The sequence below is a fragment of the Scyliorhinus canicula genome, unplaced genomic scaffold, assembly GCF_902713615.1.
Source record: "Scyliorhinus canicula unplaced genomic scaffold, sScyCan1.1, whole genome shotgun sequence".
Classification (NCBI taxonomy): Eukaryota; Metazoa; Chordata; class Chondrichthyes; order Carcharhiniformes; family Scyliorhinidae; genus Scyliorhinus; species Scyliorhinus canicula.
This window is the reverse complement of record NW_024055718.1, coordinates 103,525-175,613: the sequence shown is the minus strand read 5'-3', so window position 1 is coordinate 175,613 and position 72,089 is coordinate 103,525.

Sequence of the window (72,089 nt, the reverse complement as noted above, 5' to 3'; positions counted from 1 at the left end):
CCCAAACTATCCACACAATACCCACGAATCATCTCTACAAAGTCCTTTTCGTTGGTGAACACTGATGAAAAGTACTCACTTAGTACCCTCACGACCTCTGGTTCAACAGATCGATACCCCCACTCAGCTTAACTGGTCCAATAATTTCGCTGTTCACCCTCTTGTTTTTTCCGTATAAATAAGATGCTTTGGGATTCAACTTAATATTCCTTGCCAAGGAGATTTCATGGTCCTTCCTCGCCCTCCTAATTTACCTTTTAATTACTGTCCTACTTTCTTTAGTAGGGGCAGGTTTAGCAGACGGGGCTAAATCGCTGGCTTTTTAAGCATACCAAACAGGCCAGCAGCACGGTTCGATTCCCGTACCAGCCTCCCCGGAAAGGCGCCGGAATGTGGCAACTAGGGGCTTTTCGCGGTAACTTTATTGAAGCCTACTCGTGACAATGAACGATTTTCATTTGATTCCATTTAAACTCCTCTATGAAACATCGAGGTTTTCAACATAAATAATTCACATCAACCAATACTTTCTGAGTCCTTCATAAAGCAACAACCTAAGAATATTACTGGATTCGGTGACATTTGTCACATAATCAAAGAATTTACTGTGCAGAAGGAGGCAATTCGGCACATCGAGTCTGCAGCGGCCTTAAAAGAGCAGGCTACCCAGGCCCGGGTTTTCACCCTATCCACGTAACCCAGTAACTCCACCAAACCGTTTTGGACATTAGGGGAAATTTAGAATGCCCAATACCATCTAACCTGCATATCTTTGAACTGTGGAAGGACAGCGCAGCATCCGGAGAAAAGACCCATGCTTACACGGGGAGAACGTCAAGACTCCGCACAGGCAGTGACCCAAGCCGGGAATCGAACATGGGCTTGGAGCTGTGAAAAGCAGTAACGGCCACTGTACACCGTGCCGACCTAATATTTGTAACTGATCAACTAACGTTTTTCTCTCCATCCAGATGCAACATTTGACTGTTAATTTTGCCTCACTCCAGCTAATGTAGCTACGATTGTGACCCTGCCTCTTCGGAATTGTGGACTCTCCAGATGTGTCACTCGCTACCAGCTGGCCATGACAGCAGCAGACCTACTGGTCATTTTTTTCGATCTAATATTCAGACACATCCCGATTGTTTACTATGAGCGGTTTTATGTCATGTGGTCTAGCCGCGTGTGTAATATCCATGCTGTATTTCTTTATGCAGCTACGGACTGTTCGGTGTGGTTTACTGTATCTTTCACCTTTGATCGATCTGAGGCCATTTGTTGTCAGAAGCTGAACATTAAATATAGCACTGAGAAAGTTGATGCTGTGGTTCTTGGAACCGTGGCTGTGCTGAACTGTTTTCAATACCTTTTTCCGTATTTCATGTTGTCAGACTGGTACTGGGCGAGAAACAGACCGAGCTTTTGTATTGTAACATGCGGTGTTCAATTATCTCCTGTTTGGATGGCCATCGAGTTTCTGCATCACATTGTGACCCCGTGTGTCCCATTCGTTCTGGTTCTGTTGCTTAACGTTGCAACCATCAGACATATAGTGGTGAGCACTAAAGCCCACAGCCGACTTCGGGCAAACAATGCTGCACAGAGTTCCAGAGACCCAGAGATGGAGAATTGAACAAAATCAATCATGTTGCTGTTCGTCATCTCCTTGAATTTCATCCTGTTGTGGACAGTTTTAATGGTGTATTCTATATGGAGACTGACATATTATTTGACAGATGATTCTGCATTGATGAGTGATGTTGTTCGGGAAATTGGCTTCCTGTTGCAGCTCCTGAACTGCTGCACAAACACTCTGCCAGAGCAGAGAGCTGTATATCGTCTCAATCCAGTGTCTTAGCGATTGACTGAACTGCAGCCAGACCAGGGGAAGATGAGTCGCACACACAGTGCAAGAGCCAAGCTGTGATTTGTCAGTGACACTATAACAAGGATTTTATACAGCCTGTAAAAACGTTGAGGGAGCGTGGAACATTTTGTGGATGTGAAATACAAGGAGTAGAAAGGAGTTGATAATACAAGGACAGGGCTGCATGTGGTGCAATGGTTAGCACGCTGCGGACCTAGGTTCGAACTCCGGCCCTGGGTCGGTGTCCGTTTTCTGTTTGAACATTCTACACGTTTCCGCGTGCGTTTCACCCCCACAACCCAAAGATGTGCAGGTTTGGTGCATTGACCACGCTAAATTGCCCCTTAATTTAAAAATAATAATAATTGAGACATGAAATGTATTTTAAAAAATAAACTGCATGGTCTGTACGGTAGCACAGTGGTTAGCACTGTTGCTTCATAGCTCCAGGATCCCGGGTTCGATTGAGCCACTGTCTGCACGTTCTCCTCGTGTCTCAGTGGGTTTTCACCCATAGTCCAAAGCTGTGCAGGTTAGTTGTTTTGACCATGCGAAATTGCCATCAGTGTCCAAAAATATTAGCTGGTGTTAGCTGGTTACGGGAGTAGGTTGGAACTGTGGGCTTTGATAGAGTGCTCTTCCCAAGGCCTCTGCAGACTCAATAGGCCGAACGGCCTCGTTCTGCACTGTAAATTCTATGAAGTCAGTACATTGCGATGAGATTAAAATACACATTTTGCTGAACAGTGGAATATATACGAGGTGCACAATTGTGTGGAATGTTATTGGTCAGATGGAGAAAAAAGGAGTGTTAACACATGAGGTCAATCGTCGGAATGTGTAAGATACAAAAGGTGCAGCAGAACTGGGTTGCTACATTGAGCGGTGACGACAGCATATATTTATGCTCATCTTGAGAGGTCTGTGAATTACTAGCCACACGGGGAATGATTTATTGAAATGGCACTGGTTCAGGAAGGGACACAGCCTGCACATCACTTGGGCGGCAGTGCATTAAAAAGCTAATATGGAGGGGTACGTTGGGTGCGCGGTGTGGGGAGGGGGTGTGCTGGGGTGGAGGGGTTCGTGAGATGACTCAGATAGCCTGATATGGGGTAGAATTATACCACATGCACGGTGGGAGGGTATAGCAGACCAAACATACCTTGGGAGGAGGACAGCTGATATTTAGGGTAAAACCAGAGGAGAAGGCTGTTACGCCCTCCATATTGGTAAATCTGCATGTTTTCCCAAACATAAAGTAGGGAAACCCCCCTACATATTTTAGAAATGGGACGGGGGAGGGGATATGAGTCGTGCGAGTTGTTATTCAGGAAACCCACGCAACACAGGGAGAACGTGCTGACTCAGACAGTGACGCTAGCCGGGAACCGAACCCTGGCGCTGTGAAGCAACAATTCTAATCACTGTGCTACCACTGATACATTCAACATTTCAGAGTATGGTTAAAAGTCAACATCTGAGGGTCAGAAGTAGTTCAGACCATGCGAGGCTGGCAGATTTCCTTCCCTAAAGGACCCTCGTAAACCAGATATTTATTTAACGACTGTCAATGATAGTTGCGTTGTCACCATGACTGAGAAGAACTTAAAATTCCAGACTTTAGAGCAGAATTGAAATGCCGCTAGCTGCTATGTTGTGACTTTAACTAGTCGACTGACATTGCGATTCGAGTGACAATACCACTGGACCACTATGTAATCATAATCCTGCAAATATCGGACTCGGTTATAGTATTCCTTTCATAAAGTGACAGAAAGTGCCCCAAGTGCTGCAGCAATAATAGACAAAAGGTTATTGGCACTCAGCATGTCTCGCACTTCCTGTGGCGTGAGAAACTTTGTTTTTGTCACGTTTTATTTTGTAAATTTAGAGTCCCCAATTATACTTTCGAATTAAGGTGCAATTTAGCGTGGTAAATCCACTAACACTGCACACCTTCAGGTTGTGGAGGGAAAACCCACACAAACACGGAGAGAACGTGGAAATCCCCACACGGAGAATGACCCAGAGCCGGGATCGAACCTGGGGCCTCGGCGCCACGAGGCAGCAATGCTAACCATTGCTCCAGCTTGCTGCCCCTGAGAGAAACATAATTACCATCTGGAGTCCAATTATACGCGTATTCCCGAGTTCATCTGACCAGCGCGTTGTGGAACTACAGAAAATCCCCTCTTACATTCCATCACACTTGTTAAAAATCACACCATTACCATATACCTTCCAATGTGCTTACTGTGTCTCCAGACTAACATTCTGTGATTCTTGGAAATTGGCACCAACCTCACGCTGTACTTCCGGAACCTGAATTCATTTTAATAAAATGCTACTTATTTATTTGGCCTGCGAAAATTGGTCATGTTTGCACATTTCCTACCGTATGTTCCATCTGCCAAATGTTCGCAGACTCACGTAATCAATCTGTATGCTTTTGCAAACATTCATTCGATGAAATCATGCATTTTTCAAAATCCACAATGAAAAAGGTCCAGATCCCAGTAATACTTTCGCCTGTAAACTTGCAGCTTGAAACATGGTTTCATTTAAAGTGGTAACTAATTCAAGCTGCACATGTCAATTATGGTCTCGTGCCTTGTTCCTGAAGCTGTGAAAGGTTGTGTCAGCACGAATGGACATCTCAAGGGATTCTCTTCAATCAGTAACGCTGATTCATCATTGTGTTTCCATTCTCTCATCATAGTTCAACCGTTTAGGAACAGATCTCAATGCATGAATAAGACTCGAGGAATAACCCACTCTTTCTAGCAAAACTCAGTGTTATTTGTGTGAGGTGTTTAATTTCGATTTCAAATCTATCCGTGGCCTCTCCCCTCTGCAATCGCTTCCACTCCTCACTAATGCACTGGAATGTCATACAGGGTGTTTTGTGCACAAGCCCTGTGTATAACTTGAACCTGCAGACCTCTGGCAAAGAGAAGTAGGCTGTGGCTTCAAGTCCATCTCCAGATAGAACATTCCGTGAACATTGATTGACATTTTTGCCAGTGCCACACGAGCAATTCGTCAGGCAAATAGTTCCTTGTACAAACCCTGCAACCATTTACTGAAAAAGGAGCATGTGGTAAAATGAGTGAAAAAATATCCTATATGTTTACACATGTCATTGATCATGACGTCAATCAGATCGCAAAACTGCTTCAATTAGTTACACACAAATTTAGTAGAAGATTCCCGGAATAAAACTCCTTGACAAACAAAGAACAGATCAAGTGCACAGATTGAGATCTTACCCTAGCTTGGGTCGGTTTTCCCAGCTTTATCCGGCGGAAATTAACTGGCTTAAGAATGTTAAATGGAAATTACTACAAACGCAATTTGTCCAGTGAGGATGTTCAATACGGTGTCTGAAACATCACCAAGGAAGCTGGTACAGAAATAAACACGGTGCCATTATGGGAAAAATGAGAGTCATGACGCTCTGTTCATTGCGCATCTTTCAGGCGGATCTTCAAATTTCACACAGGACTTTGGGCGTGCAGCACCATTAGTCAGTTATGTTGTTGGCTCCTGACTATGTGCTGTGGCAGCAATTATTGAAGAGAACTACAAACCAACAGCTAACATTTTATTCCAGTTGTGTCATTGAGATAGGAAAAATTGTTAAAATAGTTTAACGAAGTCACAATTATTATCTCGGTACTATTGTATGGAGTTTCGGCTTCGTCTTTTCATTCATGATCGAGTTTGAAAGAGTAACACCTCTCTCCATTCCTCTCGTCTTTATATGCCGAAAGAGGGACAGAGGAAGAGAAGGACAGAAGGATCAGAGAGTTGAGGATGAGAGTGGGGAGGAGAATGAGAGAGGAGGGAGCAGTTAAACTTCTGAGCAATTCTAAGAGCACCGCAGAAATCATTGCAATCAATGACACTTACTGATATCTAACATTAATGGAATACGCTGAGAATGATCTGGTCTATTCCGCAGGAGAATGAATATAGAACATAGAACATAGAACATAGACCGATACGGCGCAGTACAGGCCCTTCGGCCCACGATGTTGCACCGACATGGGAAGTCAAAAACTAAAGGCCATCTAAACTACACTATGCCATTATCATCCATATGCTTATCCAATAAACTTTTAAATGCCCTCAATGTTGGCTAGTTCACTACTGTTGCAGGTAGGGCATTCCACGGCCTCACCACTCTTTGCGTAAAAAACCTACCTCTGATATCTGTCCTATATCTATTACCCGTCAATTTAAGGCTATGTCCCCTCGTGCTAGCCACCTCCATCCGCGGGAGAAGGCTCTCACTGTCCACCCTATCTAACCCTCTGATCATTTTGTATGCCTCTATTAAGTCACCTCTTAACCTTCTTCTCTCTAACGAAAACAACCTCAAGTCCATCAGCGTTTTCTCATAAGATTTTCCCTCCATACCAGGCAACATCCTGGTTAATCTCCTCTGCACCCGTTCCAAAGCTTCCACGTCCTTCCTATAATGAGGCGACCAGAACTGTACGCAATACTCGAAATGCGGCCGTACCAGAGATTTGTACAGCTGCAACATGACCTCAGGGCTCCGGTACTCAACCCCTCTACCAATAAAGGCCAACACACAATAGGCCTTCTTCACAACCCTATCAAACTGGGTGGCAACTTTCAGGGATCTATGTACATGGACACCGAGATCCCTCTACTCATCCACACTGCCAAGAATTTTACCATTAGCCAAATATTCCGCATTTATGTTTTTCTTTCCAAAGTGAATCACCTCACACTTCTGTACATTAAACTCCATTTGCCACCTCTCAGCCCAGCTCTGCAGCTTATCTATGTCCCTATGTAACCTGCAACATCCTTCCACACTGTCTACAACTCCACCGACTTTAGTGTCATCTGCAAATTTACTCACCCAAACTTCTGTGACCTCCTCCAGGTCATTTATAAAAATGACAAACAGCAACGCCTCCAGAACAGATCCTTGTGGTACGTCACTCGTAACTGAACTCCATTCTGAACATTTGCCATCAACCACCACCCAACTTCTGATCCACATCTCTGAATCACCCTCAATCCCCAGCCTCCGTATTTTTTGCAATAGCCGACCGTGGGGAACCTTATCAAACGCTTTACTGAAATCTATATACACCACATCAACTGCTCTACCCTCGTCTACCTGTTAAGTCACCTTCTCAAAGAACTCGATAAGGTTTGTGAGGGATCACCTGCCCTTCATAAAACCATGCTGACTATCCCTAATCATATTATTCCTATCTAGATGATTATAAATCGTATCTCTTATAATCTTCTTCAAGAAGTTACCCACAACAGACGTGAGGCTCACCGGCCTATAGTTACCGGGGTTATCTCTACTCCCCTTCTTGAACAAAGGGACCACATTTGCTACCCTACAGTCCTCTGGCACTATTCCTGTAGCCAATGATGACATAAAAATCAAAGCCAAAGGCTCAGCAATTTCTTCCCTGGCTTCCCAGAGAATCCTAGGTTAAATCCCATCAGGCTCCGGGGACTTATCTGTTTTCACCTTGTCCAGAATTGCCAACACTTCTTCCCTACGCAACTCAATACCATCTATTCTAATAGCCTGGGTCTCAGCATTCTCCTCCAAAACATTATATTTTTCCTGAGTGAATACTGAAGAAAAGTATTCATTTAGTATCTCGCTTATCTCCTCAGCCTCCACACACAACTTCCCACCACTGTCCTTGACTGGCCCTACTCTTATCCTCGTCATTCTTTTATCCCTGACATACCTATAGGAAGCTTTTGGGTTTTCCTTGATCCTACCTGCCAAAGACTTCTCATGTCCCATCCTTGCTCGCCTTAGCTCTCTCTTTAGATCCTTCCTGGCGTCCATTGTAACTATCAAGCGCCCCAACTGAAACTTCACGCCTCATCTTCACATAGGCCTCCTTCTTCCTCTTAACAAGAGGTTCCACTTCATTGGTAAACCACGGATCCCTCGCTCTACCCCTTCCACCCTGCCTGACTGGTACGTACTTATCAAGAACATGCAATAGCTGTTTCTTGAACAAGCTCCACATATCCAGTGTGCCCAACCCTTGCAACCTACTTCTCCAACCTACACATCCTAAGTAATGTCTAATGGCATCATAATTGCCCTTCCCCCAGCTATAATTCTTGCCCTGCGGGGTATACTTATCCCTTTTCATCACTAACGTAAAGGTCACCGAATTGTGGTCACTGTTTCCAAAGTGCTCACCGACCTCCAGATCTAACACCTGGCCTGGTTCACTACGCAAAACCAAATCCAATGTGGCCTCGTCTCTTGTTGGCCTGTCAACATATTGTGTCAGGAAACCCTCCTGCACTCATTGTGCAAAGAACGACCAATCAAATGGACTCGAACTATATCTTTTCCAGTCAATATTTGGAAAGTTAAAGTCTCCCATAACAAGTACCCTGTTACTTTCGCTCTTTTCCAGAATCATCTTCGCCATCCTTTCCTCTACATCCCCAGAACTTTTAGGTGGCCTATAGAAAACTCCCAACAGGGTGACCTCTACTTTCCTGTTTCTAACCTCAGCCCATACTACCTCGGAAGAAGGGTCTCCATCTAGCATCCTTTCCGCCACCGTAATACTGTCCTTGACTAGCAGCGCCACACCTCCCCTTCTTTTGCCCCCTTCTCTGAGCTTACTAAAACATCTAAACCCCGGAACCTGCAACAACCATTCCTGTCCCTGCTCTATCCATGTCTCTGAAATGGCCACAACATCGAAGTCCCAGGTACCAACCCATGGTGCCAGTTCCCCTACCTTATTTCGTATACTCCTGGCATTGAAGCAGACACACTTCAAACCACCTACCTGAACACTGGCACTCTCCTGTGAAGTCAAATCTGTGCTCCTGACCGCTATACTCTCAATCTCCCGTACCCCAAAATTACAATCCAGGTTCCCATGCCCCTGCTGAATTAGTTTACACCCCCCCCCCCCAAAGAGCACTAACAAATCTCTCCCCCCCCCAGGATATTTGTGCACCTCAGGTTCAGATGTAGACCATCCTGTCTATAGAGGTCTCACCTTCCCCAGAAAGAGCCCCAGTTATCCAGAAATCTGAATCACTCCCGCCTGCACCATCCCTGTGGCCCCGTGCTTAATTGCTCTCTCTCCCTATTCCTCGTCTCACTATCACGTGGCACGGGCAACAGCCCAGAGATAACAACTCTGTTTGTTCTCGCTCTGAGCTTCCATCCTAGCTCCCAAATGGCTGCCAGACATCCTTGTCCCCTTTCCTAATTATGTCGTTAGTGCCAATGTGGACTACGACTTGGGGCTGCTCCCCCTCCCCCTTAAGGACCCGGAAAACACGATCCGAGACATCACGTACCCTTGCAGCTGGGAGGCAACATACCAAACGTGAGTCTCTCTCGCTCCCACAAAATCTCCTATCTGTGCCCCTGACTATTGAGTCCCCAACTACTAATGTTCTACTCCTTTCCCCCCTTCCCTTCTGAGCAACAGGGACAGACTCCGTGCTAGAGGCCCGTACCCCTATCATCAGCAACCACCATGTGTTCGGCTGATACATGTCACAGAGCGGCTTCAGCCTCTGTTCCCTGACCTCATCTTCTGAAAACTGATGAATAACTGAATTTTCTTTCGAATTGCATTTTCTTTTTTTTTAATAATTTTTATTGAAAAATTTTGAATTTATACAACAGAAATGAACCATAATAAAATACCAAAAAATAACAATAATATTAGCAATCATGAACATTCGTCCCACCTCCATGACAGATGAACTCCAAAACATCAAACATCTTCTTTACACCAAGAAATGCTCACCATTGATCCATGACCTCTGAAAAACCTCAGATCCTTGCTGTTTCCAGACTGACAGATGACAATTCCGGCCACGTTGAGGTCTTTATTCGATTGATAGATCGCCACGTCATGATGTCATGTGCAGTGAATCCAGTCACTCCGTAAAGAGAAACTCGTACATACATTAGAACAAAAGGCAAAACTATTTTCCATGCGAGGGTAATTACATTTTTTTCTACTTCATAGATGTCATGATTTTCTTCCGATGTTTCACGATCCACTTGACTGTGGGAGGGACGCAACATGGCTGCTTCGGTGTATTTCCAATAAGGTAATGAACGTTTATATGTAAAGTGTAAACATTGATGAGATCCAACATAATTTGGGAAGTTCTTATTGGGCGAATACATGATGTTCCAATGTATCGGCTGTCACCGTGTTGGCTCTTGAGGGAAATGCTCCGACCCATTTGTTGAAAGCATCAATTACTGCAAACATATATTTTGTAACCTCCTCCCTCCTATCCCTCAAAATAGCACAAGCTCATACACAAAAATTTGCAAATACGACCAGGGCCCCGCTATGCTCCTGGAATATCTCAGTTCTCCCTTCTGATCGTCAATGTCCTTCCGGGCACATATCAAACACTTTTCAATATAATACTTTATATATTTATCAAAGCATGCCTCCAACGTAAGTTCTTCATTATGTCCACAGTTCTTGTCGTTCCATGCCGATCCCATTCCTCAATAAAATGATTAATGACCTAATTACAATCTACGACTGGCAACACGTATCTTCCATCTTGCAGACCTCGACCGTCCCTGATGTTTAACTTGTTTTTCTATTTCTTCAATGATGATGAAAATGGGTTCGAATGGGTTTCAAAACAAACTATTCCTTTCGAATTACACAAGACCCTCACTTCGAGACTGACGTATTAGGGCAGCAAACTGGCCTTTTGCTTTGCAAACTCTCTGCATTTAGATTGCCTGCTGGCAAGGGTCTGTGACGAATCTTTACTTTAATTACCCCATATTGTTCTCCTTTGGCGTCCTCGATTACATGTTTTAGTAAAGCGGTTGCCGGGGGAGATTGTTCATCGATTAAAACACATCCTCCAGCTCCACTTATCCGCAAAAACTCAGTCAGTCCATTAGAAACATACATGCTGTCTGAAAAAATATCATATTGGGAGGGGGGGGTAGGAGGTGTTCCGGGTAGGTGACAGCAAATGTTACTGCTGTTCATGAGACACTCTGAGCGCTCGTGACACTGGGTAGGTTCAATGTTCTTGCCTCACGCACCTGTCCTTGACTGTTTACCATCTAATTATCACATCCGAAATTCCCTCACTCCATCCTCATTTGATGATCCATCTATTAGATGTTTTAGTAGGTTTTTGTGTCTGTCTGCTGCTCTCTGCTTTGTACCGGGCTGTTGGGTACTACCCCTACTTTCTTCTTTTATTTTGGCAGTCAGTCCACTGGGACTGGGTGCTGCCACACACTGACAGGCCAGCGCTACCCGTCATTACTGAATTCTGCAAGGAAAGTGCGTGTAATTCTTCAGTTAACGGGAATGCTCTTCCCTTGTAACGTTAGCATTCATCGGGCTCTGAGATCCTGACTAAGACGTCCATCTCTTATGCGTCCAACTTATATCAATTGGAGGGGTGTCTGTCTGCTGAAATAGTGAGTGGATTAGTGCCAATTCCAAAGGTAACCAATTGGACTGCCAAGGAAACTGCAAGTATGTGGAGTTGAAATGTGGAAAATACCTGTTGAATTGGGAGTATGGGTCAGAGATAGTATCGTCCATCGCCGAAACCGCAATGTCAAAAGGCAATCCTGGCTTCGGCCTGTGTGGCTGTCGTCTGAGACAATGTATTTTTAGTTCACGAATGGCATCTGTGAACAGCTGAGTCCCCTTCCAAGGTATGTTCTTTTTTATTAGATCAGACAACGGTGAAGCTTTTTGTTCCAAATCTGTCCATGTGGTTTCAGCAATATTGCAACAATCCTACAAAGCAATCTTAGGGATTTTCAATCGGAGTTGAAGGAAATTAACACGTGGTTTCTCTCCTTTTCCTTTCTATTTTTTGATTCGCCCAGGTGACCAAAGCGCCGTAATTGGTGACCCGGGCTTTTTCATAATATCAGCGTTTTGGGTTAACGCTTTGTCCCAGGATGGCGGAAAGACCTAGCCAATCATGCAGGATATCTGAGTGTTCCCCTCTCGGTAAATTTTGGAGCATATGGCCGTCAGCATATTGGATTAAAATTTCGTTTTGGAATATGGGACTATAGTGAAATCTCTCCGGTACACATATGCAAGTGGACTGACGGCCCATGAAGGTGAAGGGGAATTTGTATTGGGGTTCCTTTCTCAAGGAAATTGACCAACATCTATTACTGATATTTAAAACAGTAACGTTTCCGGCTTGTGTTGTTCGTTATATTAATATCTCGGGACTGCTCACTACAGTTGGAGTGCTCAAAGGCATTGCTTTAGCACGGTGGCCTAGTGGTTAGCACAGCTGCCTCACGGCGCCAAGGTCCCAGGTTCGATCACGACTCTGGTTCACTGTCCCTGTGAAATTTACACATTCTGCCCATGTCTGCATGGGTTTCGCCCCCACAACCCAAACATGTGCAGAGTAGGTGGATTGGCCACAGTAAATTGCCCCTTAATTGGAAAAACATAAACAGGTAATCTAAATTTCTAAAAAGAAGAAAAGCAAGGGGTTGTTTTATTCAATTTTCTGTCGTCGATACTTAGGTACCAGATTCATCCGGCTTCTTCATTGACCAGACAGGTGAATTATTTGCTGAGACGACGGGAAGTAGGACTCCCTGCCCCACTAATCCGGTAATTATTTCCGGCAAATTTTCTTCTCATAGCTTGGGGAAACCATATTATTTCGGAAGCTTCGTTCCAGCCACTCTATGGAGACCTCTGCTGCCAGTCTTCCGTTATGATATTGAGTTGGGCTGAAACCTGTTCTCGATTCCAGAGCACTTGTTGAACTTAAGGACGCACTGACCTTTTATCTTTCTGAAAGCACAGTTTGCCCACGGCACACATTTGGTCCGTGTATTTCCACACAGGGATCGGGGATGATATCTTTAACTCTCCATCAGTTTTCAAACAATAAAGGATAAACTGGATATTTACATTCGCTCGAAGCCTAGTGTGTCTACTGCCCTAGGGACCAATCACTCAAGGTAGCAGAATGGAAAATCGATGTGACTTCCAGTCTGAACTCTAAAGGGTCAGTTTCTCCCCCTTTTTACAAGTGGGCGTAGAAACCTTTAAACATGATTTTCCTTTGAATGCTCCAAGTAGTGCGGGAGCCTCCAGTATCCCTTTGGCATTAGGCTAGATGCTTCCTACCCAAACGTACACTAGAAGGCGCCTTGTACTCTCACATTTGACGCCGCAGAACCATTCTGCAAAGGCTTGACATAGCCATTGAATACACAGCGGGGACTTGGGGAAATTGAGTCAGGAACCTGCGCCCCTCAAATATACAGAGATGCTTCTTTCGTGCATATTGATGCCATCCGATCTCTTGCCGGCCCGTCCGAATGTTGGAGTGTTTTCTCAGTACACTGTTAATAACGATTAGGTTCGCGAGAGTCGTGGAAATATGTCAAGAAGTCGCTCACATTTATAACACCGGCCGGTTGACTCCAGTCCTGGTCTGGTCGGTGGGGCGGGATGTGTCCTGCTTGTGGGTCCACCGTGGCACTTATCTGGACCGGGTTTCCCGGAATAGGGAGAGGAATGTTGCTTCATTCTCATCTCCCTGTGTCCGCCGTCATTTTTCCAGCTTGCACCACGCCCCCACGTTGGAGCAACGACAGTTTGCCATTTTGGGGCGATCCCTGTGGCCTGAGTTTCCGTTTGCCGTGCTCGGGTTAAACGGTAGAGGAGCAAAGTCACACGGTGTGTGTTGATTCAGGAGGTTCTACAGATTTCCAAGTTTTCTGTCCATGTTGGGCTGCATATGAGACGAACACATTATTCCACCTGGTATCATTAGTGGTGCGGTTATCTTGACAGAACGAATGACTTGGTCCCGCGTTGTGATCTCTCTAAACTCACCCGTGTTGACATTACAAAAATTGCGACAATGATTATCACCCTCTCTTTTCTTGTTCATCTTGTTAAATGTAAAAACCGCAATTTATCGGCGTCAGTCTGATATCCATGACTGATTGTTAGATTTTATTTAACTATTCGGGTTGTTGTTATTCCCTGAAGGACCAGCTGGGTTTCTACAACAATCGAATATGATTTCATGGTATCGTTAAGCATTTTTCCCGAGCTATTTATTGGATTTAATCCCTCCTAATGTCCTGGTTCCATTCAAACCCAGAACCAGGGCATTTCCTTTGTGGCCCTGAATTGCAACTAACCGTTTTTCAGATAATAGAAATCGGATCAGTCTCAGTGGACCCAAATTGTTTCCCTTGAGGGATTTCATCGTCTTTAAAGGGTTTCCCTTTGCCGAGCTTTCAGGGTGTTCTCCCATAATCTCGTTGGCAGCTTCACTTCGGAATCGGAGAGAGATCAGCGGCTACAGTCTTTGCGAGGCGTGCGATTGAATTCTGAGATTAACAGCCTGGCATGTTACAACAATGGTTGTGAATGTGAGAACAATGGATTGGAATGATAGAACAAAGTTTCCGATTCTGACAACAGTGGCTAGGAATGTTACATCAACGGATGAGAATCTGGAAACAATCCTAGATGATCAGATTCTGAGAACAAAAGAGTGGAACCTTCCAACAGTAAACAAGGGTTTATTCGGTGCGCTTTACCAACTTTCCACATTTTATAAATGGATGTCATTGGAAAAACGGATCTATTTCACACTCCAGGTTATTCAGGCGGGTTACTATCCCTTCCTTGCTGTTTTCGGTGTCACTGGTAAGCAACTTTATCTGTCTATTAATTTTACAATTCATTGTTAACCACGGTATTTTGTTATCATTTATCTTTGATGTGAAAAAGCATTTTGTGAAGTTCAATCTGAAACACCTTTACCTCTCCATTAATGTATTTTCACTGATCTGTCCAATGTCTGAGCCTCAAAAAAGATTGTTCCCAATCACTGCAATTGTTTTCACATTGAGTGGAGTTCCGAACCGTCATCATCTCCAGTGCCAAATCTGTATTATATCACCTCCGAAATATCACTTCCCTAATTCTGCCTTCGAAACTCCTTCAAATATTTTCAAAATATGTATTCGTTAAAGTCGGGCTCGAGAACTCCAAAGCCATAAGCAAAACATTTCACATTACCAAACTCTGTAGCGAACAGAAACTACACGGCTCTGTCTTCTCAATTGTAAATCACAGAACATTAGTTCAACAACCATGCTGATGCATGATGTGGAGATGCCATCGTGGGACAGGAGTGGGCACAGTTAGAAATCTTACAAAACCAGGGTAAAGTCCAACAGCTTTCGGAACGCAGCTCCTTTCTTTGGTCCTTCCTCAGCTGCAAAATACAGTGATTGGAAACAACCTGTTAGAATTTAACCTGGTGTTGTTAGGCTTTTTGTTCTGATGCAAGCAGACGCACATATATTTCCTTTCGCGCTGCTCAGCGTTTTAAAAATATTTCTGCAACATTTATCCATTGATGGCTCTTCCATTCCCTTTTTCAATTAATTTACTTATATATCTGTCGCAATCTGTCACCAGGAGCCTGCACTGAGAGTCTTCCGTGGCTGAACGAGAGTGCTTTAGGGCTGGGTATAAAACAGCTAGTTCAAGTTGTGAGTTCTAGCGGATTATAAGGGGGTAACCAGTGATAAAACTGATCTTCAATTGAAAGCTACATTAGCCCCCAAATCGTGTAATTGAAAGCTATTCGTTTGACGAGTTGTATTCCTGAAACAGGATTCAGCTGAGTTACACTCAACTGTATCTGTTGGACTGTGTAACTAGAGTAATCCTGTTTTAAGAAAATTGGATATGAGGCCGATTAACAGGGAAGACACTCAGTATCGTTTGCCTTCACTGTGAATGCCACTTGGCAGGACGACAATGCGGTAGAGTTGAGTGGAAAAGACGAGGTTGAAACTGGGAGACGGTGAAACGGAAATATCGAACGCAGAGCTGAGCGGGAGATTATCGAGCAGGCCCTGGGAATGTAAACTGCTTTCATGATTCACTCACACCATGTTCCGACTTGGGGGGCGGGGCGGGTGGGGGGATGAAGTGTGTCATCACAGGACGCTGTGATTTTCTTGGCAATAAGGAATCTGGTCAAATTTGAAAATCCATTTGCAGTTTTTGCTATAAATTGTGTTCATATTGAGATACTGGCCGAACATTAAAAATGTTTTAACAGTTCAAATCATTAAAATGTAATTTTAAAAACGAGAGATTGAGGGGCGCGTGGTGTATTCTTCCGCCATGATCTGAGAGGTGATGGACCTCATTGTAGTTCCTAGTGACCACATCTGTAGTAAGTGTTGGTTGCTCGAGGAACTCCGGCTCAGATTTGATGAGTTGGATTCTGAGCTTTAGGCGTTGCGACTGATCAGGGAGGAGTGGTATCTATACACTGTGTTCCAGGAGGCAGTTACACCACTTGGGCACACTACCTTGAATTCAGCCAGTGGTCAGGGACAGACAGGAGCTGGTGGCTGCTATTGAGACATTTCGAGAATTCCTAATTTCAGGCCTGGAGATGCCGCAGCTCTTGACCTTGTCCAACAGGTACCAGGTACTTGCTCCATTGCTGATGGGGACAAGAATTGTCGGGAGGATGAGTTAGATGACCACTGTGCCGTGGTACAGGACGCCATTCAAGCAGGGAAGCCAAAAAATGGTCGCAGTAGGGGACTCAATGATTAGGGAGACAAAGCGCATACATTATTAGAAGGACCAAGACTGCCACACTGTATATTGGCTGCTAGCTGCCAGGGTGAGAGATATATCTAACTGGCGTGAAACTATTTTGGAGGCGGAGGGGTGGATCCAGTTTATATGGCCCGCATTGGGACGGACAACATAGTAAAGACGAAGAAAGAGAAACTGTTTGTGTATTATCAGGAACTACGAACAAAATCTGAATTGGGCTGGGAAAAGTGTTTCAGCAGCAAGGAGAAAAAAGGGCGGCCACAACGACTTTAAACAAGCAAATAGCGGGAAAGGGTAAAACTACAAGATGGATAATGCTAAATGGGAACCAGAACAGCAGGTTAGCATGTAAGGAGAAGTTAGAATAAACAATCAGGGTTAGCCAATCTGCAGTGAGGTCGGAAGGACACGGGAAAAATGTAATGTGACTAGGGGAGCCAAAGTTGTGGATGAGGCACATTGTTACCAGTGATTAATGAAGGACGCCAGACTGTGGTAAATGCACAGTGCGCAATAAAATCTACCAAGTGAAAGACAAATCAGTCGGACATATTTGGAATCATTGTACCTAAATGCACGCAGTATTCGGAATAAGGTCAATGATCTGACAGCATAAATAAATACAAATGGGCATGATTTGGTGGGGACCACTGAAAAATGTTTGCAGGAGGACCGGGACAGGGAGTTAAATGTCCAAGGCAACTCAGAATTCCGACAGGACATACAGATTGGAGCAGGAGGTGGAGTTGCTGTATTGGATAAATATGATATCAAGTCTCTATTAAGAAATGATATTGGTAGAAAGGGCCAGAATGCTGATTTGATGTCGGTGGAATCAAAAACAAAATCAAAGAAAACACTCTTTGTAAGGTCAATGAACCGACAGCACCAATAGATACAAATGGGTATGATTAGGAATGGATCTCCTCGAAATGATTAGAACAACGAACAAAGAACAACATGGCACAGGATCAGGCCATTCGGCCCTCGCAACCTGTACCGCTCATGATACCAGCATTTACCAAAACCCTCAGTACTTCCTTATGCCCCATCCCTCTATACCCATCCTATGCATGTTTTTGCAAGTTGCCTTTTGAAAGCTGACAACCCCTGACAACGCATTCCAGGCACTCACCACCATCTGCTTAAAAGATTTGCTTCGCACATATCTCCTTCACTTTGCCCGACGGACCTTAAACCTATGCCCCATGTTGCCCGACCTATCCATCATAAGAAAGAGTGCCTGTCGATCCAAACTATCCATGCCATTCATAATATTGTAGACCTCTTCAGGTCACCCCTAAATCTCCGTCTTTCTAATAAAAACAGTCTTCTCAGCATCTCCGCATAGCTAAGTCCCTCCCGACCAGGAACAATCCTGGCAAACCTCTGAAACCTGTCCATAACCTCCACATCCTTCTGGAATGTGGCATCAGAATTATGTGCACTACTCCAATTGCAGCCTTACCAATTGCAGTCTATCCATTACTTGCTCGTTCTTATAATAAATGCCACGTCCAAGGAAGGCAAGCATTCTTCTTCACTACGCTGTCCACTTGTGTTACCACTTTCAAAGATCTGTAGGGGGAGATTTGTTAGTGCTCTTTGGGGGGGGGGGGGGTTAAACTAATTCAGCAGGGGCATGGGAACCTGGGTTGTAGTTTTGGGGTACGTGAGATTGAGAGTATAGAGGTCAGGAGCACATATTTGACTTCGCAGTGGGGTGCCAGTGTTCACGTAGGTAGTTTGAAGTGTGTCTACTTCAATGCCAGGAGTATACGAAATAAGGTAGCGGAACTGGCAGCATGGGTTGGTACACGGGACTTCGATGTTGTGGCCATTTCAGAGACATGGATAGAGCAGGGGCAGGAATGGTTGTTGCCGGTTCCGGGCTTTAGGTGTTTTAGTAAGCTCAGAGAAGGGGGGGGGGGAATGGGGGGAGGTGTGGTGCTGCTCGGCAAGGACATTATTACGGTGGCGGAAAGGATGCTAGATGGGAACTCTTCTTCCGAGGTAGTATGGGCTGAGGTTAGAAACAGGAAAGTAGAGGTCACCCTGTTGGGAGCTTTCTATAGGCCACCTTATAGTTCTAAGGATGTAGAGGAAGGATGGCGAAGATGATTCTGGAAACGAGCGAAAGTAACAGGGTAGTTGTTATGGGAGACATCAACTTTCCAAATATTGACTGGATAATATATAGTTCGAGTACATTAGATGGGTCGTTCTTTGTACAATTTGTGCAGGAGGGTTTCCTGACACAATATGTTGACAGGCCAACAAGAGGCGAGGCCACATTGGATTTGGTCTTGGGTAATGAACCAGGCCAGGTGTTAGATCTGTAGGTACGTGCGCACTTTGGAGACAGTGACCACAATTCGGTGACCTTTACGTTAGTGATGGAAAGGGATAAGTACACCCCGCAGGGCAAGAGTTATAGCTGTGGGAAGGGCAATTATGATGCCATTAGACATGACTTAGGGTGTGTAGGTTGGGGAAGTCGGCTGCAAGGGTTGGGAACACTGGATATGTGGAGCTTGTTCAAGGAACAGCTATTGTTTCTTCTTGATAAGTACGTACCAGTCAGGTAGGGAGGAAGGGGTCGAGCGAGGGAACCGTGTTGTACCAAAGAAGGGGAACCTCTTGTTAAGAGGAAGAAGGAGACCTATGTGAAGTTGAGGCGTGAAGTTTCAGTTGGGGCGCTTGATAGTTACATGGAAGCGAGGAAGGATCTGAAGAGAGCTAAGACAAGCAAGGAGGGGACATGAGAAGTCTTTGGCAGGTAGGATCAAGGAAAACCCAAACGCTTTCTATAGGTATGTCAGGATGAAAAGAATGACTAGGGTAAGAGTAGGGCCAGTCAAGGACATTGGTGGGAAGCTGTGTGTGGAGGCTGAGGAGATAAGCGAGATACTAAATGAATACTTTTCTTCAGTATTCACTCAGGAAAAAGATCATGTTGTGGAGGAGAATGCTGTGACGGAGGGTATTAGAATAGATGGCATTGAGGTGGGTAGGGAAGAAGTGTTGGCAATTCTGGACAAGGTGAAAATAGATAAGTCGCCGGGGGCCAGATGGGATTTATCCCAGGATTCTCTGGGAAGCCAGGGAAGAGATTTCTGAGCCTTTGGCTTTGATTTTTATGTCATCATTGGCTACAGGAATAGTGCCAGAGGACTGGAAAATAGCAAAGGTGGCCCCTTTGTTCAAGAAGGGTAGTAGAGATAACCCCGGTAACTATAGGCCGCTGAGCCTCACGTCTGTCGTGGGTAAAGTCTTGGAGAGGATTATAAGAGATATGATTTATAAACCTCTAGATAGGAAGGATATTATTAGGGATAGTCAGCATGGTTTTGTGAAGGGCAGGTCATGCCTCACAAACCTTATCGAGTTCTTTGAGAAGGTGACTGAACAGGTAGACGAGGGTAGAACGGTTGATGTGGTGCATATGGATTTCAGTAAAGCGTTTGATAAGGTACCCCACGGTCGGCTATTGCAGAAAATACGACGGCTGGGCATTAAGCGTGATTTAGAGATGTGGATCAGAAATTGGCTAGTTGAAAGAAGACAGAGGGTGGAAGTTGATGGCAAATGTTCAGAATGGAGTTCAGTTACGAGTGGCGTACCACAAGGATCTGTTCTGTGGCCGTTGCTGTTTGTCATTTTATAAATGACCTAGAAGAGGGCACAGAAGGATGGGCGAGTAAATTTGCAGACGACACTAAAGTCGGTGGAGTTGCAGACAGTGTGGAAGGATTTTGCAGGTTACAGAGGGACATAGATAAGCTGCAGAGCTTGGCTGAGAGGTGTTAAATGGAGTTTAACGTAGAGAAGTGTGAGGCGATTCACTTTGGAAATAATAACAGTAATGCAGAATATTTGTCTAATGGTAAAATTCTTCGTTGTGTTGATGAGCAGAGGGATCTCGGTGTCCATGTACATTGATCCCTGAAAGTTGCCACCCAGGTTGATAGGGTTGTGAAGAAGGACTATGGTGTATTGGCCTTTATTGGTAGAGGGATTGAGTTCAGAGCCATGAGGTCATGTTGCAGCTGTACAAAACTCTGGTACGGCCGCATTTGGAGTATTGCGTACAGTTCTGGTCGCCTCATTATAGGAAGGACGTGGAAGCTTTGGAATGGGTGCAGAGGAGATTTACCAGGATGTTGCCTGGTATGGAGGGAAAATCTTATGAGGAAAGGCTGATGGACTTGATGTTGTTTTCTTTGGAGAGAAGAAGGTTAAGAGGTGACATAATAGAGGCATACAAAATGATCAGAGGGTTAGATAGGGTGGACAGTGAGAGCCTTCTCCCGCGGATGGAGGTGGCTAGCACGAGGAGACATAGCCTTAAATTGAGGGGTAATAGATATAGGACAGAGGTCAGAGGTAGTTTTTTTTACGTAAAGAGTGGTGAGGCCGTGGAATGCCCTTCCTGAAACAGTAGTGAACTCGCCAACATTGAGGGCATTTAAAAGTTTTTTGGATAAGCATATGGATGATAATGGCACAGTGTAGGTTAGATGGCCTTTAGTTTTTGACTTCCCATGTCGGTGCAACATCGTGGGCCGAAGGGCCTGTACTGTGCTGTATCGTTCTATGTTCTATGTTCTATATGCCCATATCTCGCTGACTTTCTATATTCCTTAGTTTTGCCATTTACTGCATCTTTCCTCTCTGTTAGATGCACCAAAATGCATTATTTCGCATTGATCCTCGTTAAAATCAATTTAACATTTCCCTATCCAAGTCCCCAATCTATATATATATATATATATATATATATGTCCTGCTGTATCCTCTGACAATCCTCAGCACTACCTGCCACTTCACCAAACTCCGTGTCATCCACAAATTTACTAATCAAACCAGCTACATTTTCGTCCAAATCGTCCACATATACTCCAAATAATAGAGGCCCCAGCACAGTTCCCTGTGGAACACCGTGGGTCATTGCCTTCCATTCAGACAGAAAACTTTTCACTGCTACACTTTGCCAACCATGGCCGAGCCAGTTCTGTATCCATCCTACCACCTCACCTCAGATCCCGTGTGACTTCACATTTTGTACCAGTCTGCCGTCAGGCACTTGGTCAAATGTTTTTAAAAATGAATTTAAAATATACAATTCATTATTTCCAATTAAGGCGCAATTTAGCATGGCCAATCAAACTCCACTGCACATGTTTTCTTTTTGGGGGCAAACCCCACCCAAACACGGGAAGTATGTCCGAACTCCACACAGGCAGTGGCCCAGAGCCGAGATTGAACCTGGCACCTCGACATCGTGAGGCGGTAATCACTGTGCCACCGTTCTGTCCTTTGTCAAAGACTTTACTGAAATCCATAAAAACAACATCCACCACCCGCCCCTGATCAATCATCTTTGTCACCTCCTCAAAAATTCTCAATCAGGTTAGTGAGGCACGACCTGTCCTTCACAAAACCATGATGTTTATCGCAAATGAGCCAATTTCTTTCTAAATGTGGATAAATCCTGTCCCTGACAATACTGTACAATAACTTATCTACTGCCAACTCGAGGCTCAACGCCGTATAATTTCCTGGATTGTCGCTGCTGCCTTTTTGGAACAGCTGTACCACGTCAGTTATTGTCCAGTCCTGTGGCACCTCACCTGTGGTCGATGCCGACACGAATATGTCAGTTAAGGCCCTAACTATTTGCTCCCTTGCTTCCCTCAGTATTCTGGGGTAAACCCATCCGGCAAAGGAGACGTATCTACTTTAATCTATTTTAAAAGGCCCAATACTTCCTCCCTTTTGATTTCACCATGACACAGAATATCCACACACCTGACGCAAGAACCAACTTCCACAAAGTCCTTTTCTTGGCGAACACTGATGAAGCGTATTCACTTAGTGCCCTTCATGTCCTGTCGTTCAACATACAGATACCCCCACCCACCTTAACAGTTCCAATCCTATCGTTGGTCTCACTTTTTTTTAAGGTACGAATAAGATGCTTTGGGATTCACCTTAATCTTCCTGCCTAGGAGATTCCATGGTCCCTCCCCGCCCTCCTAATTTCCCTCTTAATCACTGTCCTATTTTGTTTATACTCCACTACAAAACATCGAGGTTTTTGTCATAAAGAATTCCCATCAGCCAATAGCGTCTGTGTCTTTTACAAAGCAATCAACTAATAATGTTACTGGTTTCGTTGACATATTTCATACTGTCATATAATTTACAGTGCAGACGGAGGCTATTCGGCCGATCGAGTCTGCAGAGGCCTTGGAAAGAGCACGCTCCCGAGGCTCACGCCTTCACCCCATCCCCGTAACCCAGTAACCGCACCAAACCATTTTGGACATGATGGTCAATTTAAAATGACCAATACACCTAACCTGCACATCTTTGGACTGTGTGAGGTAAATGGAGATCCCAGAGAAAAAAATACACGCTGACACGGAGAGAACGTCAAAACTCTGCACAGATAGTGACCCAAGCCGGGAATCGAACCTAAAGCTGGAGCTGCGAAAGGACACTAACCAGCACTGTCTACCTAATATACCGACCCAATATTTGAAACCGATCAATAATCATTGTGTCAAACTAAACTTTTCCTCTCCATCCAGATGCAGAATTTCACTGTTTATTTTGCTTCCCTACAGCTAATGTAGCTACGATTGTGACCCTGACACTTCGGAATTGTGGACTCTCCAGATGTGTCACTAGCTACCTGCTGGCCATGGCAGCAGCCGATCTGCTGGTCATTATTATCGATCTAATATTCAGACACATCCCAATTGTTTACTGGGAGCAGTTTTATTTTCTGTGGCCTCTCCGTGTGTGTAATATCCATGCGGCCTTTCTTTATGCAGCTACGGATTGTTCTGTCTGGTTCACTGTGTCTTTCACCTTTGATCGATTTGTGGCCATTTGTTGTCAGAAGCTGAGCTATAAATATTGCACTGAGAAGGTGGCAGCTGTTGTTGTCGGAACAGTTGCTGCGCTGAGCTGTTTTAAAAATATTTTTTGGTACTTCATGTTGTCAGACTGGTACTCGATTAGTAACAAACCCAGCTTTTGCATTCTACCTTTCACGACTCAAATATCTCCTGTTTGGATCGCCGTCGAGTTTTTGCATCATATTGTGACCCCTTGTGTCCCATTCTGCTTGATTCTGTTGCTTAATTGTGCAACCATCAGACACATAGTGGTGAGCAGTAAAGCCCGCAGCCGACTTCGGGCAAACAATGCTGCGAAGAGTTCCAGAGACCCAGAGATGGAGAGTCGAACAAAATCAATCATATTGCTGTTCATTATCTCGTTGAATTTCATCCTGTTATGGACAGTTTTAATGGTGTATTCTATATGGAGACGGACATATTATTTGTTAGATGAATCTGCTTTGATGAGCGATGTTGTTCTGGAAATTGGATTCATGTTGCAGCTCCTGAGCTGCTGTACAAACACTTGTATTTATGCCGTGACCCAATCTATTTTCAGAAAGCAGTTGGTGAATATACTGAAATATCCGTTTGTTTCGATTTTTCGATGCATTCAGAAATGTACTGAAATGAATGAATGACAATTTGGAACAATGAATTACTTGTTTCAGTTTTCCGTCGGTGTCGTTGGGATACAGCGGAACGGACGTACCCATGGCGCAAAGCGGAGGGGGTGGGGGCACTGTCACTGTGGCAACATTAGCACGGTGGATCCTATCACTCTGGTGTCAGAGACATTTGCGGATTGGTGGATATCGCTGAACAGCGAAACATGTTGCTCCTACCGTGACAGCTATGGGAAAAGTGAGGGACAGCGCCTACAACGATAATGAAGGGCAGGGTCTGCTATAACGGGGACGGAGCGGACGTTCTTGGCGCCATTATTAGCTGAGGGGTTGGCGAACACTGATTACGGTAACAGAGCCCCGGGACACATCATGCTCTTGTTGCGGGGCTATCTTTACTTATTGGTGTATAACGTGTCTTCTAGAACCTTCGAATTCTGATGTCAGCAATCTCCCTCGCCTGCGTTCAAATACTCCAGTATAGACGTCGGTGAAATCTTACCCATTGACCCGAGCCCCCTCATCGCCAGGAACTTTGAATAGTTCGGGGGGATGTCATTATAGGTACTGTCTGAATTTTCTGATGCACCAGATGGCTGAGATGTCACAGGTAAATTGTGATATAAGGATGTCTGCCATCCACACAACTCAGCGTCGTTTTAAACACACAGACACACCGGGAACTTGCACACATCTGTAAATGCGGGCGGGAATGATCTCGCTACCACAGCAGACAGCCGTGTGTGCTCTCAATCTAGTGTCAGAACGAATGGCGGAGGTGTGTCTACACCAGGAGAAGATGAGTCGCACACACAGAACAAGAGCCAAGCTGTGATTTGTCTGTGAAAATTCAGCAAGGATTTTATTTAGGATGAACAAGCATTGAGTGAGGATGAATCATTTTGTGGATTGTACATACAAGGCGCAGAAAGAAGGGGTTGACAATAGAACATCGAACATAGGACACAGAACTGTACAGCACAGTACAGGCCCTTTGGCCCACGTTGTGCCGACCTAGTCTGAAACTAAGATCAAATCAACCTACTCCCAATCATTCTAGTGCACTCCATATGCTTATCCAGTAACTGCTTGAAAGTTCCTAAAGTATCTGACTCCACTACCATATCTGGGAGTGCGTCCCACTCCCCAACCACTCTCTTAATAACGAACTTACATCTGACATCCCTCCTTTATCTCCCACCATGAATCTTACAGATATTCCCCCTTCTAACAGCTGCATCCGCCCGAGGACATGTCGCTGAACGTCCACTCTATATGTCCCTCTCGATACACCTCAATTATGTCACCTCTCAACCTCCTTCGCTCCAATGAGAAAAACCGTAGCTCCCTCAACCTTTCCTCATAAGACCTACCGTCCAATCCATGATGCATCCTTGTAAACCTCCTTTGCACTCTTTCCAATGATTGCACATCCTTCCTTTAATGAGGTGACTACAACTACACACAATAATCCAAATGTGGTCTAACCAAGGTCTTGCAGAGTTGCAGCATCACCTCACTTCTCTTTAACTCAATCCCCCTGTTAATAAATGCTCACACACTGTAGGATTTATCGATGGCTCTATCCACTTGGGTGGCAGCTTTCAGAGATCTATGGACATGAACTCCGAGATATCTCTGCTCCCCGACATTCTCCAGAACCATGCCGTTAACCCTGTAATCCGCAATCAAGTTTGTCCGACCAAAATGAATTACCTCATACTTACCATTGTTAAACTCCATCTGCCACTTTTCAGCCCTACTCTGCATCCTATCCATGTCACTTTGCAGCCGACAACAACCCTCCACATTATTCACTACTCAGCATATTTACTAACCCAACCTTCAAATCCATCATCCAAGTCATTGATAGAAAATCACAAATAGTAGAGGACCCAGCACTGATCCCTGTGGTACACCGCTGGTGACTGGGCTCCAGGATGAAAATTTACCCTCTACCACCACCTCTATGTGATAGCCAGTTACTGATCCAGTCGGCTAATTTTTTCTCTATGCTATGCCTCATTACTTTCTGCATGAACCGACTATGAGACACCTTATCAAATGCCTTACTAATATCCATGTGTTTGTCGTTCTGAGTTAGTGTGTTTAACACTCCTCCAATAGAGGCAGTGTGCTTAACACTCGTTTGGCTCTGTTTCTCATTTCTCTGCTCTGGAGTCGCCAGGTGCCGTAAGAGACACCGTCACAAGCATCAAGGTCAAGTTCAAAGCAATAAAGCTATACACCAATTAGTAAGTCCAAACAGTTAGAGTTTATTATAACAATTATAATATATACTCATGCACACGCTAAAGACTAACTTACTTCCTACCATTAAACGACTAATACTTATCTACGAAGGAACAGGCAAGGTCAGGGAACAAGGCCTTCGTTCCGTTCTGGTCTGCAACTTCTTGATACTACTGGTCGGCACGGGTATAAGTATTGCCTTGGTCAAGGTAGAGATCGTCGTTTTGGCACTTACTTATCGATGGCTGCTTCTCGACGGCTGGTGTAAAAGACAGGATCTGGAGGCAGGAAGCGGAGGCCGGAGACAGGAGACCGAACCATGTGCGGGACCTTCTTTTATAGGTCCCAGGATGTCCGTGCCCCTTGGGGCGGGCTTCGTCACCTGCTGGGTATCGATTGGGCCTTTCCCAATCGATATGATTTGAACCCCCCTATCCTAGGGTCGTTCCTTGATGGGTGGGTCGGTTCTTCGGACAGATTGTACAGTTTTCGCTGGCTCCATCGTGTCTGCTTCTTTATTGAAAGTATCAATAGATACTTGAGTGTATCTATTGTGCCCGGGGTTGTCCCGGTATCACCTCATTAGTATGTAGCTGGCTTTTCCATTAACAGCGCTACCTGAACTCTGCAGCTGTCGGGAAACCGGTTTTGCAAGTGTTTCAATGCTTAAAGTTTCTGCAAGCTGTTTGCTTTTGACCATGTCCGTTTTTCCCTGCACTCTTTGCAGTCTTCCATTTTGTATCCACTGGTGTCCATCTTAGATGGCTACACTTCCTCCTTGTGATCCTCACTAGAAATTGTGATGGATCACCTTATGTACGGTTCCTTTGTGTTCCTTTGGGTCCCCTGACCTTTTCGAGTTCCAGGGCGTCTACTCGGTCCTTAACTATGGCAAAAAAATTTAGATAACATTTTCTCTAATTGGCGCTATGTCAAAGGGGACATATAGATATAGAGAAATACAGCACAGAACAGGCCCTTCGGCCCACGATGTTGCGCCGAACTTTTGTCCCAGGTTAATCATAGAATTTTGGACAATTCTTCATAGCCAATCCACCCAACCTGCACATCTTTGGACTGTGGGAGGAAACCGGAGTACCCGGAGGAAACCCACGCAGTCACGGGGAGGATGTGCAGACTCCACACAGACAGTGACCCAAGTCGAAATCGAACTTGGGACCCTGGAGCTGTGAAGCAATTGTGCTATCCACAATGCTACCGTGCTGCCCTTAACAGGTTAACCTACACTCCATTATTCTACCCTAATCCATGTACCTATCCAATAGCCGCTTGAAGGTCCCTAACTTTTCCGACTCAACTACTTCCACAGGCAGTGCATTCCATGCCCCCACTACTCTCTGGGTAAAGAACATACCTCTGACATCCCCTCTATATCTTCCACCATTTATCTTAAATTTATGTCCCCTTGTAATGGTGTGTTCCACCCGGGGAAAAAGTCTCTGACTGTCTACTCTATCTATTCCCCTGATCATCTTATAAACCTCTATCAAGTCGCCCCTCATCCTTCTCCGTTCTAATGAGAAAAGGCCTAGCACCCTCAACCTTTCCTCGTATGACCTACTCTCCATTCCAGGCAACATCCTGGTAAATCTCCTTTGCACCTTTTCCAAAGCTTCCACATCCTTCCTAAAATGAGGTGACCAGAACTGCACACAGTACTCCAAATGTGGCCTGACTAAGGTTTTGTACAGCTGCATCATCACCTCACGGCTCTTAAATTCAATCCCTCTGCTAATGAACGCTAGCACACCATAGGCCTTCTTCACAGCTCTATCCACTTGAGTGGCAACTTTCAACGAACTATGAACATAGACCCCAAGATCTCTCTGCTCCTCCACATTGCCAAGAACCCTACCATTAACCCTGTATTCCGCATTCAGATTTGTCCTTCCAAAATGGACAACCTCACACTTGTCAAGGTTAAACTCCATCTGCCACTACTCAGCCCAGCTCTGCATTCTATTTATGTCTCTTTGAAGCCGACAACAGCCCTCCTCACTATCCACAACTCCACCAATCTTCGTATCATCTGCAAATTTACTGACCCACCCTTCACCTCCCTCATCCAAGTCGTTAATGAAAATCACAAACAGCAGAGGACCCAGAACTGATCCCTGCGGTACGCAACTGATAACTGGGCTCCAGGCTGAATATTTTCCATCCACCACAACTCTCTGTCTTCTATCGGTTAGCCAGTTTGTTATCCAACTGGCCAAATTTCCCACTATCCCATGCCTCCTTACTTTCTGCATAAGCCTACCATGGGGAACATTATCAAATGCCTTACTAAAATCCATGTACACTACATCCACTGCTTTACCTTCATCCACGTGCTTGGTCACCTCCTCAAAGAATTCAATAAGACTTGTAAGGCAAGACCTACCCCTCACAAATCCGTGCTGACTATCCCTAATCAAGCAATGCCTTTCCAGATGCTCAGAAATCCTATCCCTCAGTACCCTTTCCATTACTTTGCCTACCACCGAAGTAAGACTAACTGGCCTGCAATTCCCAGGGTTATCCCTATTCCCTTTTTTGAACAGGGGCACGACATTCTCCACTCTCCAATCCTCTGGTACCACCCCTGTTGACAGCGAGGACGAAAAGATCATTGCCAACGTCTCTGCAATTTCATTTCTTGCTCCCCATAGAATCCATGGATATATCCCGTCAGGCCCGGGGGACTTGTCTATCCTCAAGTTTTTCAAAACGCGCAACACATCTTCCTTCCTGACAAGTATCTCCTCAAGCTTATCAGTCTGCTTCACGCTGTCCTCTCCAACAATATGGCCCCTCTCGTTTGTAAATACTGAAGAAAAATACTTGTTCAAGACCTCTCCTATCTCTTCAGATTCAATACACAATCTCCCGCTACTGTCCTTGATCGGACCTACCCTCGCTCTAGTCATTCTCATATTTCTCACATATGTGTAAAAGGCCTTGGGGTTTTCCTTGATCCTACCAGCCAAAGATTTTTCATGCCCTCTCTTAGCTCTCCTAATCCCTTTCTTCAGTTCCCTCCTGGCTATCTTGTATCCCTCCAGCGCCCTGTCTGAACCTTGTTTCTTCAGCCTTACATATGTCTCCTTCTTCCTCTTAACAAGACATTCAACCTCTCTTGTCAACCATGGTTCCCTCACTCGACCATCTCTTCTCTGCCTGACAGGGACATATATCAAAGACACGCAGTACCTGTTCCTTGAACAAGTTCCACATTTCACTTGTGTCCTTCCCTGACAGCCTATGTTCCCAACTTCTGCACTTCAATTCTTGTCTGACAGCATTGTATTTACCCTTCCCCCAATTATAAACCTTGCCCTGTTGCTCGCACCTATCCCTCTCCATTACTAAAGTGAAAGTCACAGAATTGTGGTCACTACCTCCAAAATGCACCCCCACTAACAAATATATCACCTGCCCTGGTTAATTACCAAGTACCAAGTACTAAATCCAATATGGCCTCCCCTCTGGTCGGACAATCTACATACTGTGTTAGAAAAGCTTCCTGGACACACTGCACAAACACTACCCCATCCAAACTATTTGATCTAAAGAGTTTCCACTCAATGTTTGGGAAGTTGAAGTCACCCATGACTACTACCCTGTGACTTCTGCACCTTTCCAAAATCTGTTTCCCAATCTGTTTCTCCACATCTCTGCTGCTATTGGGGGGCCAATAGAAAACTCCCAACAAGGTGACTGCTCCTTTCCTATTTCTAACTTCAACCCATATTACCTCAGTAGGCACATCCCCCTCGAACTGCCTTCCTGCAGCTGTTATACGATCTCTAATTAACAATGCCACCCCCCCCCCCACCTCTTTTACCATCCTCCCTAATCTTGTTGAAACATCTAAACATGCACTACCAATACACGGGAACCTCTACCTATCACAATAACTACTCTCGTCTTATTTTAAAAACATTCTATCATATCTTTTTTATAAATGTTTTTTATTCAGTTTTCATGTTTTATATTGAACACATTACAAATTGTTAGAGAGAAAGAAAAAAAAAGAACACGCAAAAATTAACACATATATTTACAGGTAAGCATCTTCGTAATAATAACTGTGGCCTCCCCCCTTTAGGCGGAATACATATTTTACATTCCCCAATATGGCCGAGGCACATGTTTATTGGCATTTATTTACAGTTTGGTTTTGGGCCTTAGCAAGCCATCAAACCCCCATAACGAACCCGCAGCCCCCCCCCCCTCCCCCCCCCCCCAGCTACCTTCCCCCGATTCCCGTCCATTTTCCCCTGATTTTTGGCCACCCGACTATTCTTCCTCTTGTACGTTGGCCACAAACAGGTCCCGGAACAGTTGTATGAATGGCTCCCACGTTCTGTGGAAGCCGTCGTCCGACCCTCGGATGGCGAATTTGATTTTCTCCATTTGGAGAGATTCCGAGAGGTCGGACAGCCAGTCTGCAGCTCTGGGCGGTGCTGCTGACCGCCAGCCAAACAGGATTCTACGGCGGGCGATCAGAGAGGCAAAGGCAAGCGCGTCCGCCCTCCTCCCCAGGAATAGATCTGGCTGGTCTGAAACCCCGAAGACCGCCACTAACAGGCATGGTTCCACCCTCACCCCCACCACTTTGGACACAGCCTCGAAGGAGGCTATCCAGAACTCCACAAGTCTGGGGCAAGACCAGAACATGTGGGCGTGGTTGGCCGGGCCTCTTTGGCACCGTTCACATCTGTCCTCCACCTCCGGGAAGAACCTACTCGTACGGCTTCTTGTTAAGTGGGCTCTATGTACCACTTTTAGTTGTGTCAGGCTGAGCCTTGCGCACGTGGAGGTGGAGTTGACCCTATGCAGTGCTTCGCTCCAGAGTCCCCACCCTATCTCCATCCCCAGGTCGTCCTCCCATTTCCTTCTTGTTGCATCCAGTACGGTGTCGTCCCTTTCTCCCAGTCGGTCATACATGTCGCTACAGTTCCCTTTCTCTAGGATACTTGCGCCCAGGAGGTCTTCCAGTAGTGTCTGTCGTGGCGGTTGTGGGTACATCCTTGTCTCCTTTCGTAGGAAGTTTTTGAGCTGCAGGTACCGTAGCTCGTTCCCCCCAGCTAGCCGAAATTTCTCTGTCAGTTCGTTCAGTGCTGCGATCCTGTCGTCCGTGTATAGGTCCCTGACTGTCAGTGTCCCCCCGCCCTGCCTCCACCTTTTGAAGGTGGCGTCAGTCAGTGCTGGTTTGAACCTATGGTTGTTGCAGATGGGAGCATTGTCCGACATTTTGTTCAGGCCAAATTGCTGCCGCAGTTGGTTCCAGGATTGGAGGGTGGCTGTCACCACTGGGCAGCTGGAGTGTTTTGTGGGTGGAGATGGGAGAGCTGCCGTGGCGAGGGCCCGGAGGGAGGTCCCCATGCCGGAGGCCTCCTCCGCACGCACCCACTCGGCTTCTGGCTCCTGGATCCATCCCATTACTCGCTCGGCTGTTGCCGCCCACTGGTAGAATTGTAGATTCGGGAGGGCTAGGCCCCCTGGATTTTGTTTTTGTAGGACCTTCTTTGGGATACTAGCATTTTTTACACCCCCCTCCCCCCATACGAACGCCATGATAAGTTTGTCCAGCGCTTTGAAGAAGGCCTTGGGGATGTAGATCGGAATGGATCTAAACGGGAAGAGGAACCTGGGCAATACGTTCATTTTGATCGTCTGGACTTTCCCCGTGAGAGAGAGTGGGCGTGTGTTCCATCTTTGCAGGTCCTTTTTTGCTTCCTCCGCCAGGCTGGTGAGGTTCGATTTGTGGATCCCTTTCCAGTCATGGGCTATTTGGATCCCCAGGTAGCGGAATTTATGTCGGGCTTGTTTGAACGGCAGCCCCTTTTGTACGCCCCCCCCCCCCCTTGCTGGTGTACTGGGAAGATCTCGCTTTTGCTCATGTTGGGTTTGTAGCCCGAGAAGGCTCCAAACTCTTTCAGGAGCGCGACGATTCCGTCCATGCTGCTTTGTGGGTTCGAGATGTAGAGGAGCAGATCATCTGCACAGAGTGAGACTCTGTGCTCTCTGCCTCCCCTTCGGATCCCCCTCCAATGTTTTGCTGCCCTGAGCGCGATTGCTAGCGGTTCGATTGCTAGTGCGAACAGCAGCGGGGACAGTGGGCATCCTTATCTGGTGCCCCTGTGCAGCTGGAAGTATTGGGAGTTGGCATTGTTGGTCCGTACACTCGTTGTATAGGCGCTTTACTCAAGCGGTGAACCCTGTTCCAAGCCCGAACCGCTCCAGTACCTCTATGAGGTATTTCCATTCGACTCTGCCGAAGGCCTTTTCTGCGTCCAGGGAGAGGATCACCTCTTGTGTTCTCTCCCCGGAGGGGGTCATTATCACGTTCAGCAGGCGCCTGGTGTTCGAGGTGAGCTGTCTACCTTTGACGAAGCCCGTCTGGTCCTCTGTGACCACCTCAGGTACACAGTCTTCTAGCCTTTTGGCTAGGATTTTGGCCAGTATTTTGGTGTCTGCGTTCAGCAGAGATATGGGTCTGTATGACCCACATTCCGTTGGGTCTTTGTCTTTCTTAGGAATCAGCGAGATTGAGGCCTGTGCTAACGTGGGTGGCAGTATGCCCCGAGCTAGCGAGTCTGTGAACATCTCCCTCAGGTGCAGGGCCAGCGCTGTCGCAAATGTTTTGTAGAAGTCCGCCGGGAATCCGTCCGGTCCCGGCGCCTTCCCCGTCTGCATGGAGCTGATACTGTCCATGGTCTCTCCCAGTGCTAGTGGTGCTTCCAGGTCCCGTTTCCTGCCCTCTCTCACGACTGGTATGTCCAGTCCATCAAGGAACCGGTTCATCCCAGCTTTCCCCGTTGGGGGCTCTGAGGTGTACAGCTCTTGGTAGAAGGCCTTGAAGGTTTTGTTAATCCTCTCTGGTTCTGTTTCCAACATGCCTCCTGAACCCCGGAATGCGCAATTTCTCTAGTGGCTGCCTGCTTTCTCAGCTGGTGTGCCAACAGGCGGCTGGATTTGTCTCCGTGTTCGTACAGGGTCCCGCGCACCTGGCGGAGTTGGTGCACTGCTTTCCTGGTGGAGAGCAGGTCAAAGTTCCTTTGTAGTTCTTTTCTCTCTGCCAGGAGCTCTACGGTCGGGGCCTCGGAGTATTTATGGTCTACCTCCAGTATGGAGTCGACCAGCTTCTGCCCAGCCACCCATTCCTCCCTATCTCTTTGTGATTTGAAGGCAATGATTTCCCCTCTTAGTACGGCCTAAAGCGCTTCCCAGAAGGTGGAGGATGATACCTCCCCGTTTTGGTTGTTCTCCGTGTACTCCGCTATGGCCCGCGCTATCCTTTCGCTGAAGGCCTTGTCAGCTAGTAAGGCACCGTCCAAACTCCATGTGGGGCACTGGGCCCTTCCCGTCTCCAAACGCACGTCCATGTAGTGTGGGGCGTGGTCTGATATCACAATTGCGGAGTATTCCACTTTGTCTATCCCTGGAAGCACCGTTTTCCCCACACAAATAAGTCAATTCTGGTGAACACGTTGTGTACTTGGGAGAAGAAAGAGAATTATTTCTCCCCCGGGTGGGCAAACCTCCAGGGGTCCACAGCTCCCATCTGCTCCATAAAGTGACCGAGTTCCCTTGCCATGTTTGAGGTTTTCCCCATTTTGGGGTTTGATCTGTCCGTCTTTGGGTTCTGTACACAGTTGAAGTCGTCCCCCCCGCCCCACTGATTAGTCGATGCGCCGCTATGTCCGGGATTTCTGCCATGGTCTTTTTGATGAAGCTCGTGTCGTCCCAGTTGGGCGCGTACACGTTGACTAGGACTACCGGCGCCCCATCCAGGGCCCCCGCTGACCATGACATACCGTCCCCCTGGGTCTGTAACCGTCTCTGTCGCCCTAAACATTGTCCTCTTGCCGATCAGTATCGCCACCCCCCTGGCCCTTGTCCCATAGCAGGAATGGTGAGTTTGTCCCACCCAGCCCTTTCTTACCCGCAGTTGGTTCTGCTCCCTCAGATGCGTCTCTTGGAGGAAGACTATGTCGGCCCTCATGTTTCTGAGGTGGGTGAGGACTCTAAATCTCTTCACTGGGCCGTTACGTCCCCTTAGGTTCCAGGTGATTATCCTGGTGGGGGACGTCTGCCCCCTCATTCCCGTGGGATTAACCATGTTTGTCTGCTGGACGAGCCCCTGCCCTCTGGGGTTTCCCTTTGTTAGGGGGCCGTCCAGGATGGCCACTATCACTGCTCTCCCCATGCGGTCGGGTCTCTGCGCTCCGGGGTTTCCCCTTGTCCTGGGGGCACCCGCCATGGCCGTCCACTGTGTGATCTCCCCCTTCCCCTGCCTAGGCGCCTTCCCCCCTGTTGGGAGTGCGCTGCGGCCCTGCTTTGTTGCGTGCCCCCGGCGCTAGCTTTCCTGCTAGTACGGTGGCTCCCCTCTCGGAAGTTGTTGTCCCGCTTCTCCTCTATCTGGCCTCTACGGTTTTCTGCCCGCTCTTCCCACATCCTACCCGTTGGCGTGCCGTTGCTCCATGCCAGGGGCCCCTCGTCCCGACCTCCCCTGCTGTTCTTCCAGCCCGTGCTCCTCGCCGAAACTATTCGCCTCAGCAGGGGCTGTAAATAAATAATCCTTGTTTTGGTATGTGACCCAGAGTTTCGCTGTGTACAGCATACCAAAACGCACTTTGCTCCTGTAGAGAGCTGCTTTCGCACTGTTAAACTCCGCCCGTTTCTTAGACATACCCACTGCAAGATCTTCATATATTCGGATGGTGTGCCCTTCCCATCTGCAGGCTCTATTTTCCTTGGCCCAGCGCAGGATTGTCTCCCTATCCCGGTACCGGTGCAGTTTGGCTATGACTGCTCTCGGTTGTTCCCCTGCCTTGTGCTTCGTGCGAGGCGACCGATGTGCTCTGTCCAAATCCGGTGGGGTGGGGAAAGCTTTCCTCCCCACTAAGTTGCCCAGCATTGCAGCCACGTATGCTGTTGTGTTTCCACCATCGGTCCCCTCTGGCAGTCCCACTATCCTAACATTTTGCCTTCTCGAGCTGTTTTCCTGGTCTTCTACCCTGCCCTTCAGGCTCCCCTGTGTTGCGCCCAGTCTCGCCACTTCCCTCTCCAGGGCCGTGACCCCGTCGCTCATATCTATCGCTGCTTTTTCCAGCTCCTTAATGGTTGCCTCATGGGCTTCCAGTTTCCCCCCTTGAGCTTCCAGTTTCTTCCCTTGGGCGTCCACTTTCTCCTCCAATCTGGTCAGAGCCTGCTGCACCCCTGACATGGCCCTGGCCACTGCTGCCTGTGCTGCAGCTTCTGCATCTGCTTTCCCCTCTGTCTTGATTACCTGCAGCTGCTCCCACACCACCTCAGTTAAGGCTTCCTTCCAAGTCCAGCCCCCCTCTAGCCCCGGGGGAGAGGGCACCTGTAAATCCGGAACTTTTTGATGTGGCGATGCATCCGTCCCGCCGCTTCGTGTGCTAATCCGCTCGCCTGAGCTGGCTTGCCCTTTGTCCCGTCTGCTTTTGGTGCCCCTTTCCCTTGGCTCCCTTCTGGCGTTTTTTTCTCCCCCTTCCCTTTCATCTTTTCTTGTCCCATTGTTTTTCTTTTCCCCCTTTTTCCGCGCCCGATTTTTATTTTATTTATTTGTTTATTAATTATTTTCTCCCCCCCCTTTCATGCAACTCCCCTCAGGTGGGCTTAATTTGATGGGGGGGGGAGACGCCTCTCCGCTCCGTTCCTTGGGGTGGGGGGGAGACGCCACTCCGCTTCGGGCCTGGGGAGGGAGACGCCACTCCGCTCCGAGCCTGTTGGGGGGGGGGGTGTAGTCGCCGCTCCGCTCCGGGCCTGGGGGGGGAGACGCCGCTCCGCTCCGGGCATGTTGGGGGGGGGGGTGTAGTCGCCGCTCCGCTCCGGGCCTGGGGGGGGGTGTGTAGTCTCCGCTCCGCTCCGGGGGGGGGGGGTGGTGTGTAGTCGCCGCTCTGCTCCGGGTGCGGGGGTGTAGTGTCCGCTCCGCTATGGAGGGGGGGAGTGTAGTCTCCGCTCCGGGGGGGGGGGTTTAGTCTCCGCTCCGCACCGGAAGGGGTGGGGTGTAGTCTCCACACCGCTTCGGGGGTGGGGGGTGTAGTCACCGCTCCGCTCCGGGCCTGGGGAGGGGGGGGCGGTTGGTGGTGTTGTATAGTCGCCGCTTAGATCCGCTCCAGGCCTGGGCGGGGGGTGTGGACCTGCCGCCGCTTGGGTCTCTCCTGCTGCTGCCGCCGCTGCCGAGGATCCTTCGATGACCGGTTTGTTGGGTGGGGGTGGGGGGTTGGGTGCGCGTCCTTTTCGTTCCCTTCCCTGTTCTCCGCCGCTACGGGAGCCGCTCTCCTTGCGACCGCTCCGCTTGCTGACCGGAAGTCCTCTCCATTCTATCATATCTTCAAATCTTACTCATTCATACCACAGTACATCTTGCTTTCTGACTCGGCAGTCGAGTACAGAACCATATAATACATCCGTATCATTTTTATTTACAGATCGCTATAAATAAATTTCTCATGCATCATGGGGTTGGGGGGATTGGAGAAAACCGAAAATAGGGGATTGAACTCCGTAAATGGTTGAGGGGCAGGAGCGGGAGGCTCTCCTTTTCCATTTCCTCAACCTGAGGGTGTGCACTCTGATGCAGAGAATTGCAATCACCAACAGTGATTCAGTTATGTATGACATCGAGTACCAGGTCATGAATTTGGTGCACCAGGTCTGAACCTCGTTGATCATCACTGAGCATGGAGAAGTCGGTGTGTGGGAAACATTAACGACGGGGGTCATGGGGGAAACATGATTTGCCTTCGCGCGTAAAAATACAACAATAATCAGTAACCATAACTAGGCTTCCATCGTGGTCTTCGTTCTTCTCTTCCTTCTCTCCCTTTTGTATGGCTGATCTTGCTGTGATCGCTCCTTCGACGGTTCGAAAGCTATGGGATCAAGCACAGTATCTGTCAATACATAGTTTAATATCTGTTATGCTAGTGTATCTGTCCTCTCATTCCAATTGTCCCTTAAATGAATGGCGAAGTCACTCCCTGTGACTCCCCTCATTTTTTTTCAAATGTGAATTTAGGACCAGACATACACCAAACAACTTTTCCACTGCAAGCCGTCTCGCAGGCTTTGCGATTTACCATCTGAATGTTCCTGAATGTAAATAGCATGTGGGATGGCTGCCGAAGGGCTACCTAAAGAAAAATGAAACCAAATTTTGAACGAAAAGGTCGAATGAGTTGCATATGGGCCGCTACGGGTAAGATTTGTATGGGATCCCCGGGTAAGGCGTGCTGCGCTGTACCCGAGCTTGGCTGACCAATAGGGGTTCTCAGGCAGGGCGGGTCCTCAATTTTGTTTCTCCACTGCCTGAGCAACCTGAAATTAACGGGCAAGAATGTATTCGTCGTGGAATTGTAGCCTCTATTCACGGAATAGAGGGGCAGCTAAAAAAAACAAGGGAGGAGCCAAGATGCTCCAACATCTGAAAACATAAGACAAGTCGTGAACTTTGTCAGTTCACCAGAGGATATCTAACTGAAGTTCTCAGAGATATCTGCGGATAAACTAACGTGTATGTGAGGCGGTCACAAGCTTTTCAGTTGAAAAGATAGTGATCGATCTGAAATCAAACCATTAGCGTATTTAAAAAAAACAAACGCGCAGGTTCCATCAGAAAGGATATCGCTTCCCTCAAGCGGTTCCTCTGTTACATCATCTGGACATCTCACTTCTCTTTCTCTGTGAACAGGGTCACAAAGGGGTTGCCCTGTCGGGAGTCAGACATCACGTCTTCCTCTTCTCCCGGATCCCATATTCTCGTATGGATCAGTCATGCAATCTGTGCATTATGTGACCGAGGGTCACTCTCGTCATTGCGGACAAGTCGCCATGAATTGTCCCTGTGCCAAAATGTGGTGTTTAAATTTGAAGGGGCATAGTCGGTATCGTCGGGGTCGGGTGGTGGGTCTGGGTGTGGGTTTGGATATTTAATGTAGGTGACCTCCATGGAGTCGGGGTCGTAGTCGCTAAAGCGGGGGCTGTAGGGCGGGGTGCTGTGGCTGTCCTCATTGTCACAGTGTCGCTGTCTCTGCTGTGGCAGCTTGTGGGCGTTCCGGGGCGCGGACTGGAGTCAGTGGGCGGAGTCGAGGGCGAGCCCGATGAGGAACTGGTCTGAGGGGGAGGGTGGAAATGTGTCTCTCATGGGCGGAGCGAGATGTTCTGCTGCGTCCAGTAGGACATGGTGTGTGTGGTTAGACTGTGTTCCAGAAGCCTTTAACTGGTTGATATGAAACCACGCAGTCTTACCATTTTATTCTGTAAACGGAGGTTCTGATTTTGTCCGAAATTGAGTACGGGCCGGAAAATTTAGGTGCCAAAAACGTGCTGGGGTTGTAAACAGATAACATAACCTATTGCCCAACATGAAATTCCGTTGGGTGTACAATCTTATTAAAACAAGCCGTGCTCTGTTTTCGTCGCTTGCCTTGGGTTACTGCAGCTGCTAACTGTGCAGACCTTACAGTCTCAACTAAATCTTTGACAGCCTTCACATGTGTGAGGGCCGTCACTTCGGGGCCAGTCATATCCAGTCCTAAAAGGAATTCTGTCCATTTCATAGGGCGTCCGGTCATGAGTGTGTGTGGGGTGAAACCTGTGGATGATTAAACCGTGTTGCGGATGAACATTAGTGCGAATGGGAGTACTGAATCCCAAGTCGAATTGTTCTCCTGTACCATTTTCCTAACGGTCGATTTTAGGGTCCGATTCATGCGTTCTACTATCCCGCTTGACTGGGGGTGATACGCAATGTGGAAATTTTGTTTGATGCCTAATATGGTCAGGGCGTTCTTCATGACCCGTCCTGTAAAGTGACATCCCTGATCTGACTCTCTACTTCTGGGGAGACCCCATCTCGTAAAGATGGGGTGGGTCAGGATCTTTGCAGCTGTCTTAGCTGTGTTGGTTCGTGAAGGGAATGCCTCTACCCATTTGGTAAAGGTATCTATAACTACCAGAACATTTTTATAGCCATTCCTGAAAGGGGGAAATGGTCCTATAAAATCGATCTGGAGGTTTGTCAAGGGGCCATTAACGGGGCGAGTATGGCTAAGTTGTGCCTTCTTTGAGTACCTCTCCGGGTTATTTTGTGCACAAATTAGACAATTCTCGATGTAGTGTGTCACATCGTTTCGTAAATTTGACCACCAACAGAGTTGTCTGAGGTGTCTTGTGGTCGGGTCGATCCCTTGGTGTCCATGACTGTTATGGAATAAGGCAATCATTTGGTTCTTATCCTGTTCAGGAACCACATACAGTTTGTCCTTGATGATCACACCCTCATGTGTGGTCAAAGCGTGTCTGAACCTATCATATTGGGCCACAAAGTTTCCTTTAAAAATCTCCCTGAGATTTCCGTCCTGTTTCAGTGCCTCAACTAAATCTTTAATATCTGTCTGTGAGACCTGAACTGCACTCACAGGGGCGCTAGCTGGTGTGCTAGCTGGGGGTTTCCAAAGGTGACCTCGCCTGGAACCTGCTTTTGCCAGTGCGTCAGCTTTTACATTTCCAGGGGGGATGACCTATGGTGACTCCTAACTTTAATTATGCCAAAAGTCCTATCCGTTGCCTTTTCTAGGATATGGTGGATTAATGGGGCTGATGGAAGGGGCTTCCCGTCTGCGGAGACAAAACCTCGTGTCCTCCACAGGGGTAAAAAATCGGTCAAGCTGTTGCAAACATATAAACTGTCCGAATATATGTCTGCCAGGCTGGGAAACGAATCGGGGTCGTCCACTATGTATGTGATGGCCGCGAGCTCTGCTGCCTGCGCGCCTAAGTGACCTGGTAATTTTAAAGCGATTTATTCTAGTGCACGACCCTGCGCATCCTCAACATAGATCCCGCATCCAGTGATGCGTTCTCATCTAAAACTGAGGATGAACCGTCCACGTATATTTTCAGTCGGCCACACGTGTCTGTGTGCTGGGTGCTCTGGCTTGAATTCCCTATCTTTCTGGGGGGTGTCTTTGCTATGAAGGGTCCTGTGTTGTGTAGGGTGCTACAATTTCGCATTCATGGGGCTGTCCTGGATACTGGATGTCTGCTAAAAATGTGTGTGTCCTGGTCCGTTTAACTGTTATGTCCCGTCCTTGTAACAGTAACGTTCATCTAGCTGTTCCTATCTGGCTCACTGGACCATCCTTCAGTCGACCGTCTAAACGTAACTGTGTGGGGGTGTGCTCGGTCAAAATGGTGATGGGATTGAGTCCGGTAATGTACGAGAAGTACTGAACTGCCCAAAAAACTGCTAGGAGGTGCCTCTCGCTGTCTGAAAATCCTTGCTCTACGGGGTCTAAAAGTCGTGAGGCATAAGCCACGGGTCGTAGATGCTCGTGCCGTTCCTGGAGGAGCACGGCCGAGAGGGTCAGATCTGTGCTCGCTACCTCTATTGCATAGGGGGAGAGTTGGTCTGGAACTTGTAGCGCGGGTGCTGCGAAAGGGCTTTCTTTAATTCATCCACAGCCTCTGTATGCTGCGGAAGCCATTCCCATGGGGCTCCATTCTTAAGGAGGTCTGAGAGTGGGGCTGCCTTTGTCGCGAAATCATCAATATGGTTCCGACAGTACCCAACCAGCCCTAAAAACGACCGGAGGGCTGAAACATTCTGGGGAAGGGGCAATTTGACAATCGATTCAATTCTTTTGAACTCGATCTCGCGTTTAACGTGAGTGATGACTGTATCCAAATACATCACTTTGTTTTCTAATATTTGGGCCTTTCTGGGATTAACTTTACATCCGATTGAGTTCAGAAGTTCCAGGAGCTCCGCCAGAAGCGTAATGTGCTCTGCCTTGGTGTCTGTCTGCAGTAATAGGTCGTCCACATACTGTACCAGACATTCGGGGCGGGAACATTTTGCTAAACCATTTGCCAGCTGTCGGTGCAAAATGGAGGGTGAATTGTGGAATCCTTGTGGGAGGCATGTCCAAGTATACTGCTGTCCTTTAAATGTGAAGGCAAATTTGCACTGGCACGCCTTTGCCAATGGGATTGACCAGAAGCCATTGCTAATGTCCAAAACCGTGAAGAAATTTGAGTGGAGTCCCTGTTTGAGCATGGCCTCGGGACTTGTTTCTACCGTGGGGGTTACTGCTGGGGTTACTTTGTTGAGCTCCCGATAATCGATGGTCAGACGCCATAATCCGTCGGGCTTTCTCACTGGCCAAATAGGTGCATTATTGGTCGAGGCTACTGTCCTAAGTACTCCTTGCTCCTTGCTGTTTCTGTGGTCTGGGGTCAGGTCCGGTAACTTGAACTTGTCCAGTCATTCTGCCGCAGTCAGTGCCGGCCCTAAGGTTGCTGGCGCTCCGGGCAAGCTGAACTTCGGCGCCCTTACAAGTATAATTTTTGTAAATTTTCACAAGGAGAAAAACTGAAAATGTAGAATAAAGAGTTTATTACAATATTACAAAATCGAGGCATTCAAATCTGCACAGAATCTGAACAAACTGAGAAGCATACTATATTCCGTAAGTTCACGATGATAAAAACTGTAGCTGTAACGAATTTGCTCCTAATAAAAAGTATGAACAAATGAACAGATATAACATAGAACATAGAACAGTACAGCACAGAGCAGGCCCTTCGGCCCTCGATGTTGTGCCGAGCAATGATCACCCCACTCAAACCCACGCATCCACCCCATACCCGTAACCCAACAACCCCCCCACCCCCAACCTTACTTTTTAGGACACTACGGGCAATTTAGCATGGCCAATCCACCTAACCCGCGCATCTTTGGACTGTGGGAGGAAACCGGAGAACCGGGAGGAAACCCACGCACACACGGGGAGGACGTGCAGACTCCGCACAGACAGTGACGCTGGAAAACATTTATTATCCTACCTAAAACATTTTTTTTCTAGCCTTTAGATCTGCAAATCTTTTCTTGGCACTTTCTATATCTATCTTCTTTACAAGATCATTTTCTATTGACAAAATTGCCAGAGAATTTAATCTGTCTTGAGTCATGGACGACCGTAAGTATGTCTTTGTAAGCTTCAGTTTACTAAAGCTTCTCTCTCCGGTGGCCACAGTAATGGGTATTGTAAGCATTATTCTTAATGCAACCCACAGATTTGGCATGACAGCCTGTAACTTATTAATGTTTATGAACCTAACGGCTTCTATTGGAAGCTTTACATCTTCAGGAAATAATTCTTTTGCAATATCCAGTTCAGTCAAGAGATCACATCCATTAATATCACTATTTTCTTGGTACTTTAACTTATCCTCCAAACCTTGACATGCTACTTTGAGTTTACTTTTATCTGGCAGATCTTTTAGGTTATTTAAAAATCCCCATGTGTTATTGAAACTTTGTAACTGTTCAAATCTCTCTGATAAAGAATTAATAGCTCTGTCGAGTATTACATTGAACACATGATTATGAAATCTTTTTTCTGGGTCATCTGCATTTGGAACCTCGTCAATGTACTCATTTTCAAACAGCTTCCTTTTTCTGCTTATTCTTTTACTTCTGAAAATGGGCTCTACATCTAATTCTGTAGCTAATTCTTTTGCTGACTCTAGTGCTTTTTCATATCCATTTGCACGATAATTAATTAAGTAATCAGTGACATTATTCATTAATGAAACTGCGGTAGACATTTCCACAGAGGTGTTCTGCATAGTTTTACTGACAACATTTACTCTGCCTAAGACATCATACCAGACATTCAGCATCACTAGAAAACTGTAATCTTCTATTTGTGTTACAAGAGTCTCTGCTTCATGTTGCATTGCAGGATCAGAAGCAGGCATTTCTGAAAGTTCATAAAGAGCTTCTCGGATTCCTATAATTTCATATTTAATGGCTTTGACACATTCTAATCTGCACTCCCATCTAGTCTCGCATAAAGGTTTTGCAGTGAGGCATTTAACATGTTTTTTCAGTGCATGCCATCGGCAAGGAGAGGCAGAAAACAAAATATATATGCGCTGGACAGTACCAAAAAATGAAGTGGATTCCCGGCAACTTGTTGCCCTGTCACCAACCACTAAGTTTAGGCTATGACATCCACATGGCATATAAAACGCCTGTGGATTTTATTTCATGATCCGTGCCTGAATCCCATTATTCTTTCCTTCATATTTGAACCATTATCATAGCCCTGACCTCTGCAGTTATGTAATTCTAGCTCGCTCGCTCTCAGAAAATCAAGTATACTTTCATATAATCCTTTGCCTGTAGTATCTATAACTGGTTTATAGTTAACAAAATGTTCCTTTATTGAAATGTCTTCTACATCTAAAAATCGTATTGTAAATGAAAGCTGCTCCACATGACTTATATCTGGCGTACAGTCTAAGATAAGACTAAAATATTTGGCTTCTTTAGCTCGGTTTAATATATTTTCCTGAACAGCATTTCCCAACAAATTGATTATTTCATTCTGAACATTTTTTCCGCAATAGTGAATGTGAGTTTCTTTAGACACAACCCGACGTAAATGTTCACTCATTGTCAGATCATATTTTCCAAGTAGCTCGACAAGACCTAAAAAATTCCCATTGTGCGGTGTAAATAATGTGTCTGAAGTTCCTCTGAAAGCCAAATTATGTTCAGCTAAATACAGAGTGATGCTCATTAAACGTTCCAAAACTTTACACCAATGCTCTCGTTCTTTTCCCACTCGTGACTGCATCCCCTTATCAATAGATTTATTAGTCTGCAATCGCAGTGATGTTTCAAACCACTTCTTAAGACATTCCAGATGATGTACTGCATTTTAATGTGACTGCAAATATTCATGAGCATGCTTCCAGTCATATATTCCAGATTTTCCTAACAATGACTTATTTGAGAAGCCAAAAAGTTTGCAACAAAAGCAATAAATTTTATTGGTGCTCTCTGAATAAATAAGCCACCTTCTAAGAAAATTCTCACCGTTGTTTATTTTCCTATACATCATTGTCACAGAGAAACTACGTTTATTTGCATCTTTTGGAAAATTGTACTGTTTATTAATAGGATCCGGCCCATTCATAATGATGTGATCACTTTCAGCCATTGATAATTCATCTGGCCAGTGTGCTGGATCATTGTAGTTGATATTTCTTTTGGGGGAGTTTTCAAATTTACTTTCAACATTCTCAGTATTACCTGCTGTGACATGATTGCCTAAGTCGTCAACAACATTACAATTGTGATCTTGATGTTTTAATTCATGCATGCAATTGTTCTTTCCTTCAGAAAGTACAGTATCTTCAGTTGGTTTGACTTCACAATCATTAGATGACAAATCTGGAGAGATAGATGTAGCTAAAGAAGTTGAGCCTGCATTGTCCCCACTGTTAGACTTAGGACTGAAAAAACTTGATAGCTTTGGGTGTTTCCTGGCTGCTTCTTCTTGTTGCAGACGTCTTTTTCTGTTTTCATTGCCGGATAACTTTTTTGGAGGCATTTGCTATCTAGGAAAATAATAAAACAAATCTAAAATGGAATATAATATATATGTATAGTATATACATATATATATATATATATATATATATATATTGTTGGTGAGTGCAAGATACTGGTCTTTTTGTTCCAGTCTGATGAGGAACTGTTCAGAATAAATCTGTTTACCACCAGTGTGGGTTTTCTTCATATAATGCTCTTCACGTTATTGTGATTTGTCCGTGTGTCAATGTCATTGCGTCAACATCAGGGGCAGCACGGTAGCCTTGTGGATAGCACAATCGCTTCATAGCTCCAGGGTCCCAGGTTCGATTCCGGCTTGGGTCACTGTCTGTGCGGAGTCTGCACATCCTCCCCGTGTGTGCGTGGGTTTCTTCCGGGTGCTCCGGTTTCCTCCCACAGTCCAAAGATGTGCGGGTTAGGTGGATTGGCCATGATAAATTGCCCTTAGTATCCAAAATTGCCCTTAGTGTTGGGTGGGGTTACTGGGTAATGGGGATAGGGTGGAGGTGTTGACCTTGGATAGGGGGTAGGGTGCTCTTTCCAAGAGCCGGTGCAGACTCGATGGGCCGAATGGCCTCCTTCTGCACTGGAAATTCGATGTAAGTCTATGTAAATCAGCTTCTGATAATATAAAATATAGTCAGGGTCAGTCAGTTGCTTAAATGTATTGTAACTGATGAATTTTGAAAACCTAGTGTGTCTGGGCGAACTCTGAATCACGCAATAAGCATCGACGCTTAGGTTTCAAAATTCAGCCTTGCAAATAAACTTAACAGATAAGGTTATCTCGGCAAGGAGTACCCAGAAACTCCCTCCAAATGCTATTTACGGCGGCAAAGTCTGCCTCGTGTGTGTGATTTTTTAAACAACACTTCGAGAGAGCACCAGAAGTATAATGAAATTTCGGGAAGCTAATTAGACCCAGTTAGTTAATCTACAATACCTGACTCTATTATGAGTTATAAAACTCTATATTTTATAATAGAGTCAGGGATTGTAGATTAACTAACTGGGTCTAATTAGCTTCCCGAAATTTCACTATACTTCTAGTGCTCTCTCGAAGTGTTGTTTAAAAAAACACACACACGAGGCAGATTTTGCTGCCGTAAATAGCATTTGGAGGGAGTTTCTGGGTACTCCTTGCCAAGTTAACCTTATCTGTTAAGTTTATTTGCAAGGCTGAATTTTGAAACCTAAGCGTCGATGCTTATTGCGTGATTCAGAGTTCGCCCAGACACACTAGGTTTTCAAAATTCATCAGTTACAATACACTACAGTCAGTTGCTTAAGTGTATTGTAACTGATGAATTTTGAAAACCTAGTGTGTCTGGGCGAACTCTGAATCACGCAATAAGCACGACGCTAAGGTTTCAAAATTCAGCCTTGCAAATAAACTTAACAGATAAGGTTAACTCGGCAAGGAGTACCCAGAAACAAGAAACTCCCTCCAAATGCTATTTACGGCTGCAAAATCGGCCTTGTGTGTGTGTTTTTTTAAACAACACTTCGAGAGAGCATCAGAAGTATAATGAAATTTCGGGAAGCTAATTAGACCCAGTTAATCTACAATACCTGACTCTCGCTGACCTAAGGTGCGCATTCCAAATTCCACCAAGAGGGCTAAATAGGCATAGCAGCTCAGAAACTGCAGCGCTCCGAGGAGGAAAAATTCCGAGCCAGTCTCAGAGTCTGAGGCATTATTCTCCTAAAGTTTGCTTTCAGCCCACTTGTGGCTGTTCAGCTTATTGTAGCCCAAACTAAGATTGTGAGGGTTTAACTCACAGTTTGTTTAGTCTCTCTCTCTCTGACTCTCTCTCTCTCTCATTCCTTCGTCTGGTTCCTTTTCTCTCCTTCAAACAAGTTAGTTTTTTTTTGTCTCGTGATGGGATTTTGTCTCGTGATGGGATTGGCGCCCCCGAGCACATGGCGCCCCGGGCGACTGCCCGAGTTGCCGGTACCTTAAGCCGGCCCTGGCCGCAGTCGTGCTGGTGACTGGCAAATGTTGTCCTGTGTCGGTTTAGAACTGCCCTAACTTGTCTGTCTGTACTAAGCGCGGTCAAGTCAAAACAATAGTCGCCTACTGTGCAAATCCGATTAGCATACTCTCCTACTGTGAGAGTAACGGGTCCTAAGTCTGATTTTGCCATTCTCCAGACACACTGGTTTACTGGATCGAACGACAGGCTATGGGCATTCATAAAATCAATACCCAGAATGTGTTCTGCTGTACAGGGTGGATTTACTAAAACAATGGGGTGTCTGGTGGAGATGTTCCCTAGCTGAATTGCTATGGGGGCTGCAATGTGTCCCTGCTGCGAGTGACCTGTAAATCCGCTGAGTGTAATTGTGGATGTGGTCGGCCACGTGTCTGCCTGTGCTGTGGTGGTGGAATTAATTGTGGTGCGGGACCCTCCTGTGTCCCAAAGTAATTCTGTGGGCTTCCCTCTAACCTTTTCTGTGACTACCGGCCTTCCGGATTGGTCCCAGAGGGTGTCACAGGCCCAAGTGGGGGAGCCCGAACACCGTGAGTCAGTTCCGTCCACATTGGCCTGACGTGACTGTAACCCTATACTATGGATAGGCTTCGCTCTATTCCTGTTCAGAGTGCCTGTCTGCTGGCCACTCTGTGATCTCTGTGGGGCATTGCATTCTTTTGCAAAATGTCCTAAATATCCGCAGTTGTAGCATTCCTGTGACTTCTGTGGGGAGCTGTTCTTCCCTTCGTTTACCCATGCTGGGTTTTGGAGCGCTCTCACTTCCGAAATATCCGCTGCAGCCTGAGCTTCCTCTGGGGTCTTTACCTTAACTTTGCCCTGAACAGATTGTTCCCAAGCGCGGGACAATCTTTTCAGAACCCATTTCTCATTATGGGCCTCTTCTGAGGGGTCATAATTATTGCAAGCATTTTGTCCTGCATCTGTGGCATGGGAGATTATGGTGTGCGTCCATTTAACCATGTTGTCACGGATCAAATGTGCGTGGTCTAATTCGCCAAAAACTGCAGTGAAATGGATCCACAGCCTTCCTGCGAATGCTGTGGGGTGCTCTGTCCACTTTTCCCTACATCTCTTTAGGCATTCGACTGGGTCTCCTCTGTTATACCCTATCGCATCTAAAATGGATATATGCATCTCTTCGAGGATGCCTCGTCCAACGTTCTGTGGGTCGGGGAGGGCTGCAACTACCGAAGGATCTAAGCTCAAAACAGTGAGCTTAACCTGCTCTCTTTCATCCAGGCCGTACATGGTAGCCTGCTATTTTACCTTAGCGAAAAATTGGTGGGGTCTGCGGTGGGGAGAAACGGAGTGATTTTCTCACACGCGTCCCTGAGTTGCGTTACAGTTAAGGGGGTGGTGTAGGTAATATCGGATGCGCCATCTGTGGTTGCCTTTCTTTGGGTGGTGACTTGGTTCATAGGTGCGGGTGCTATCTGATCTGTGGGGGTTGGGGTGCTTTCCTTTTCTGCTACGCTGCTGGCGCACATGTTCCCTGAACATAGCGCTGCGCTGTCTCGCTTAATTCCTGCCAATCTGGGGCATTCTCTTCATCTAACTGTGTTCCAAATGTGCTTTGGAACCCATTCTGCACTGAAAGCAGTGATTGCAGCTCCGCAATCTGCTTCCTACGCTTTGCCTGGTCTACTGTGCTCTGTCTTTGCTCAGTGGTGGCAGCGTGGAGTGCTCTTAAAGCTGTCTTTATGTCAGAGCATTGCCTCCGCAATGCCTCTACCTGCTTTTCTGATTCATCTCGTATCAGTACTGCACGTTGCACATCTTGATAGGCTTTCTAATACTGGGTTTGGGAACTGCTCAGATGGGCAAGACACGACTGATGTGCCCTCTTGGCATCATCTACCTCTCTACCCTTCTCTGCCAGCTTCCCTCTTCGCTCGAGATAAACTATTTTTAAAACGGATGTCGGACATTCATTCAGAAGTCTTTTTTTTATTTGTCCATGGGATGTGGGCGTCGCAGTCTGTGCCAGAATTTTCATCCAATCCGAAATGTTGGGTCAGTTAAGTGTCAACAACATTGCTGTGGGTCTGAAGTCACATGTAGGTCGGACCAGGAAAAGACGGCAGATTTAATCCCGAAAGGACATTTGTGAACCAGATGGGTTTTTACGACAATAGACAATTGTTTCATGGTCACCATCAGGCTTTTAATGAATTCCAATTTCACCATCTGCCAGGGTTGTACTTGAACCTTCGCCCCCAGAGCATTACTTAGGGTCTCTGAGTCTTTGGTTAACTAGTCCAATGAAAATACCACTGCGCCACCGCCTCCCCTCTACACCTATTCGTGATACCTATTGTCACCAACAGTTTCTCGTCCACATCCTCTCTTTGCCTTCCGCACCCATTGCAAGTCATTCCCATCTCTCCGAATCGTTTGCAAGCACACTGAAAACCTTCCTTAGCCCCTCATTCCCTCCCCACCCATTGAAATAATTGAATTTCCCTTGACTTCTGTCACCACCGCTTTCCTATCCACTGAAACGTTTCCCAGCACCATCTGCACTCACTGGAAATTACCCTCCCAATTCTACATCCTCCGGCCGTTCAAAGTTTCTTGCGCTATTTTAATCAATTTGTGACGCATACAATCCCTTCCCCTCCAGAGGGAATATCGTTCCGTCCGCTAAAACCTTTCTCAGACCTCAGCTACCCTTTGCTGCAACCTGCAACACAGCACGGAGCCCTGAAACCCTCCATGGCGCCTAGAACCCTTTCACGGTGTCCTGAACCCCTCCATGGCGACTAGAGATCCTTCACGGTGCCCTGAACCCCTCCATGGCTACTAGAGATCCTTCACGGTGCCGTGAACTCATCCATGGCGCCCATGAACCGTTCACGATGCCTTGAACCCGTCCATCCCCTCCATGGCGACTAGAGACCATTCACATGCCCTGAACTCCTCTATGGCGCCCAGAAACCGTTCACGATGCCCTGAACCGCTCCATGGCGCCAAGAGACCCTTACTGTGCCCTGGACACCCATAAACCCTGCGCGATGCTCTGAACCGCTCCAAGGCACCTCGAAACCCTTCACAGTTCCCTGAACACCACCATTACGCCTGGAAACCCTTCAAGGTGCCTTTCAACCCTTCACGGCGCGCAGAGAACCGTAACGGTGTCCACATACCATCCATGGCGCCTCGAAATTCGTAATGGTGTCCTGAACCCCTACCATAGCGCTTGGAAACCCTTCAGGGTGCCCTGAACCCCTCCATGGTGCCTCGATACAGTTCACGGCGCCTCGAAAGCGCTAAGGGTACCCGAAAAACTTTCGTGGTGTTCTCAAAACAACCGGGGCGCCCTGAAAAATGAAAGAAAACATCAGCACCCACGGAACATTTCCTCCACACGCTGATCTCCTGCACCATCCCCTGAATTACGTTCTCAGTCTCAGAATCAATTCACCAGCCTCTTCCTCACCCATTAAATCCCTTGACTATTTTCTGAATCAGTTGCCGAGCTCCAGGACCATTTCCACGATTACCTTCTATCACGTCCAGGCCCCCAGCTCGTTCACCATGGCCCAGTATTTGTGAGACATCCTTACATGTAAATGGTCAGAGAGCTGATATTGTGGGCAACCTATCTTATCTCAGACCATTTCCACTGACCTCCCTTTCCCTTGATCTGGAATGTACACATCTGGGACCAGCCTCAATTCAAACCGGACACCTTCGGTACAGACATCCTGATCCTTAGAATAAACAAGACATGAAGCAGGGATCAATGCAATAAGTTTTATATTTGAGTACATGCCATTTCCAGACAGCAGGAATACAAGGCCAGGTGTTAGAGGAGTGAAATAATCAATTAGCCTGTTTTCCAGGAAATAAGCTTCCATTCAGTGAGAACATGGAGATCTCTGGTTGATGGTCGTCCTTCACTGGATCATTCAGCTTCACCTTCAAAACGATTCTGAGTCATCATCGCTTCGGGAAAGCAGACCCGGTGCAACCTTCTCAGTGATTGGCACATCACTGATTCTGGCCAGGGCATTCATCGGAAGGCTTCGATAAATATACGCTAAAAGTAAAAGAAAACATGATGAAGGAATTAATTACGGGTTGTTAAGACAGATGGGGTACAATGAGAAAACATAAAGCAGAATCTGTCAGCGGGACAGGAACACACGGCACAACGCAGCAACTTTAGGTTTGTTCAATTCTCCACAGTTTACAGCCTCCCACTGCAAGACGTGAATAAAGTGATTCCATCTGTCCAGCCCCTGGCCAGTACAAACTCACTCCCTCCACCTTCTGGTCGGTACAAACTCACTCCATATCTCCACCTGCCGGTCTGTACAAACGCAATCCGTCCCTCCACCACCTGGTATGCACAAACTCACTCCATCCACCTCGAGGTCTTCACAAACTCACGTCCTCCATCCACCTCATGGTCTGTACATACTCACTCCCTCTACCTCCTGGTCTGCACAAACTCACTCACTCCACCTTCTTGTCTGTGCAAACTCACTGCCTCCCTCACCTCCTGGTGTTTACAAACGCGCTCAAGCTCTCAACCTCCTGGACTGTACAAACTCACTCACTCCATCTCCTGGTCTGTACAAACTCAATCCCCCCCTCCGCTTCCTGGTCTGTACGAACTCACTCACTCCACTTCCTGATCTGTACAAACTCACACCCTCCATCCACATTTTGGTCTGTAGCTCATTTCACATCCTGGTCTGGACAAACTCACCCATTCCTTCCATCTACTTCTCTGTACAATCTCATGCCCTCCCCCCATCTCCTGGTCTGCACGAACTCACTCCCTTCCTCCACCTTCTGGTCTGTACAAACTCACTCCCTCCATCCACAGCCTGGTTTGTACAAAGTCAATCCGTCCCTCCTCCTCCTGGACTGTATAAACTCTCTCCCTCCCTTCACACCCTGGTCTGTACAATCTCACTCCCTCCGTCCAACTCTTGGTCTGTACAGACTCACGCACTCCTTCCATCTCCTGGTGTGTACAAACGCACTCACTGAACCTTATGCTCTGTTCAATCTCACTCCCTGCCAGTACTTTCTGGTCTGTACAAACTCACTCCTACCCTCTACCACCTGGTCTGTCCAATCACATTCTCAATACACTCCCTGGTCTGCAGAAACTCACTTCCTCCACTCCTTTTCTGCACAAACACTCTCCCTCCACATTCTGGCCCGTACGAAGTCTCTCCGTCTGTCCTCCTCCTGGTCTGTGCACATTCACTCCCTCCCTCAACTTCATTGTCTGAACAAACTTACTCCCTCCCTCAACCTCCTGGTCTGTACAATTTCAATCCCACCCGCCATCATCTAGTCTGTACAAAGACACTTCGTCCCTCCACCTCATGTTCTGAACAAAGTCACTCCCTCCCTCTAGCTCCTCGTTTGGACAAACTCCCTAACTCCACCTCCTGGTCTGTACAATCTCCCTCCCTTCCTCCACATTTTGGTCTCTACAAACTCCCTCCCTTCATTGCTGGTCTGTACAATCTCTCTCACTCCCTCCACCTCCTGTCCTGTACAAACGCAGTACCTCCCTCCACCTCCTGTTTGTACAAAAGCACTCACTCCACCTACAGGTCTGTCCAAACTAACTCCGTCCCTCCCCTTCCGTGGCTTTTCAATCTCACTCCCCCCCCCCCCCTCCACCTCCTGATCTGTGCAAACTCACTCCTTCCACCTTTCATTTTTTCAATTTTCCTTTCATTTCACCTCCTGGTCTGGACATTCTCAACCATTCCCTCCATCTCCTGCTCTGTACAGTCTCATTCCCTCCCTCCACCTTCTGGTCTTCAAACACTCACTCCCTTTCTCCACCTATTGCTCTGTACAAACTCACTCCCTCCACCTCCGGGTCTGTACAAACTCACCACCTCCCTCCACCTCCTGCTCTGTACAATCCCATTCCCTTACTCCAAATCCTGGTCTGCTCAAAGTCATTCCGTCCCTCCAACTTCTGGCCTGTACAAATTCACTCCCTCTCTCCATCTCCTGGTCTGTACAAACTAACTCCCTCCCTCCGCCTCCTGGTCTGTACACAGGCACTGACTCCACCTTCAGGTCTGTACAAACTCACTCGCTCTATCTATTGGTCTGTACACAGTAAAGGTCTCTCCAACTCGTGTCTTTCCAAACTCATTCTCTCCCATCACCTCCAGGTCTGTACAGACTCACTCCCTCCCTCCACCTTCTGGTCTGCACAAACACACACTTTCCCTCCACCTCCTGGTCTGTATAATATCATTCCCTCCCTCCTGCTCCTGGTCTTCGCAAACTCAATCCCTCCACTCCTCTTTTATACAAACTGACTCGCTCCCTAATAACTATATCACCCCCAGACCGTATCGACGCATGTATCACCTCCCCCCCCCCAATCCCAATGAACAACAGAATAACTTAAAAATAAATTTAAATTAATTAAATAAACAAACATAGTCATCGTCCGTCCCCCCAACACCTTTTCCCTCCCCCTTCCCCCCCCACCCCCCCCACCCCCGGTTGCTGCTGCTACTGTCCCCATACCTTATCGTTGAGCCAGAAAGTCGAGAAAAGGTTGCCACCGCCTAAATAACCCTTGTACCGACCCTCTCAGGGCGAATTTTTTTTTTTTTTTATAAATGTTTTTATTCAGTTTTCATATTTTATATTGAACAAATTACAAATTGTTAGGAGAAAAAAAAACAACAAACAAACACGCAAAAATTAACATACATATTTACAGGTAAGCATCTTCGTAGTAGTAACTGTGCCCCCCCCCCCCCCCAACATGTTTATTTAGTTTGGTTTTGGGCCTTAGCTAGCCATCGAACCCCCGTACCGAACCTGTAGCCCCTCCCGCTACCTTCCCCCGACTATTCTTCCTCTTGTACATTGGCCACAAATAGGTCCCGGAACAGTTGCATGAATGGCTCCCACGTTCTGTGGAAGCCGTCGTCCGACCCTCGGATGGCAAATTTGATTTTCTCCATTTGGAGAGATTCCGAGAGGTCGGACAGCCAGTCCGCAGCTCTGGGCGGTGCTGCTGACCGCCAGCCAAACAGGATTCTACGGCGGGCGATCAGGGAGGCAAAGGCAAGGGCGTCCGCCCTCCTCCCCAGGAATAGATCTGGCTGTTCTGAAACCCCGAAGACCGCCACTATCGGGCATGGCTCCACCCTCACTCCCACCACTTTGGACATAACCTCGAAGAAGGCTGTCCAGTACTCCACGAGTCTGGGGCAAGACCAGAACATGTGGGCGTGGTTGGCCGGGCCTCTTTGGCACCGTTCACATCTGTCTTCCACCTCCGGGAAGAACCTACTCATACGGGTTCTTGTTAAGTGGGCTCTATGTACCACTTTTAGTTGCGTCAGGCTGAGCCTTGCGCACGTGGAGGTGGAGTTGACCCTATGCAGTGCTTCGCTCCAGAGTCCCCACCCTATCTCCATCCCCAGGTCGTCCTCCCATTTCCTCCTTGTTGCGTCCAGTACGGTGTCGTCCCTATCTACCAGTCGGTCATACATGTCACTACAGTTCCCTTTCTCTAGGATACTTGCGTCCAGTAGGTCTTCCAGTAGTGTCTGTCGTGGCGGTTGTGGGTACGTCCTTGTCTCCTTTCGTAGGAAGTTTTTGAGCTGCAGGTACCGTAGCTCGTTCCCCCCAGCTAGCTGAAACTTCTCTGTCAGTTCGTCCAGTGTTGCGATCCTGTCGTCCGTGTATAGGTCCCTGACTGTCAGTGTCCCCCCGTCCTGCCTCCACCTTTTGAAGGTGGCGTCAGTCAGTGCTGGTGTGAACCTATGGTTGTTGCAGATGGGAGCCCTGTTCGACATTTTGGTCAGGCCAAGTTGCTGCCGCAGTTGGTTCCAGGATTGGAGGGTGGCTGTCACCACTGGGCTGCTGGAGTGTTTTTTGGGTGGGGATGGGAGTGCTGCCGTGGCGAGGGCCCGGAGGGAGGTTCCCATGCAGGAGGCCTCCTCCGCACGCACCCACTCAGCCTCTGGCTCCTGGATCCATCCCCTTACTCGCTCGGCTGTTGCTGCCCAGTGGTAGAATTGTAGATTCGGGAGGGCTAGCCCTCCCCTGGTTTTTGTTTTTTGTAAGACCTTCTTTGGGATCCTAGCATTTTTACCCCCCCATACGAACGCCATGATGAGTTTGTCCAGCGCTTTGAAAAAGGCCTTGGGGATGTAGATCGGAATGGATCTAAACAGGAAGAGGAACCTGGGCAGTACGTTCATTTTGATCGTCTGAACTCTCCCCGCGAGGGAGAGCGGGAGTGTGTTCCATCTTTGCAGGTCCTTTTTAACTTCCTCCGTCAGGCTGGTGAGGTTCCATTTGTGGATCCCTTTCCAGTCATGGGCTATTTGGATCCCCAGGTAGCGGAATTTATGTCGGGCTTGATTGAACGGCAGCCCCTTTAGTGCTGCCCCCCCCCCCCCCTTGCGGGTGTACTGGGAAGATCTCACTTTTGCTCATGTTGAGTTTGTAGCCCGAGAAGGCTCCAAACTCTTTCAGGAGCGCGATGATTCCGTCCATGCTGCTTTGTGGGTCCGAGATATAGAGGAGCAGATCATCCGCATAGAGTGAGACTCTGTGCTCTCTACCTCCCCTTCGGATCCCCCTCCAATTTTTTGCTGCCCTGAGCGCGATTGCTAGCGGTTCAATTGCTAGTGCGAACAGCAGCGGGGACAGTGGGCATCCTTGTCTGGTGCCCCTGTGCAGCTGGAAGTATTGGGAGTTGGTATTGTTGGTCTGTACACTCGCCATGGGTGCGTTGTACAGGAGCTTTACCCAAGCGGTGAACCCTGTTCCAAGCCCGAACCGCTCCAGTACCTCTATGAGGTATTTCCACTCGACTCTGTCGAAGGCCTTTTCTGCGTCCAGGGAGACGATCACCTCTTGTGTTCTCTCCCCGGAGGGGGTCATTATCACGTTCAGCAGGCGCCTGATGTTCGCGGTAAGCTGTCTACCTTTGACAAAGCCCGTCTGGTCCTCTGTGACCACCTCAGGTACACAGTCTTCTAGCCTCTTGGCTAGGATTTTGGCCAGTATTTTGGCGTCTGCATTCAGCAGAGATATGGGTCTGTATGACCCACATTCCGTTGGGTCTTTGTCTTTCTTAGGTATCAGCGAGATTGAGGCCTGTGCTAACGTGGGTGGCAATGTGCCCCTAGCTAGCGAGTCTGTGAACATCTCCCGCAGGTGCGGGGCCAGCGCTGTCTCTCAGGGCGAATTTGATCTTCTCTAGCTTAATGAAACCCGCCATGCCATTGATCCAGGTCTCCACGCTTGGGGGCCTCGCATCCTTCCATTGTTGCAAGATCCTTCGCCGGGCTACTAGGGACGCAAAGGCCAGCAAGGCGGCCTCTTTCGCCTCCTGCACTCCCGGCTCCACCCCAACCCCAAAAATCGCGAGTCCCCATCCTGGCTTGACCCTGGATCCCACCACCCTCGACACCGTCCTCGCCACCCCCTTCCAGAACTCCTCCAGTGCCGGGCATGTCTAGAACATATGGGCATGGTTCGCTGGACTCCCCGAGCACCTGACACACCTGTCTTCACCCCCAAAGAACCTACTCATCCTCATCCCAGTTATGTGGGCCCGGTGCAGCACCTTGAATTGGATGAGGCTAAGCCGCGCACAGGAGGAGGAAGAATTAACCCTCTCCAGGGCATCAGTCCATGTCCCGTCTTCAATCTGTTCCCCCAGTTCCCCCTCCCACTTAGCTTTCAGCTCCTCTGCTGACGCCTCCTCCGCCTCCTGCATAACCTTGTAGATATCAGATATCTTCCCCTCTCCGACCCAGACCCCCGAAAGCACCCTGTCGCTCACCCCCCTCGCGGGAAGCGAAGGGAATCCCTCCACCTGCCGCCTAGAAAATGCCTTTACCTGCAGATACCTGAACATGTTCCCCGGGGGGAGCCCAAATTTCTCCTCCAACTCCCCCAGGCTCGCAAACCTCACATCAATAAACAGGTCCCTCAGATGTCTGATGCCCGCTCTGTACCAACCCTGAAATCCCCCATCATTGTTCCCCTGGACGAACCTATGGTTCCCCCTTAACGGAGCCTCCATCGAGCCCCGCACTTCTCCCCTATGTCGCCTCCACTGCCCCCAAATCTTGATGGTAGCCGCCACCACCGGATTTGTGGTATACCTCGTAGGAGGGAGCGGCCACGGCGCCGTTACCTGGGCCCCCAGGCTTGTATCTCCACAGGACGCCCTCTCCATCCGTTTCCATGCTGCCCCCTCCCCCTCCATTACCCACTTGCGCACCATCGACACATTGGCCGCCCAATAATACCCCGAGAGATTGGGTAACGCCAGCCCCCCTCATCTCTACCCCGCTCCAAGAAGACCCTCTTCACCCTCGGGGTCCCATGCGCCCAAACAAAGCTCATGATGCTGCTAGTCACCCTTCTAAAAAAGGCCCTAGGGATAAAGATGGGCAAACACTGAAAAAGTAACAAGAATCTCGGGAGAACTGTCATTTTGACAGACTGCACTCTATCCGCCAACGATAGCGGTACCATGTCCCACCTTTTAAATTCCTCCTCCATCTGTTCCACCAGCCTGGTAAAATTAAGCTTATGAAGAGTCCCCCAACTCCTGGCCACCTGCACCCCCGGGTATCTGAAACTCTTCACTGCCCTCTTAAACGGGAGTCTCCCAATTCCCTCCTCCTGATCACCCGGGTGTACTACAAAAACCTCACTCTTGCCTAAATTTAACTTATAGCCCGAGAAGCCCCCAAATTCCGCTAACAGCTCCATCACCCCCGGCATTCCCCCTTCTGGATCCGCCACATACAACAGCAGGTCGTCCGCATACAGCGATACACGATGTTCCTCCCCACCCCGCACCAGACCCCTCCATCTCCCTGACTCCATCAACGCCATAGCCAAAGGTTCAATCGCAAGTGCAAAGAGCAAGGGGGACAGGGGGCACACCTGCCTGGTCCCACGGTAGAGCCTAAAGTACTCCGATCTCCTTCCATTGGCAACTAGACATGCCATCGGAACCGCGTAGAGCAGCCTCACCCATTTGATGAATCCCTCCCAGAATCCGAACCGCTCCAGCACCTCCCACAGATACCCCCACTCAACTTTATCAAACGCTTTCTCCGCATCCAGTACCACCACTATCTCCGCCTCCCCCTCCACTGCCGGCATCATAATAACATTTAGCAGTCGCCGCACATTCGTGTTGAGCTGCCGTCCCTTGACAAATCCTGTCTGATCCTCGTGTATCACCCCGGCACACAGTCCTCTATCCTGGTGGCCAGGATCTTCGCCAGCAACTTAGCGTCAACATTGAAGAGCGAGATAGGCCTGTATGATCCACACTGCAAGGAGTCCTTATCCTGCTTTAGGATCAGAGAGATCAGTGCCCTCGACATCCTCGGGGCAAAGCCCCCCCCCCATGCCTCATTGAAGGCTCGCACCAACAGGGGGTCCATCAGATCCGCATACTTCTTATAAAATTCCACCGGGAACCCGTCCGGCCTTACCTGACTGCATTTGTCCAATCCCCCTGGCTAGCTCCTCCAACTCTATCGGCGCCCCCAGCCCCTCTATCAGCTCCTCTTGAACCATTGGGAACCATAGCCTGTTCATGAAGCTCTCCATCCCCCCTCTCCCCATCGGAGGTTCTGACCAGTACAGTTCCTCGTAGAAGTCCCTAAAGACCCCATTTACTTCTGTCCCCTTCTGCACTACATTCCCACCCCTATCCGTCACTCCACCAATTTCCCTAGCCGCATCTCGCCTGCGGAGCTGATGCGCCAACATCCTGCTCGCCTTCTCCCCATACTCATATACCGTGCCCTGCGACCTCCTCCACTGTGTCTCCGCCTTTCTGGTGGTCAACAAGTCAAATTTGGCCTGCAAACTACGCCGTTCCCCCAGTAACCCCTCCTCCGGTGCCTCCGCCTATCTCCTGTCTATATCCAGGAGCTCCCCCACCAGTCTCTCCTTCTCCTTCCTCTCCCTCATTTCCCTATGGGCCCGGATGGAGATCAGCTCCCCCCGGATCACTGCTTTCAGAGCCTCCCAGACCATCCCCACCCGGACCTCCCCCGTGTCGTTGGTATCAAGATACCCCTCAATACTTCCCCGGACCCTCCTACACACCTCCTCATCAGCCAGCAGCCCCACATACAGGCGCCAGAGCGGGCGCTGGTCCCGCGCCTCCCCCATCTCCAGATCAACCCAGTGCGGAGCATGGTCTGAAATTGCTATGGCCGAATACTCTGCATCCTGCACCTTCGGGATCAATCCCCTGCTCAGGATGAAAAAATCTATTCGGGAATATACCCTATGGACATGGGAGAAAAAGGAATACTCCCGCGCTCTCGGCCTCCCAAACCTCCAGGGATCCACCCCTCCCATCTGGTCCATAAACCCCCTCAGTACTTTGGCCGCCGGCGGTCTCCTACCCGTCCTTGAACTGGACCGGTCCAGTGGGGGATCCAGCACTGTGTTAAAGTCTCCCCCCATGATCAGGCCCCCTGCCTCCAGGTCCGGAATGCGGCCCAACAAGCGCCTCATGAAGCCGGCATCATCCCAATTCGGGGCATATACATTAACCAGCACCACCTTATCTCCCTGCAGCCTACCCTTCATCATAATATGTCTGCCCTCCTTGTCCGACACCACCTCAGCTGCCTCGAACGCCACCATCTTCCCTACCAGAATCGCCAACCCCCCCGGTTCTTCGCGTCCAATCCTGAGTGAAAAACCTGCCCCACCCACCCGTTCCTCAGATGAACCTGGTCCGCCACATTCAAGTGGGTCTCCTGGAGCATAGCCACGTCCGCCTTCAGCCCCTTCAGATGAGAAATTACCCTAGTTCTCTTAACCGGCCCATTCAGCCCCCTCACGTTCCAGGTAATCAGCCGGATCAGAGGGCAACCTGCCCCTCTCCCCCGCCGGCTAGCCATAGCTTATCGACTGCTCGCCCCAGGCCAGCTAGCCCCGCCTGACCCGTTCCCCATGGCAATAACGCCTCTCCTCTACCCCCCCCCCCCCGGCCCACGCCAGCTCCTTCTTGGCCATTCCAGCAGCAACCCGGTATCCCCCCCCCCCCACCCCCCCGGCTATGACCCCTCCTAGCCGAGACGAACCCTCCATGGTACTTCCGTGAGTCAGCTGACTTCTGCTGACCCGGCAGCTCCTGTCAAAACTCATCTCCTCCCGGCATGGGGTCATCCCCCTCTTGCCACACCTCCTTGGCACCGCTTCAGCGCGGGAAAGAAAACCAGTAGTGGCCACGCCCCCAACCCCAGCTCCGCCCCCTGCCCCGCAGCGCGGACAACCAGAGGAAAGCCCGAGCTTTCACACTGCCACACCCCACCTTCTGACGCAGCTCCTCAAAATCCAGTTTCACCCCAACCCCCAGCCCCGTACAGAAGAGAACATATAAAGCACATGCCCCCAACGTTCCCCACATACCCCACACCCACACCCAACAGACAAACCCACCCGGAAACAGAGCAAAAAGAAAACCAGCATTAAAAAAAAACACGTGTCAAAATTGAAGAACAGCAACAGCAAAAACAGCAACGGCCCTAGTGTGTCCCCAGACCCTAGTTCGAGTCCAGCTTCTCCGCCTGTATAAAGGCCCATGCCTCCTCTGGGGACTCTAAGTAGTGGTGCCGGTCCTTATATGTCACCCACAGACGCGCAGGCTGCAGCATTCCAAATCTGACCTGCTTGACATGCAGCACCGCCATCGTCCGGTTGAACTCGGCCCGCCGCTTTGCCACCTCCGCACTCCAGTCCTGGTAGATTCGCACTACCGAATTTTCCCACTTGCTGCTACTCTCTTTCTTGGCCCAGCGCAGCACACACTCCCGGTCACAAAATCGATGGAACCGCACCAGCACCGCCTGCGGGGGTTCATTTGCCTTAGGCCAACTGGCCAGCACTCTGTGAGCTCCCTCAAGCTCCAGGGGCAAATGGAAGGACCCCGCTCCCATCAACGAGCTCAACATCGTGGTCACGTACGACAGGAGATCCGACCCTTCCAGCCCCTCCGTCAGGCCCAGGATCCTCAAATTCTTTCGCCTCGTGCAAACGTCCAGCTCCTCCAAGCGGTCTTGCCACTTTTTGTGAAGTGCCTCGTGCAACTCCACTTTCCCCACGAGGACCACGACCTCCTCCTCCCGCTCAGCGGCCTGCTGCTGCAACTCCCGAATGGACACCTCCTGAGCCGCCTGAGCCCCAAGCAGCTTGTTGGCAGTCGCATTCAGGGAGTCCAGCAACTCAGCCTTCAGCTCCGCAAAACAGCGCAGAAGAGAGGCCTGCTGCTTCTGCGCCCACTTCCACCAGTCCTCGGGTGTTCCGCCGGCCGCCATTTTGTCCTTCTTCCCCCGCTTTTCTTGGGGAGCTGCTGCAGCCTTTTCCTTTGCCCCACTCCGGGTGAGCGCCATAAATTATGGCGAATGCTCCTCTAGACACCTTCCCCCACCAGGATTCGTCGAGACAGCGTCGTTTGAGGCCCTCAAATCAGCTAAAAGTCCTTAAGTAGCGGGAGCTGCGGTGCAGCCGCACCTACAAAGCCGATTTTCTGACCGCTCCTCTCCTAGTCCAGGCCATCCACCAGTGTAGAATCTGAGAAGGAGTGTTCCCACACGGGGAAAAGTCCAAAGAGCACCACTCCGAGCCCTTAAAGGAGCCCCAAAGTCCGAAAATAGTGGGAGCTACTGAATGTGCGGCTTAGCTCCGCATCACCGCTACCGGAAGTCCGTCTCCACTTCTTCAATGGCCTTGGTGAGATTTCTTCACAGTTCTTTCCTCTGCTGCTAGAATTCAGCTTTCATAAAGGCCCTCAGGTCAACTTGAGACCTATAAGCTGGCCCTTCCCCCGCTTGCATGCTTGCAGAGGCTTTCGTTTGCTGCTGTTCAGACAAATCGTGCACTGTTTCTGAGGGTCTGATAACCAAGAAACATCCTATTCCTGGGGGAAAATACTCCTTGAGCCTTCACCCACGCCTTTTCATCGAACTTCCAACCCGTGCTGCCCAAAAAAGAGCTCTTTTCTGCAACCTTAGGCAGGAGCTGCCTCTGTGTGCACACTCACTGCATGATGCACACCGGAAGTCCCTAATTCCAATTATTTTGATTCCTCACCAACCTCTTCACCCTCTGGCTGCCTTATGGGTGTCTGGGTGGAGGGTGGGATGGGGTTTCCGAAATATGTAGATTATTTCCTTCAGACCCTCATCTTTTATACGTGTTATTAATAAATAGTTTATTAATATTTTACCTATCAATCTGGTGCCAGTAACGCATTGGAACAGTCAATGGTTTAAAACCTTTGGAAAACACGCAACTCATTGGTTAATTCACTTATGTTGCGACTCCGGGCTCTGTGGGACTGGAACTGGCCTCACACTCACCCTGGATGTCGCAACAATATTCGCTACAGTTCAGAATAATGAGTGTGGCTGGATCATAGAAACCTATAAAAAAGGTGAATGTAGGAATGATGCTCCCGATGGCACAGGAGATCGGGACTAGGGGCACAGTCTGAGGATGCGGATATGCCATTTAATACTGATAGGAGACATTTCCTCACACAGGAGACCGGAACTAGAGGCTCAGTCTGAGGATGCGGATAGGCCATTTAATACTGATAGGAGACATTTTCTCACACAGGAGACCGGAACTAGGGGCACAGCCTGAGGATGCGGATATGCCATTTAATACTGATAGGAGACATTTCCTCACACAGAGAGTTGTGAACCTGTAGAATTGGAGCCACAGAAAGTAGTTGAAGCTAAAACATTGTATATTTTCAAGGAGCAGCTGGTTATGGCACTTGGGGCTAAAGGGATCCAAGGATAGGGAGGAAAGATGGAATAGGTTAGTTAGTCGGATGATCAGAAATGTACACAATGCACGTGAAGCAGACTGAAAGGGCCGAATGGCCTCCTCCTGCTCCCATGTTCCATTTTTCTGGAAAACAATCTCCTGTCAATAATGTTGTAACACCCATTGGACTTAGCGGAGGAAATGATTGTCTTTCCCAAGACCCTTGCATAGTGCGAGCTCCCTCGTTAATGTGGCAGGGAGAACTCATCTATGTTGTCTGCAACGTCAGCAGCTCGGCATCGGCCTGTTGGTTTGGTTACTGTCACGTGTAACGAGACGCATTGAAAAGTATTGTTTTTCCTGCAGCTCAGGCAGATCGGTCCGTACATGAAAAGAAAATGCATAATAGGGAAAACACAAGGTACACAATGTAAATACATAGACACAGGCATCGGCTGAAACATACAGAGTGTAGAACTACTCAGGAGCGAAGATGTGTGAAGAGATCAGATCAGGATATAAGCCCATCAGTCCATAGAGAGTCGTTTAGGAATCTGGTAGCAGCGGGATGAAGCTGTTTTGGGGTCTGTTAGTGCATGTTCTCAGACTTTTGCATCTCCAGCCCAATGGAAGAATTTGGAAGAGTGAGTACGCCGGGTGGGAGTGGTCTTTGATTATGCTGCCCACTTTCCCCAGGCAGCAGGAGGTGTAGATAAAGTCAATGGGTTGGAGGCGGGTTCGTGTGATGGACTGGGCTATGTTCACGACTAACCGAGGTTTTTTGCGATCTTGGGCCGAGCAGTTGTCATACCCAGCTGTGATGCAGCCGGATAGGATGCTTTCTATGATGCATCTGTAAAAGCTGGTAAGAATTCATGTGGACATTCCGAATATCCTTAGTTTCCTGAGTAAGTATAGGCGCTGTTGCGTCGACGTGGGTGGACCAGGACAGATTGTTGGTGATTTTCACAGCTGGAAATTTGTAGCTGTTAAACCAGGGGTGGGCAAACTTTTCCGTGCAAGGGCCACATTCAGAAATTCACAAATCACAAAGGGCCGCATAGTATATTAAGTAAAATAATTACTTCACCCGGTTATGATTGTGGGCGCCTCATATAGAACATAGAACAGTACAGCACAGAACAGGCCCTTCGGCCCTCGACGTTGTGCCAAGCAATGATCACCCTACTCAAGTCAACGTATCCACCCTATACCAGTAAGTAACCCAACAGCCCCCCCACCCATTAACCTTTAAAAAAAAATTAAAAAAAAAAAAAAAAAAAAAAAAATTTTTTTTAAAAGTTTTTTTTTTTTTTTAATGACTTGGTGGGCCGCAGAAATACCTTTGGCGGGCCGCATGCGGCCCGCGGGCCGTAGTTTGCCCACCCCTGTGTTAAACATTTCCACCTCGGCTCCGGTGATGCTGACAGGGTTATGTACAGGACTCTGCTTCCTCAAATCAATGATCAGCTCTTTAGTTTTGCTGGCATTGAGGGATAGGGTGTTGTCATTCCGCCACTCCAGTAGGTTCTCAATATCCCTCCTGTTTTCTGACGAATCGTTGTTCGAGATCCGACCCACTATGGTCGTGACGTCAGAAAATGTGGAGATGTTGTTGGATCCAAATTTTGCCACACAGTCGTGTGTGAGTAGGGGGTATAGTAGGGGGTATAGTAGGGGGTATAGTAGGGGGTATAGTAGGGGGTATGATACACAGTCTTGTGGGCCCGGGTAATAAGAATAATTGTGGAGGAGGTGTTGTTGTTTATTCTTAATGAGTGTGGTCTGTGGGTCAGAAAGTCGAGGATCCAGTTGAAGATCGAGGAGCCTAGGTTTTAGAGTTTTTATTTGAGCTTGGCTGGCATAATGGTGTTGAATGCTGAGTTGTAGTCAATGAACATGAGTCTGATGTACGAGTGCCTGCTGTCAAGATGCTCCAGGGATGAGTGTAGGGCCATGGCGTTGGCGCCTGCTATCGACAGTCTGCGATGATGGGCGAATTGCAGTGGATCTCTGCATTTTGGGAGTCTGGGGTTCATGTGTCTCATGACTAACCTCTCGAAGCGCGTCATTATGTTCGATGTCAGGGCTAGTGGACAATTATCCTTGAAGCACGTTGTCTGGCTTCACTTTCGAACCGGTATGATGCTGGTCTTCTTGAAGCAGTTGGGGATCTCACAGCGGAGTATGCAGTGGTTGAAGGTGTCCATGAACAAATCAGCCAGCTGATCCGCGCAGGATCTGAGTGCACGACCAGAGACCCCGTCCGGTCCATTCGACTTCCGGGGGATCACTTCTTAGAATGCCGATCTGATTTAGGAAGGTGTGACGTGTTTGGTGTGTCCGGGGCTGCTGGGACAGTCAACAGCCCTTTGATGGTGTCCTGCACGAACCGAGCGTAGAATGCATTCAACTCATCAGTGACGGGTGTGCTGCTGTTGTACATTCTGTTCAGCTTCGGTTTGTAGACCGGTCTGTTGATAATCCAGTTCCATTGTGAAATTTACTATTGAAACTGCTCCCAACGTGTCTTCAGACAGTGTATTCAAGATAATAACAACTCCCTGTGACTATTTATCCAGTTCCATTGTGCAACATACTGTTGTAACTGCTCCCAAATTGTCTTCAGACAGTTAATCCCAGATTATAACAATCCCCTGTCAGTATTTATCCAGTTCTATTGTGAAACGTACTTTGAATCTGCTCCCATCGTGTCTTCAGACAGTGTATTCCAAATTCTAACTCTATATTAAATGTCCTATCAATATGCTCACGCCGTCTTTGAGGAATTAAATGTAAATCTTGTTACTGGTGCTGGTTCCAGTGGAACCCTTTCTGTTCACTCTCACTAAACTACTTCCTAATTTGGAGTCCTCTGTGAAATTGGACTTTACCTTAAACTGATCTACAGATTACAATTCCAGTTGACTAATCCCACCATTGAACTGAAATCCTTCATCCCTGACAACATTCCATTACCTATCCTGTTTTATATCCATGATCCTCACATCCTTTTGTATATTTAGTTGCAGAACAAGAAGTAATTCCTCAGCTATGGTCCTTTCTATAAACCTAGTTCTAACTCTGTAGGCTATTGGCAAAGTATTAGAAAGTGGGATTCAAATACTCAGGTGGTTGTTTTTGTCCTGCGCAGTCCAGGTAAGCCGAATGGCCTTTCTGTGCTCTGGACCTCGATGACTCTATGATCCAAACATCCTTCTTTTAGGAGTCTCCGCCTCTATTGATAAAGTTAAATATCTTCTGAGTTTTTTTCCAATCTGGCCAACATGCCCTTAAGACCATAAGACATAGGAGTGGAAGTAAGGCCATTCGGGCCATCGAGTCCACTCCACCATTCAATCATGGTTGATTTCAACTCCATTTACCCGCTCTCTCCACATAGCACTTAATTCCTCGAGAAATCAAGAATTTATCAATTTCTGTCTTAAAGACACTCAATGTCCCGGCCTCCACCTTTCAGTGCAAGGTGTGTACATGTACCCGCTCCCTTCCTGTACACTTTTGAAAACTGCCCCGTTTAGTTTATATGTCCGGTCCTCAGCCTTCCTCCCTAATACATCATCCACACGATAATGATTTAAATTTACTTTCCCCGTGACTCTCCCTTTCACAGATCTGGGAACATCCTGCTGAAGATCGCTGCCATCCTGCTCACTGTTTCATTGCTGAGGGTCTGTCATTTGTCAATGTTGAAATTCTTTCCATTAAAGCCAATTGCAGTGAATTGTATGTTGAAGAGCAATTGTCCTAATGTGGACCCCAAGTGAACATCAATGTCTACTCTCCTCCTGTCTGAATAACTGTCATTCACCGCTTCTCTCTGCTTTCTGTTTCTCAGTCAATATCACATTTTCACTGACAGAGATCTTTAATTCCACGGCTTTGGGACTCCATAACAACTCCAATAAATGACATTTTGTCACAACTGTGTGTGTTTCTTTGTGTGTGTCTATGTCTGTGTATATCTGTGTTTATTTCTGTGTGTGTGTGTGCGTCTGTGTGTGTGTCTGTGTGTATCTGATTGTGTGTCTGTCTGTGTGTGTTTGTCTGTGCGTGTGTGTCTGTCTGCATGTGTGTGTGTCTGTGTGTGTCTGTTTCTGTGTGTGTCTGTGTGTGTGTGTCTGTGTGTGAGTGTGTCTTTTTTTGTGTGTTCAGTTGTGTCTCAGTTTGACTTTATTCAGTATTGATTGAAGACAATGAGATTGAAAGTTTGCCAAAGCGCTCACACATTAGCAGCATTGTCGGTGTAAACAAGAATGACAGAGACAGTGTAAACCCTGAAGGGAGCGCCATACCTCGGCCCATTCCCCTACCCTGTCGCTCTCACCCACATAACCTGAACATCTTTAGATACTGTGCGCAATTTTGATTTATCTTGGCCAACCCACCTAACCTGCAAAATTTAGGACTGTGGGAGGAAACCGGAGCGCCCGGAGGAAACCCACGCAGACACGGGGAGAATGTGCAGACTCCGCACAGACAGTGCACCAGCGGGAATGGAACCCGGGACCCGGTAACTGTGAGGCATCAGTGCTGATAACTGTTCGATCCCTGCTCTGGGTCACTGTTTGTGTGGAGTTTGCACATTCTCCCCGTGTTTGCGTGCCCCCCCCCCCCCCTCACAGTTGAAAGATGTGCAGGGCAGGTGGATTGACCACACTAAATTGCTCCTTAATTTGAAAAAATGAACTAGGCACAATAAATTTGTTGAAAAAAATATTTTTATTTCCATTTTCTCAATTCTATGCATTGCGGTTTGTTTACATTTATCAGACAGTGGACAGGCTTTCTCTTACATTTCTTTAGTTACAAACTGTTGCTTCTAGTTCAGCGTGTCTGCCCCCCTCCGCACCCAGCTCACCTCCCAGACACCTGTTCGCAAACCCTTCCCCTCGCTCCCCCGCAGACCCCTCGTGATACCCTTCCTGGACGATCTGTGGTGTAATCCGCCTTCTCCTTGTTTCCCCCCTTACCCACCCCCACTTTATTTTCGCCCTCCGTCGGTTTCAGTGGATGCGCGGGGGTGGGGGGGGGGAGGGGGGTCGGTGGGGGGGGGTGGTTCTCCATCTCTCTCGGTCTCTGCGTCACTCTGTCTCTCTCTGGAAATCTCTTAAAACAAAATCCACAATCAGAAGTCTGCCATTTTATGTCGGTTCACGGAGGCCAATTTATGACAGTGCTCCCCCCCCAGACAGCCCTGCCAGTACTCCCCCAACCCCCACAGCCAGCGCTGCCAGTGCCCCCCTACCACAGCCCGCCCGGCGAGCGATCACCCCACAGCCAGCGCTGCCAGTTCTCCCCCACCCCACCCCCACAGCCAGCACTGCCATTGATCTTCCTCCCTTCCACAGCCAGCACTGCCTGTGCTCCCGCCCACAACCAGAACTGCCGGTACTCCTCCCCCGCCACTACTTCTTGAGCACCCCCCCCCCCCCCCCCCCCCCGCTCCGCCAGCCAGCACTGCCAGTGCTCACCCACAGCCAGCACTGTCAGTGCTCCCGTTCACAAACAGACTTGCCAGTGCTCCCCCCACAGCCAGCACTGCCGGTGCTCCTCCCCCGCCACTACTGCCAGAGCCCCCCGCCAGCCAGCACTGCCAGTGCACTTCCACAGCCAGCACTGCCAGTGCTCCCGCCCACAAACAGACTTGCCAGTGCTCCCCCCACAGCCAGCACTGCCGGTGCTCCTCCCCCGCCACTACTGCCAGAGCCCCCCGCCAGCCAGCACTGCCAGTGCTCCCCTCTCAGCCAGCAGTGCCAGTGTTCAACGTACCTCGTCAACTCAGCCATCACTGCCAGTGATCACTCCACAGCCAGCACTGCAAGTGCCCCTCCCCCCACACCTAGCCCGGCCTGTGGTTGCCCCCAACGTCCACATCCACCACTGCATGCTCACCCAACAGCCATCACTGCCAGTGCTCCCCCACATCCAGCACTACCATTTCTCCCCACAGCTAGCTCTGCCAGTGCTCCTCCCAGCACCCCACAGCCAGAATTGCCAGTGCTCTCCCAGCCACTGCCAGAACTGCGAGTACTCCCATACCCCACCTCCACAACCAGCATTGTCAGTGCTCCCCTAACACGAACAGCCAGACATTCCAGTGCTCACCACCCACAGCCAGCAGTGCCAGTGCTGCTCCCCACAGGCTGCACTGTCTGTGCTCCCCACAGTCAGCACTCCATGTGCTCCCCCCAGTCAGCACTGCATGTGCTCCCCCAGCCAGCACTGTCTGTGCTCCCCCACAGCGAGCACTGCCAATGCTCCTCCCATCCAGCCCTGCCAGTGCTCCACAGACAGCCAGCACTGCCAGTGCTACACAATCCCGCCCACAACCAACACTTTCAGTGCTTCCCCTACAGCCAGCACTGCCAGTGCTCCCCAACGCCACTTCCACAGCCAACACTGCCAGTGCTATCCCAACCCGAAAAGCCAGACCTTCCAGTGCTCATCCCCCCTCCACAACCAGCACTACCAGTGCTCCTCCTACAGCCAGCACTGCCAGCGCTTCCCTTCCCATCCCACACAGTCATCACTGCGTGATCCCCCCACGGCCAGCACTGCTTGTGCTCCCCCCACCACAGTTTGCACTGCCAGTGCTCCCGCCACAGCCTGCACTGCCAGTGCTCCCCCACAGCCTGCCCTGCCAGTGCTCCACTCACAGCCAGTACTGCCAGTACTCCCCCGCAGACAGCACTGCCAGTGCTCCCATCTGACAGCCCACCCTGCCGCTGCTCACCACACAGCGAGCACTTCCAGTGCTCCCCCACCCAACCCCCAGAGACAGCACTGCAAGTGCTCCTACACCCTCCCACAGCCAAAGCTGCCAGTGCTCTCCCACCCTCCCACAGCCAGCAGTGCCAGTGCTTCCTCCACCCCCCATAGCCAGCACTGTCAGTGCTCCCGCCACTGCCAGCACTGCGTGCTTCCCAAACACACAGTCAGCCCTGCCAGTGCTTCACACCACAGCCAACACTGGTAGTGCTCCCCACAGCCAGCACTGCCTTTCTATCACCCACAGCCAGCTCTGCCAGTGATCCCCACAGCCATGACTCCCCCCCACAGCCAGCACTGCCAGTGCTCACACCCAACCAGCACTGCGTTTTCCGCACACCCACAGCCCGCCCCGCCAGTGCTTCCCACCACAGCCAACACTGGTATTACTCCCCCACAGCCAGCACTGCTTTTATGCCCCCCCCCCTCCCACAGCCAGCTCCACCAGTGCTCCCCCCCCCCCCCCCCACAGCCAGCACTGGTAGTGCTCCCCCCACAGCCTGCACTGTCAGTGCTCAACTCACCATCCACTGCTGATTGGCTGAGAGGCTGTCAGTCAGCTGCTGGATCTCCTGATTGGTTGAGAGGCTGTCAGTCGGCGGCAGGAGCTGCTGATTGGCTGAGATGCTGTGAGTCAGCGGCTTGATCTGCTGATTGGCTGAGAGGCTGTAAGTGAGCGGCTGGAGCTGCAGATTGGCTGGGAGACTTTCAGTCAGCGGCTGGAGCTGTTGATTGGCTGAGAGGCTGTCGTTCAGTTTTATTTACTCATTAATTTAATGATTGATGTGACCGGATATTTCAGAGCGAAAATCATCTGCGCCCTGAACCTGGACTGAGTCACCACATAAATAAATGTGTTTGTGCAGCAATTTAAATCCCGCAGCATAAATCCGATCATTTGCAAATTATATTGAGGAAGGGTGAGGTAAACATCTGTCAAATCCAAATAGAAAAAGTTAATAACGTACACGGTCCAGAGGAGAATGAAAGCTCCGGAGATGCTGAAGAGTAAAATCACTGACTTCCTTCTGCTCTCCATCTCTGGATCTATGCGATTGTCTCCCTGACTCTGAGCCCTCAGTGTCTTCCGGACTCGACTGGTGACTAAAATGTGTCTGACTGTCAGAGCGTTGATCAACAGGATTGAGAAGAACGGCATCAATGGGGTTAAAATCTTACTAAACCAGTTATATCCAACCCATCCCGCGTCAGTCCAAAATCTCCGCTTTGTCCTGCAGCCCCACTGGACATTGTCGATTAACCGTAGAGTTGCATATATAAAGAACACGGGGATGTTTTTCACACAGAGTAGGAGGCCGCTTGTTGACAGAACCACAGCCGCAGTTTTCCCGGTGCAATATTTAGTTTTCAGTTTCTGGCAGCGAATGGCCACAAATCGATCAAAGGAGAAAGTGAGGGTGAACCAGACAGAACAGTCCGCGGCTGCAACCATCGGGGCCTTTAAAACACGACACACAGCGGTGAGGGACAGGAAACTCCAGGGGAAATAATAATTGTTGATCCTGTTCAGTATGGGCTGACAGATAATATACAGCAGATCCGCCGTTGCCATGGTCACCAGGTAGCGAGTGGTGCAGGTAGAGAGACCACACTTCCCCCGACACAATATCACAATTGCCAGTAAATTAACTGTCAGAGAGAGAAGGGAGAGAATCGGGAAATTATTAGATAATGAATCTCCCTGTCTGAACTAGGACATAACTTCAGCATCAATATAATGGACAGTGGGTGGGTGGCGGCGTTGGGAGAGGAGTGGGCACAGATTGACATTGCAGAGAGGGACGTAGAAAATGTAACTCCAGTGTTGAAGATGGGAAATTGGGGGGAAGTGTGAATTGCAGCCCTGTAAGTTTGATGGCAGTGGTGTGAAAATATTTATAATTCAGATACCTTTGGGACAGGTTACATTTCTCATTTAGTCTGATTTACAGGATTGACTCCGGCCGGCCAGATTTCCCAAATCGGATACAAACATACCAGAGATTGTCATTCCTGCTCAATTATTGGACCACGCCCTGGATGGACAGTTCCCTGGACTGGATTTAAGATGGAGTTGGACACCACTCCTGGGTTATTTGAATACTCCACGATCAATGGAAAAATAAAACAAACGCAGGACCTTCCCACTTCATAATCATAGGAGGAATAGAAATATAGAATGTACAGTGCAAAAAGAGGTCATTAGACCCATCGAGTTTGCACCGGCCCTTGGAAAGTAAACACCAGATAAGCCCACCCCTTCCCTATAACCCAGTGACCCCATCTAAATTGTTTGGAAACTAAACAGAATTTATCTTGGCCGATCCACCTAACCTGCTCATCTGTGGACTGTGGGAGGAAAGCGGAGCAACCGGAGGAAACCCACGCAGACATGGTGAGAAAGTACAGACTCCACACAGACAGTGAACCAAGCAGGAAATCGTACCTGGGACCCTGGAGCTGTGATCAAATGTGCCATACACGGTGTTACCGTGAAACCCAACAAGTCCAGAACAGAGTCTGCCCAGTCTCCAGAACATTCCGACGGCACACTCCTACCAGGTTTAATTATTCTTAAAGCACCCGCTCCCTGGAATCCCCCAGTGCCATGTCTGGATCATCGCAACCTCACTGTACCCAGGAGTCCATCCTCTCCCTGTTTGGAAATAATCCCTGCCAAGCTTTTTTCAAGAATGTTCCCGCTCCGGCA